Source organism: Hippopotamus amphibius, chromosome 13 (assembly GCF_030028045.1).
Source record: "Hippopotamus amphibius kiboko isolate mHipAmp2 chromosome 13, mHipAmp2.hap2, whole genome shotgun sequence".
Lineage (NCBI taxonomy): Eukaryota > Metazoa > Chordata > Mammalia > Artiodactyla > Hippopotamidae > Hippopotamus > Hippopotamus amphibius.
In genome coordinates this window covers 84044886-84116115 of record NC_080198.1, presented here as the reverse complement: position 1 = coordinate 84116115, position 71230 = coordinate 84044886, and the positions used below count along the sequence as shown (strand labels likewise).

The 71230-nt window shown below is 44.4% G+C and overlaps 1 protein-coding gene across 2 annotated transcripts; it reads right to left on the bottom strand.

The window, feature by feature from the left end:
• Positions 1-10650: 10650 nt before the first annotated feature.
• Positions 10651-30213, bottom strand: PITX2 (paired like homeodomain 2). Of its 2 annotated transcripts, XM_057705900.1 has the most exons (4): positions 30145-30213; positions 26280-26335; positions 14315-14520; positions 10651-11907 (listed from the first exon to the last, which is right to left on the bottom strand). In XM_057705900.1, exons 2-4 carry the CDS (start codon positions 26323-26325, stop codon positions 11344-11346), a joined length of 816 nt encoding a protein of 271 aa, XP_057561883.1. In that variant the 5' UTR covers positions 26326-26335; positions 30145-30213; the 3' UTR covers positions 10651-11343. The 2 variants fall into 2 exon arrangements, with proteins under 2 accessions (XP_057561883.1, XP_057561882.1); XM_057705899.1 differs by lacking the exons at positions 26280-26335; positions 30145-30213 and adding an exon at positions 15432-16275.
• Positions 30214-71230: the final 41017 nt, after the last annotated feature.

Below are 71230 nucleotides of genomic sequence, written 5' to 3'. Positions count from 1 at the left end.
CCAATTGTTTTATGAGCGTGTATATAATTTTTTAAATGATGATTATAGTGCCTGAGCCAATCAAAGATATTTGTCTACTCTTTCACATTTTCTAAGTTCCCAATCATCCTCCCCCTTGATTTTTTGACTCCCCAGTCATCTAACCCTCCCTAGAGTGCCTTCTAAGAAACACCCAGGCCAGGGCTAGTGATTCTTCAGTAGAGACTGGGGTCTTTGAAAGCTCTATGGGCACTGCAAAACCTCTTCACTGTAACTCCCTACCATTCCAATCCCTACATTTACTTGTTTGTTCATATATGTATTTGTTTGTTCATTTATTTGCCATGATAAGGCAAAACACTTTTTTCTGGTATAATAAGAATAATTAAGTGCTTCATGGGTGTCTCATCAAAAGTAATGCCACTCTCCCATTGGTATAGTGATATTATTACTTATGGTAGCAGCTAGAAGGTGGGAGTGGATGAGGTAAGTGATCTAAGGAATATTTTGCCACCAGTAAATCAATAAAAAATATTTGAAGCTTACTGGGCAACAATTAGCAGAGATAAAAAATAACTGTGGTTTGTTTAACTTATGACTTTAACATCTAATTGGGTTAACAGTTTTTTGTTGCTTTGGGGTTGACTAACATTCTTCTCAAGTTTCCTTGTCTCTAACTATAAAAGTGAAAAAACAACTTAGTCCAAGTATATTTTGATGCACGTATTTTACTGTATATTGTGAATAGTGAAACTGGTTAAAAGTGTAAAATAATTGTGAGAGTTGGAAATCATAATCTCTTAACTAGTAAAATGATCCTGGGTTTGACATTATAAGCTGGAAAATTCAGTCATCTTTGTGTCTCCACGCCCTCTACACACACACACACACACACCCCCACCCTTCCATTCTGTCTCCCTCACCACACACATGCCCTAAGCTATATATATTTATAAATCTTTATTTTAATAAAGATATATTAAGAAACATTAAAATATGTATAGTATATGAGCCCTGATGAAAAATGATGAATGATATGATTCATCATTATAAAAATGCTAACATAAAGATAATGGTAGTGATGATAAAAAAATTAAGAAGAAATTTTTTCTATAGAATCCTTTTACATGTCTGATTTGTTGAGAAAAGATTAGGAATTAACTAGAATTGATCTGAGATTTAATTTATGCCAATTCAATATATTTTAATGCCTTCAAACTTTGATTTTTTTGTGAACAAAGGTTTAATTATACTGTTTGATCCACTGGCATTTATTGAACATCCACTATTTACCAAGTATTATGCCATGCTCCCATAAAAAGCTTAAAAGAAAATGACCCCCCAAATCTTAACTCATACTAAAACATCCCACATGGTAATTGACAAAGGCATAATATAGGCAAAAGATAGTTTTTTACAATGGAATATTACTCAGCCATAAAAAGCATGAAATAATGCCATTTGCAGTAACATGGTTGGACCTAGAGATTATCATACTAAGTGAAGTAAGCTAGAGAGAGAAAGACAAATATCATATGATATCACTTATATGTGAAATCTAAAAAAAAAAGATACAAATGAACTTATTTACAAAGCAGAAATAGACCCCCAGACTTAGAAAACAAACTTATGGCTACCAAAGGGGAAAGTGGGGGTGGATAAATTAGGAGTTTGGGATAAACATATACATACTACAATGAAAAATTTTAAAAAAGATAGTTTTCAGGTATGGGAACAATGAAATTTAAAAAGTAGAAAGGGAGAGAGATGTGAGATTCAGACTTACCTCTAAGAGAGATGTTGGAAGAAATAAAAAATGAAGGACTCAAAGGAGGGTGGAAATGGAGCAGCTCTTCTGGGAGGAAGAAGTCTTTCCATTGAGTTCTAATCTGAAAGTTACAGAATGACAATAATGGTGTTTTCCAACCATAAAAGGAAGAAAAATCACCACAAAATACTGCTAAGATAATAACAGTAGGATATAATAAAGAAAAATACTTTTATATGGAAAGATTCAGAAAGGAACTCACATTAGAACGTAAACTACACAGGATTATATCTGTGATCTGGAACACATAATTTTGACTATGTGTGCAAATCCATAGGTGGTAGTTTCAGGCAGAGAAGGAGCTTCGAAACAGAATAGTAAATTGAACTGAGATTTACCACTTTGGCAGTGATCATGCTAAGGGATGAAAGGAGTGTGCTCACTGACCCTTCTGGGATACCCAGCATGCAATGGGGCTTTTCAAAAGAACATACACTGTCCCTCTGTTGCTATGAAAAGACAGATTCCTATATTACATGCCTTACCCATTGGTCCTGAAACCTTTGTTGTTCATATAAGCACTCCATATTTATGAATACAAATGGTTTACAGGTAGACTCTCGACTGGATAAAATGTTTCCTGTCTGGAAGAGTAAACACTACGAGCAATCTGAAGCCTTAATTCTAAAGAGGGAGCAAGCACAGGATAATACAGGAGCAGCTGGAATTCTGGGGAGAGGCTCCTGAGATGGGACAAGGGCAAAAAGGAGAACATTAAGAAGGCAGGAAATAAAGAGAAGGTATAGAAAAGGGATGTGGAGAGGTACTGAAGTTTCTCCCATCCACGAAGCTGTATTGATAGCTCTTCCTACTCTCCTGTTCTCTGACAAGGCATTGCATATGAATGCAAGGTCCAACAGAGACTTGGGGCTGCCAGGCTGCTCCAGCCACTGTGGCCTCATCCTCTCTCCACCTCCACTGTGGCACCCCACCCAGATTCCTTTCTTGTCAAACTTGTTTCCAATCACCCAAGCCCTGTAGTCTATGACCTCTTGGTCAAACTGTCTGTTACCCAGGACACAAATAGATTGAGGGTGTCAGATAACATGGTAATTTGGTGGGGGAGAAGACAGTTTGAGTGAACACTGAAATACCCTTTATAATAGCTCTTTCTCCAACCACACACACCTTTAAAAGTAAATGCTCTTTATCCACCTATGTTTCTCTGTGTCTCTAAGTAAGTCACTGGAGGGCAACTGAGTGTGATTCATACCTCCTAAAATGTATTTGCTTTGATGTGTTCATTCTCTCTGAGGAGCTAACTGGTAGAACATTTGAGTCAATTCTCTTTTTCTTGGGGAAGAGGGGTAACACAAAGCTGGGTGATGACAAACGGGCTGTATTGCTCTATGGGAATCACATAGAATTTTGTGTGCACTGAAGTTAAAGCAGTGACACTAATGAAGCGATGGATATCCTGTAAATACATCTTAAATTCAAAGCCATTTCTTCCGGAACTGATTAATGTCCAGCTAATAATACACATACAGAGTACTTACCACATGCTTTATCCCTTCTGATTCTCTGAAAAACCTTGTTCTCCAGTGTCTCAGTTGCCACCCTCCCCCTATCCCCTGAAACTCTCTGGATCACTGTGAGCACAGTGGAGGAGAAGCAGTGGCCTTTGAAGAAGCTAAGCCATGACCATGAGAATAATGGAACAATGCAGAGTTCACCCCAGACATCCACACCACCACAGCCACTTTACTACACACCTAAATACAAAGATGTGGGTGAATGCTCTCAGTAAAAGTCATGCTGCTTCAATGAACAGATCAGAGGTAAGGTTGGGGTGGGGTTACTGTTCAAATAATATTTACTGAGAGGTTGTTATGGGTCAGGCACTCTATTTTGAGTAAAGCAGCTATTTTGCATAGAAATAAACCAATCTTAAGAGGTAGAACAATTGTTCTGCATGTTGTTTGGCAATTCTGAAAGCTCTTGTAACATCACATCTTTCTTGTGTTTGCACTTACTTTATCTCTTTCCTCAAATGGAGAGAGGGAAAGAGGAGGGAGGAGAGAGAGAGAGAGAGAGAGAGAGAAAGAGGAAATCACCTTCCCATTCAGGGATTTGCTAATGTTTCCAGGTGAGGCCACAAGAACTCAGGAGGTGTACTACTTCTCCAGCTCTGTTATCTTTTCATAAGTTCTGTACATTTGACTGGGCACATGGGTCTAGCACATAAGTCAGTGCTGAAGCACCACTGAAACTTTCTATTATTTGTGTTTAAAGAAACAAATAGATCTGAGCAGGAAAGCGGCAAAGTCCAGGAGAGTGCGGGTTGGGGTGGGACCTGGACCTGGAATTTCAGCCGGATCTCGGCCAGGGCTAGCACGCGGTCTCAGCCTCAGGACCAGGACCTGCGCCCCTTGTGCCGCCCACCGCGCGCCTCCACTGCCGTCAGGCTCCCGCTCCTCTACCTACCCACCCAGCCCTGCCTCCCAGGGTCTACCTGGAGCGCCAGGCCTGGCGGCCGATCCCGGAATCGACATCTTAGCCTGGGTTCTCGACTCTGTGGGCTGCGTCTCCTCTTGGAACTGCAGCTGCTCACACTAACCTTTGGAAGAGAGAAAAAGCTGTTCCAGACCTTTCTGTGTACCTCCAGTGTGAGAGGAAAGGACATTCGCTTGTGTTAGAAGACCTAAACATCAGACTCCTCAAGGAGAAAGGCTGCTCCGAGAACCCCGAACCCTCCCACCCCTACTGGACCTCGGCCGCCGGCAGCGGTCCTTGGGAAGTGGCCGCCAGAAGGGTCGGTGCATCGGGCCGAGGGCATGGGTGGGGCAGCTCTGGGCGCAGAGCTCACTATAGGTCCTCTCTCCCAGGATCGGATGGATGATTCATTTTTATATGTAACGTTTTACCCCACTCTATAGCTCCGGCTGGTTAATGTTCAACCCCGGGGCTTCGAGAGGCAGCTCGAGGGAGGCAGGCAGGGATGACCCATTCAAGGTATACGGCCGCTCGGGAGTGAAGGCGCAGCAGCCCGAGAGAGGGTGAGGGGGATGTGGCAGGGGGCTCCTCCGGCCCGGGCCTCCCTAGGCCGACTCAGAGAGGGCAGAGAAGCGGGTGGATCCGCGGCCCGGGCCCAGCGCGCGTCCCAGGAGGCGCAGCCGGGAGGCCGCGCCCTGGCCGGGCCCAGACCGCCCACGACGCCGCCGCCCAGGCCCGGAGCGGCGCGTGCTGGGGCGGCGGGCGCGAGGGCGGGGGCTTCGGCCCTACGGGACTCGGAGAGCGGGCTGCGGCGCCCTGGCCTCCCGGCTCCGACCCTCGCCCGGGGCGGCGGGCTGGGGGCGCCGCGGGAGGCGGGAGGTGGGCGCGCGGCGACAGCTGCGGATTAAATTCCGGTTTCATTGCCCGGAGGGACGTGAAAACAGCAGCGCGGGGACCCGAGAGGAGTGCCCGGAGGTGCGTAGGTTGCCCTTTGGGCCGCCGCTTTTCCGGGTGCCTCTGAAAATACCGTCAGGGTCATGCGAGGCTGCACGTCTTGCCACCGTCCTTCTCCCACGTCGCCGGCCAAAAAAATGAACGTTAAGATAAAGCAACTGTTGCGGTCAATAGAAAGTGGTAGGACACGGTCGTGCCCAAGCTACAGTGCGGGCAGCCAGTGAGGCCCAAGGCGATGTCGCCCTTGGGGGCACGTTCAGGTGGAGCGGCGGCACCGCGGTCCTCCTAAGGGCTGGGCCTCCTGGCCGCGCGGAATCCAGGGTCCAGAAGGCCTCGGTCAGCTGTCCAGGCTGCATCCCCTGGCGCTGGGCTGTTGACAGGCTGGCGAGGTTGCACGGGGAAGGAGGCTCCCGGCTGGGAGGGGAGCTTCGCGCCGGGAGCAGCAGCTCAGAATTTGCAGCCAGGATTTTTTTTCCCCCCCGCTGTCAGAGAAACTGACAAACAAGGCCCTGCCTCATCAGATAAGAGTGGCTCCTACGATTTCACGGATTTTAGGCAGGGGTGGAGGCGTTGAGGTGAGGAGAGCCCTGTGAATGAACATCGCCCGAGGCCCAGCGCCCACATAAGAAGGGTTTTATTTTACTTTCTTTTATTTGATATTATCTTATTTTCTAACAAAGTGACCTGTCGTCTGTCGCCTTGGGCTCAGGCAGGCAAATCCCCTTCTGTGGCGCTGGGGACAGCCTGCAGGGTCTCCACCTCTGCCCACAGCAACGCTCCCTTCCTCTGCTGCCCACACGCAGCGGGGTGAATCAGTCCGACTCGCGGTCCATCCAACACAGGCGGCCGCGTAAAGTGACACTAGAGAAGACCCTCCCAGTTCATCCGAGAGGACCGAGAAAGATGCCACCAAGCTTCAACTAGGTGCAGTAACCCCACCCAGATACCCACCCAGAGAAGCAAAGTTGAGGGGGACTGTTGGCACTAACAGAACGGGGGAAAGCGCCCAAGAACTGGGTTGCCACTCATTGGGGTTCCAAGTCACATTTCATATGCTCCTTCACTGACTTCTCGGGAAGAGCGGAAACGGCTTTAGGTCTCATCTCCTCAAAGGGACGAGGTTAAAGTTTCCTGCCCAGGACTGCGTGCGGGTGGCGGGGGGGGGGGGGGGGGGTCCCGCGCTGCTGCAAGCTGTTGGTGAAGTCAGAAAGAGTTTGCTGCTTCTCGACAGAGGAAGCATTGGTAGAGGGAGTCTCGGAGCTCTAAGGAAACCACCCCAACCAAGCCTTAGTCCCGGTACAACAGGTCACAGCATCAGAGGACCATTTTCTAAGCTGATAGAAAACAAGCAGGCAAATAAAAACCCCACTTTGGAGTGGATAAAGAAAACAAAAGTGGGGAAAGATAGGGGGAGAAAAAAGAAAGCAAGGGGTGGGGAGAACACCTTAAACATTTTTGCAGGAAAAATAGAATAGGAGAACTGGCAAGACCCACCAAAGTCAGGGGATGCAGACACATACCCTGCTCAGGGAGGGCCCAGTGAATCTGAACTTCTCTTAGCCCTTCGGAGAAGAAAAAAAATGCTGTCCCCCACACAACCCCCTAAAAGAAAATACCTTTACCATATATTCATTAAATGTTTAAAATTTTTTCTCTTTTAAAAGTAAATGGTTCTTTTAGTCCTTCTTTGGCTGAGTAATTTTAGTTTCCAATATCTCCTGTTTTCTACAACTGCCATTGAACTGTTAACAATTCATTGTTACAACAGGAGTAGCAATGATTTTTAAAGGTAATTTAAGTAGAATTAAATACATCTTTAATGGGATATTTTATTCCTTCCAGGCCTTCTCTAATCTTCAAACAATATCTAAAATCAACATTTGCATAAAATGCCTAAAATACTCAGCACAGAAGTGAATGGAGTTGTGCATCCCACACACAATAAATTCTGTTTTCTATCTTTTCAGATAGAAAGTCAACAATGAGAAGGCCTCCTTTTGAGGGGTGGGGTGGGGCCGGTGATAAACTTTCAAGATCAAAGTAAAAACCTGAAAAAGTAAATTAGTAATGTGTCTAAAATAGGGTTTCTACTTAACCCATTTTTAAAAAAAAATCTTCAATTATCCTTTTCTCAAGTTCAGCTAAAATGCAATTGTCAGATTAGGGAGGCTAGGAGAGGAAGGATAGTTTTTAAAATTTCCTCCTGAAAATCTGCTATAAGAAATTTTTCCCGTTTACTTCCAGACCTCTCTTTCCTCAGTCTGGCTTCCTCGTGTGCTTAGATCAACTGCAGCTTGCAATGGGGTTTTATAAGACAATCAATAGGGACTCTATATTCCTAAAGACCTCTGATCTGATTACACCTTTTTTTCTTTTCTTTTTTTTCATTCCTCTCTCAAAAATTTAAGTGGGCGAGCCGGGGACTCCCAAGGTTGCAGCGTCTGTGAGCGGCCGGAGGCTGGGGAGCCCTGGCGACGGCGGCGAGGGCGTCCGTGGATTAGGATGTGGATTGCAGCACAGACCTTTGTTTGGTCACATTCTCGGCAGGGGTGGGAGGGGGGAGGGCTGTCCTTCGAGATCGCGCCAGATTTTTATAGACTCGCCTTAACAGACTCTCCGCTCTTCATAGGGTTAATTTATAGGGCTTTCGAGGAATATTGGGACTTTTAAGACGCTCTTTATTTTTTCCCATTAATTAAATTTTTTTTTTTTTTTTTGGTTGCACTGCTAAAGGAACTCCCGGGTTTCAGCACCTCACAGGAAGATGGTGGGGGTGGGAGAAAGAAAAAGGCCTGGAGGAGAAGAGGAGGATTTGCCCCCTAATCAAACCGCCTACAGGGCCCAGGCTGCCCAACATATTTTTAAAAATTAAATTTCTAATCATGCTGTGGGCAGTAAAACTCAGATTTAGGAACTGGGAGGAAATTGAGATGAACGAGGGTCATATCTACCTTTCCCCAGGTCTCCGCAAGTTTGAATGCAGTATTAGGGGAAGCAAGAGTTTCGGGTCTTAAAAATTTTAAGTCAAAAAACGAGAACAGATCGGAGAAAGGATTAGAGTAACAGGTGAGGGGGGCGGGGAGGAAAAGCCCTTGGACCGCGAATTATCTGTGCGGGGTTCCTGCCCCCACCCCAGCCTCTGGGGCACAGAGGTGGGCGGCGAGGGCTGAAGGCCTGGGATGCCTAGGCTCCTGGGGGCCCCCGACCTCCCCGCTCGCCATCTTTGATCCCAAGCGGAGAAGGTTGGTGTTCACGCTATAGATTACCTTAAAGGTTCCTTTAAGCACTTTAATACACAACTAGCTCAGAAATCATTAAGAGACCTAGAGAAGGAGAGAAAAATACCCTCACACTCACCGGTAATGTGTTGACATGCAGCAAAAATCGATTGAGTGGCACCGAGGTGGTGGCAGTAGCCGATGGCTGGAGGGGGGACCCGCGTGGGAGCGGGAGGGGCGAGGGAACCGACTCCACTGGCTGGGGAGCTAGGCTTTTCTCACTTGAAGGGAAAAGGAGGTGCGGAAAGGGGCCGAAGGGAGAACGAGGATGGGTGTGGGAAAGGGAGGTGAGGAGGGTAATTCTCCCTTCTGGAAGTCCTGGGAAAGAGCTGAGGTGGGAGAAAGGGCCTCTCATCAGTCCCGAGTCTCCGCCCCCAGCCCGCACCACTCAAGTCGGGGAAGTGACAACTCTTCCCAAACCTCGACTTCCATTTTTGTTTCCTGCAGATTGATTGATTTCCTTGAAACAGAGTTCTATTTCAGCAAGCAAACTAGGCCGAGATCCACCTCCTGCACCCAGCGCTCCCAAGTCATTCTTGGGCCTGCAGACGCAAATCCTCCCAGCAGGTCTCATTAGAGCTTCCAGCCCCCACCCCCAAATCCCCTCTGCCAGTCCCCTCCCCCGCCGCCCCTCCCCCCAAGCCCAGCTGAGGCTCTGGGAGGCCCGGACAGACTAGCCCCGCGGCTCCAGAAGCCAAAGTCCGCCCGTGGGGACCGTTTTCCTCTCCACTGCTCTCAAGTGAACAAGGACGGAGGTGACCCGCGTCCAAAGGGCTTTTATCTGCCCTCCACTGCCGCGTGATTCCCTCCGCAGGTCCGAGGCAGAGCTTAAAAAAGAAAGTTAATGTGCGTTAAGCACTAATCTTAAATAGGGGACATTATCTGCGATCTCCTAAGTGGCAGCAGCAGTCCCATGCAGAACAAAGACTCAGTGTCTGAGCTCCAGAAGCTTATAGGTAAAGTTTCAGTCAGATAAAAGCAACCTAAGCGCAAAAACACAGGTTTTCTCGGCTCCAGAAAACCGGCGGCTACTTCTCGCTCCCGATTCCCCAGGGTGATGTTTGTCCTGGCCTACCGCAGGGGGAGGAGGGGCGGTGACCCGAATAGCAAAAGACCTCAGAACTTCCCCCCACACTCACCCCCAACACACCGACCTCCCTTGATCCAAGGTGATGTATTCTTTAGGACTAAGTCGTATTTGCTACAATTTGTTACAAAATCAAATTTCACATTAAAAAAAAAAAAAAGCTGAAAACCACCAACAAAGGAGGAGTGAGTGCTTAACGTTCTTTTAAATCCTCACACCGAACTCATTCCCCCTTTAGATGTCAGAGGATGGGAGGGAGGGCCAGGGCTGTAATTCATCTTGATTTGCCTCATTGTCCCGCAGTTTGCAAACTATAATCCTGTATAATTTCAGGAACAAGAAGCTTTAGAATTAATGGGTCAATATTATTTAAAACAAAACACGGAGAGCATGACCTTTGCCTCAACTACATATTGCTCGACAAGACTCAGGAAACTCCACTCTAACCTCTCAACCCCTGGGCTCTTTGAGAAACTAAAGGGCTATGGTTATTAGAAATGGTCTTTTGTTTCTTTTAATGTCTCAAAAGGATTTGGAAATAGTAATGTAATATAACATGAAGAATCTCTCTACTTAAGCCTGAAAGATAAACGTGGAGGCTTAAATATTTTGAACTGGAGGTGTTTCCTTGTAAACTTGTAGAGGTATTCCTCATGAGAGGAATGTATATAAACTGTACGTGTATACATACACACATACTTCTTCAGAACAATTTACTGGATGTGTAGGTCCCCCCTTCCCAAAGGAGTAAACTTGAGAGTCATTCCAAGCTAACATACTTTCTAAATTTCTTTCCCCTTTCTTCTCTCCCTCATATTATTTGCTAGCAATAATGGAATCCTCTGGGTTTAAGCCAAAGAAAAATCTGGGAGACAAGACCAGACTTTGCAGCCTTTTTTTTTTTAAGAGTGCCTCTGTTTTCTTTTTAGTTTCTGATGAATGACTATAATTTATTTCTACCAAATTTAAATAAGTACTGCTGCCTTGTGTATTTAACTAGGCAGGCAGAGGGAACTGGTTTGTTTAGGAAGCAGTGACTGAGAAACCCTGGCCAGGCAACAGAGGAGGGCAGAAAGAATCCAGACCAATTTGTATGCAGTATATTTTACTCCCATGAAATAAAACACATTTTTTTTCATATTTGCTGAAAAGTAAAACAATAATATTGTACGAAATGTTATACACAGGGTAGGTTGTACATAGCAGTTTCAGAAACATCATTGCATCCACCAGAGAAACTATTCTAAAACTGATATTCACACATTTTTTATAATAATAATATGTTAGAAACATACAGTGTGGCATTTAGTATATACATTCCTTTGCTCGCAAGCGAAAAATCCTAATCGCTTCTGTATAACATGCTTTATTTTAAAGCCTAACCTTTAAAAACACTGTTGTGATATTACTAACAACTGCTTTTTATAAAATTAATTTGACATTTCGATATATATACATCCTTTCAGTCATTTTAATGTTAACGATGCTAAACTTAAAAAATAACAAGCTTATAGTAATGTTAAAATGTCATATCCAGTCAAACATTTGTGTGTATCCTTGCAACTGTTGGAAATACTTTTAGTGAAAGATGTCAGACACTGAGGAAATTCCTTTGAAATCAAAGGAGCTCTCTTTAATTCAGTGGTTTCCTTTTCTCTCTATATCTTCGCTCTCTCTCCCTTTCTTTAGTGCCCACGACCTTCTAGCGTAATTCCCAGTCTTTCAAGGGCAGAGCTGCCCCATCCGGCACGGTCCTAGGATCCCGGCGCAGCGGGCGCAGCTCACACGGGCCGGTCCACGGCGTACTGGCAAGCACTCAGGTTGGACGCCGGGTTCTGCACACTGGCGTAGCCGAAGCTGGAGTGCTGCTTTGCTTTCAGTCTCAGGCTGGCCAGGCTCGAGTTACATGTGTCCCTATAAACGTACGGAGGAGTCGGCGGCGCGTAAGGGCAGGCGGGCGTGGGCACCGCGGAATTCAGCGACGGGCTGCTCAGGTTGTTCAAGTTATTCAGGCTGTTGAGGCTGGAGCCCGGGACGCCGGTCACCGCTGAAGGTACCATGCTGGACGACATGCTCATGGACGAGATGGAGTTGGGTGGGGAGAACATGCTCTGGGACGACAGGGGGTTGACGTTCATAGAGTTGAAGAAAGGGAAGCTCTTGGTGGACAGGGAGGCCGACGTGAGGCCCTTGGCGGCCCAGTTGTTGTACGAATAGCCCGGGTACATGTCGTCGTAGGGCTGCATAAGCCCGTTGAACTGCGGCCCAAAGCCATTCTTGCACAGCTCGGCCTGCTGGTTGCGCTCCCGCTTTCTCCATTTGGCCCGGCGATTTTTGAACCAAACCTGGCGGTGGAAGGCAAGGGAGCAAACAGATGCCATAGTTCGGATTAAAGAAACCGAGATCAAGGAAAGCACCAGCGACCACCTCCCTCCGACACACACCCGCACACCCTCACCGCCACAATTTTCCCCACCCCCAGTGCCCTGCGCTCCAAGCTGCCAGAGCCCCGTCCCAAGGAGGGGGGCCAGGCCGGTTCAGGCCTGCGAGCCCGGACTCTGAGTTGCGCCATAAACCCCAGCCCACCAACTGGCGGCCTGCGGGTGGCTTGTTCACTAACCCAGGTCCTCCGCAGGGTCCAAAAGCACTTACTGCAAAATAAACGCGGAGCAGCGGGCTTTCCGCCCAACCCTTCCCCCGCCACCTTGCAAACTTGCTTGCATTCCAAAGCCACAGACTCAGTGATGAGGACAGGGGTTGGGAGGCCCGCGCTCTCTCCCACTCCTCCTCCCCTCTCGAATCTCCACTGCCGCCCCCTGCTCCACGGAACGTGCGCCCTCAACAGGCGCCAGGCCGCGACCCCCTTCCTCGCCGAGCAAAATAACCAAATAAAAAGCCGAAGACCACCTCCCCGACAGCTCATTAAACTCGGCGAGCTTGGCGTGTAAATCTCCGGGAACCCTGGACGAGTCGCTCTGCAGCCTTCCCCTCCCTTCGCTCCGCTCCTTCACACCCTCCGCCCACCCCAGGCCAGGCCCGCGCGCCCGGCGCTGCTCCCGCCGGGCCCGGCCTAGTTGCTGGGCTTTGCGGGCGGCCGCCCAGCCCGACCAGCCCCCACCCGTGTCCGGTGGCCCAGACGCAACCCCGTTCTCAATCCACATCGGGCCCGCCCGTCGCCCCAGACGGCGGCTTTTGTGTATTGGAGCGAGGCCTGGCCCGAGATTTCCGAGCTGACACCGGTGATGTTTCACATTACACATCTCAGCCAGGCCCAGCCGCCTAATCCGCTTTTTTTTTTCCTCCTCCTTTTCCCCTTTCATTCTCGATTTCCTTTTTATCCCCCTTCCTCTTTGCACCAGACAGCTATAAAAAGCACGCCTCACTCTCCACTTGGCTGGACAAGCAGCGGGCCTGGAAGGAGGTTGTCGGAGGGAGCGAGAGTCCAGCGCTGCGGCGGCAGCAGACTTGGGAGGGACCGGACCGCTGAAAAGCCGGAGCGGGTGGGGGAGGATTTTCCGAAGGATTCTGGAGACCCCACAGATTGTGTTTTCGTTTTGATTACTTGCCATTTCTACCCTGGGCCGCCTAAACTTTGCCCAGGCGAGAAGAGTACGTGCAAGGCCCGATCCCCAGATGCGCAAGAGAGCTACGAAAAACTGACCTTGTGCAAAAAACCACCTGGCCCGGGCCTGAGCAGTAACTCTGCGCTGTTAAACTAAAACCATTTCCAACTTCACCTGGCTCCTTTATCCACTAGCATTGCCTCATCCCCTACACAGATGCCACTCAGAGAGTGCCTTCCTTCTCTCTGCTTTGGGAGCACATCTTGGTCTTATTTCATCATTATTGCTATACACTGTGTTCTCAGCTCTAACTGGCGGCTCTTTTAATATCCAGAGCATTTTTTTTTTTTAAAGCAAAGCCTTTGGATCCTGCTATGTGTGTTTTCTGCTTCCAGAATCCTAACAAATCCGCCGACCAGCACAAACCAGGATATTGCTACCGAGTAATTTAAGTTCATTTTTGCCAATCCGTAAAGTACAGATTTGCAACAAAGGTAAGCCCGTTCTTTAATAAAACTAATATAATTGGGAGGAAGGGTGTGAGTAACAGTTTCCTGAGAAAAGATAAATACGCCAAACCGAAAAGTCTTTTCTTTTCTTTCTAAGAGGACTGGCAGGATAGCAGTCGTGTATTAAAACTGTTTCCGCAGATCACAAAACCAGGGCATAGGGTGTGGGAGATACGTGAATGGCAGAAAACCCGCAAAGACCGTAAGGAGGGCGAGCAGCGTAGAGAAAAGGCCGGGCTGGGTCCGGCGCGAAAGTTTTCCAGGGAGGGCCAACCCTTGCGTGTCTCAGGCGGGTTTTCCTTGTTAAAGGCGCGCAGGTTGGAGCCTGTCCTCGGCTCCTGGCCCGGGAGAGATTTTATTAGCGCTCGTCTGGCGAATGCAAGCCAGGAACACAATGCCCTGTGCAGGGGGATGCACGCGGCCCGCGTGGGAGCGCGCAGTGTGGTGGGGCGGTGAGCCGAAGCCCTTCCGGGCGCTTGCACCAAGGCCCGCGGCCGGTCTCGGAAGGGGGAGCTGTAGCCTCGCAACTGGGGCCGCCGTGAGGCCGTCTGCCTTTGCAAAGGCACCCACCGAGCCCTCCCGGATGGCGCCGCCTTCCACACTCCCTCCGGGTCTTACAGGGCCGGCATCCCTGCAACGCCCTCCCTGTTAGCCCTCCCAGGCTCCGTGCGGGCTCCTACCCGGACTCGAGCTTCCGTAAGGTTGGTCCACACGGCGATTTCTTCGCGCGTGGACATGTCCGGGTAACGGTTCCTCTGGAAAGTGGCCTCCAGTTCCTGCAGCTGCTGGCTGGTGAAGTGAGTCCGCTGCCGCCGTTGCCTCTTCTTCTTGGACGGGTCTTCGGCGCCCACGTCCTCATTCTTTCCCTGCTGGCTCTTATCTTTCTCTGAAAACGAAACACACAGAGGTCCCGGTCAGCATGCCCACCTGCTACCCGCGATCGCCAACTGGACCAGACGGCAGAGGCCGGGGCAGAGCTGGGCTGCCTGGCGGGGGAGGAGTGTGTGAGCGGCCGCTCCAGGCCACGTAAAGCGCTGCGCCTGCGGGGTGTGCAAACGTGAGTGTGGGTGTGCGCGCCCCATCGCCTCCCCTCCCCCAGCGCCGCACGTTTTATTTACATGTTTATCTCACCGCGACGGCACATCCATTTTTATAGCCTGTGCTTTCAAGTATATTTTATACACTTATGCGCGGACACACCAGATCTCCCGGGATACCCACACGCACGCGTTTTATATAGAATCCCCTCTTAGAAAGCTCAGATTTCGATGCAGTTTCGGAAGGCTAGGAAAAGTTGGCTTTGGGATTCGGCGAGGCAACCAAGTTCCTCTGCCCTTTAGAAGGGTTCAGAATTCTGAGACGTAGTTTCACAAATATTTTTCTTCTGAGACGTAGTTTCACAAATATTTTTCTAACAAGCGGAGCTTCTCGGGAGCTGAAAGCCCTGAGCAGAACAGGGACCGCGGCGGGGCGGGGGGGGAGGCGGGGGGGGGGGTGTTGAGGGAGCGGCCTCTGAAGGTCCTCGAATGGAGATGCTGGGATTTTTGTGACCCAGAAAACAGAAAGGAGGTCAGGATCGGAATAGGCAGGACGGCAGAACGGCCCGCGTGGTTCGCGCCACCCCAGCCGGGCGGTCGAGGAAGAGCGAAGGGGACCCGGGGTCAACACAACCCTGGCTCCGGAAGTTCTGAGGGGAGCGGACTGAACGACCACTCCCCCCACGCCTCCCCCAGGAGGGGCCGACTTCCTCGGGGGCGAGAAGGGCCGAGCGGCCGGGGGGGCCGCGCGGCGCCTTACCTGTGGTCTCGGGGCTGGAGGTGTCAGAGATGGTGTGCACCTCCAGCCTGTGCTTGGAAGAGTCCAGGGAGCGGGTCTGACCGGGCGCCAAGACCGAAGCCATGGCCAGCGGCTGGGGATGGTGACAGGAGGAGGACGAGGAGGCGGCCAACAGCTTGGTCCCTGCTGCTCGGTGCTCCAAGTGCAGCGGGCCTTTCATGCAGTTCATGGACGAAGGAGCGCGCCGCCCTACGAGTCCCGGGCCGCCGCCCGACCGAAGCCCCGTAGCCGCCGCCGCTGCCGCCGCCTGCTCCGCTTCCCGCTCCAGGCGCGGAGTTTCCTCGCGGTGGCCGCCGCGGGCAAAGCAGGGAACACAACCCCCGCGGAGTCCTCGAGCCGAGCCGCCCCCGTCCCCTTCGGCAGGCTCAAGCGAAACGGTCCGGCGGCCGAAAGTCAGCGGGCCAATGGAGACATGGGGATGTGGGTAGGAGAGCTCGGTTCGGAGCGTCTTTGGGGAGCAGGCGTCCAAGCTCCAAAGCGAAACAAGAGTGGGCAAAGACCCCTTTCTTCCCTCCCTCCCTCTCGCAATTACCCCTCCAATAAGGAAAGCTAACGCCTTTTGCGCTCTGCCCGCCCCCCGCGCGGCAGCCCTGACAGCGAAGTGTCAAGAGTGACAGGGACAGGTAGCTGATATTAGATCTCCCGCGGCAGCGGCAGCGGCGCGGGCCTCCGGGCGCACCCTCCGCGGTGCGCACACGCACACTCCCTCGGGCCGTCGAGCTCGAGCCCGGCCTCGCCGCAGCTCAGCTCCCAGCACCCAGGCGAGAGACGCACCAGCTCTGCGGCTCCAAGCTTCCCTGTTGGCCTAACATCTTAAAACCAGAGGCGGGCTTCCTGGTGCCGAGACGTCACTGGGCCGCGGCCCTCCCCAACCCTCCCCGCCTCCGCCTCCTCCCAGATCTTTCGCCGGCTGGAGTGACGTGGCTCCGCACCAATCAGGAGCCCCCGAGCCCCGACAGAGGGACAGTCTTGTCTGCACCTATCAGCTGTGCGGGGCCGGGCTAATACCTCGCTGTGCCCGCAGAGTCTACACCCGCCGGCTCCCGGGAATTCTGCTCTGGCCCGGTCAAAGATGATCCGGCTTTTAGTTCTGGTGGGGAGGTGGAAAGATGAGGCTGGGAGTAAAAGGCTCGTCAGAAAAAGGCGAAAAGATCGAAGGCTGAGAGATGCAAGGATCAACAAGGCACCCAGCCCTCCCCACCCCCCTTCCTTTTGTGTCTCACTACATTAATTTCCTACAGAGAGGTGTTTTTCTCCCCCGTATGGAGAGGAGACATGCTGCTTAAAACCAGAAAAATTTCAAAACACCAACAAATCATCTCTCCGATTTTAAATTTTCCAAACAGCCTGTCCAGTGAATGCTGCGGCGCTAATCTGAAGAAGCTTTAATTGCAAAGGAGACAGAGCCCTGAGAAGAGAGGTTAATAAATTAGAAATCGAGAAGCAAATGGATCCGTCAAAAGAAAACTACTTTGACTTTAAACGAACAACTGTTTGGTGGTTCACTCTGGATTTATACAAGAATAAAAAGTCGCCTCAGATCACGTTCTCTGTAATGCTTATTAGTCCCCAGACAGAAAACACACAATAGAATAGAAACCCTAACCCAGCATTTTCAAAATGCTGAAAGCTTATCCATTCTACTTAACGTTGATTAAGACACATATCCTAGAGCTTTCAAATTCCTTATACACTGTATTAAGCTCGTCCTAACCCGAGAGAGAGCCACACTTTAAATTCGACTCTCTTGTTTACTTTATTACCAATCAGATTCAAACCCATAAAGCCTGTAGAATCAACAACCTTGAGATAATTATATATAAAATATGCTTTAATGAATTTTCATAAAATTAAGAATGCTGCCAAATAACCAATTTCAAGGATAATTTTTAAGTCATTTTCTATTGCTAGGGAGCTCAAGGCTGTCTTGAACTGGAGTCCAAGCAGGCAGAGACAGTAGGTTGTGGGCAAAAGGCAAAAGCCTAGGAGAACATTCAGCAAGGAAAAGCAAAGCCTTGTTCGTTTATTTAAAACAAAAGGAAAACACACCTTTGGGGACATCTAAATCTTTACAGTTCTATTTCCAAAGAAATTAAAGAAAGAAATCCAAAGATATCATTCAAAATAATTTGTGAAAGTCCTTTTGTCCTCTGGCTTAGGTCAGCTGGAGAGCACAAACTAATCTCCCCTGCGTTTCTGCATTGACGATTGCTTTATTGTGGAGTTAGTGTTATCATCCCTGAATGTGTATTTGTTTGACATTACAGTCAATGATTTGCAACGCCAGTATGAGCTATCTTCAGAAAACTCCCTCCTTGTCCTTGTTCCCAAGATTGGGAAACTTATTCAGTCTAGAGGCAGAGTGGATGAGGCAGACTACAAATATGTTTGTAACCTATGGGTCTCTCCTTTGCCCTGCCCACCCCCATTTGCAACTCCTCCCCCATTTTACACAAGCTTGAGAGTAGTCCAAAGAACCAAATGAGAATTCTTCTGTTTCTCCCCAAAGTATCATCCCACTTTAAGAAGAATTTAGCTACAAGGAGGAACTTTCTTCACAGGAAGCTTTAAATCAGCATTTCTGGTTTTAACCTTTTATTCCAGTTAACCCCATTGCATGCATACACACACCTGCTCGGAGCAGATCACATCCCCATGTGACAGGTCTGCATTAGCTGAGGCTCATACATCCAGCTATATTAGGCCCTGAAATCTTATCACTAAATTATACATATTACATAAGCAGCCTGTTGGTAAAGAAGGTTAAATTAATTTACATTCTGCTCATTATCTGGTGCTTAAATGAAGCATTTTATCCCCGAGATTTGGTGGAGAATCTCCTTCTCAGACCCCCCAGTGTTTCACCAAAGACAATGCTCTTACATTTGTAGTGGTTTTTAATCTGATAAGACTCTAATTTGCTTAAGTCTTTTAAATAAGGGTTTCAAATGTTTCTAGCCATTTTCTTATTGAATTTCCTCTAATTCCCCCAAGATCATAAAGTATATGTGTAAAGTAAATATTTCCTCCCATTGCACTGCCAGCCAATGACCTATAACTAAGTCAATATCAGTCTAGCTCTTTTCTGCCCAATGTGTTTACTAATCATATTCTAGTATCTTCTCTTAAACCTCAGCATAGCTGCAATCCCCACAATACCACACACTCAAGCCTTCATATCACAAAGAAACTCCATTGCATAAAAGAATGAAAGAGTCTCCTCCATAGTGAGGATACGTTCTTCCTTGTCTCTTCAAGATTCAAACCCTGGCGCTGCAATTTTTGGTGGAGGCTCTGGGTGGTTTTCAAAACTTCTTACTCAGGAGAGCTGAGAAGCTCCACAGAGCCTTGTAGATTTCTAAGCCCATCTCTCATTAAACCCATGGAATTTTGATTTAAGCTCCTTAGCTCTGTTGACTAACAGAACTTTCCTCAAGGCAAATACACATGTATGAAGGACCTAAACCAGCCTCCAAAGTGGGTGAAAAATCCAAGGGCAAGTGATAGCTCCTCACAGTGCCAAAGGGTGGGAGATGTTGGAAATGCCGGTGATCAGCCTGAAAGCCTAAAAAGATAAGGAATCTTAAACTGTATCGATCCACTGTAAAGTCAAGTGGAAAATAAAGATAAATTATTCGAAGAACTCTGGTTAAGTAAAAACAAAATCATATATATGTATACATATATCTGTCTATAGATAGAAATACACATACATAATATATTCCCCCTCCCCCCCCAAAAAAAAAACCCCAGCTGAGCCAGGGTGGTATTTCTTTGCATTTTTCTAGCCAGAGTTTCAACTTTCTCCTAATCTAATCATTTCACACACTCTGAGATTGGGTGACACCCTTTCCAGGCCCAACAGGGTTCACTCCATGGGTGGTAGGAGTGCTTCAACATGAAAAGTCTAGATGAGGAAAAACAAGTGTGTAGTGGAGAACCAAAAAACATTTTTCAGTTAAAATTCTAGTGGTGGTGGGCAGCTGTCAGATTTAATCTACAAAAAAACTTGTGGGTGCAAAGGTATAGGCAATATAGATAATGAAGGAGTTGGAAATAAGGCAATCTTAGGTATTTTGAGTTCGGAACTACTGTTACTCTCCCCTCCCCCACTCTTCTTTGACTGGTTCTAGAAATTACTATGACTTCAGCCTCCATCACAGAAATTGTCAATTCAGTGAAAAAAATTAGCATAGTTGGTTCAGGGAAGCTGGAGTTGCTGCAGGGCTGCGGTGGGGAAAGGACAGGAAGCCCAGTGCGAGTTTGGGTTTTCCACTCAGAAGACATCAGGGATCATCTCAATCGGGTTTTCTTGCTTATTCTTTCAAAGAAAGACCCTTGAGGAGGGAAATGTGTGACACGAGGTCAGGCGTGTTTTGAGCTGGCATTTGCCACCGATTACCAGTATTACGGTCTTATTCAATTTCACACTCTTTAAGGTTAGTTGCACAAAGGCCCTCTGGCCATCGCAGCGAGATGGGTTGGGTAGCGTCGCCAAACTCTCGGCTTCGGCGGCGGGCCGGGATATGAACTGGGCCCTAACCAAGTGACTCACGACTTTGGGGGGGAAAATAATCTGTCCTCAAAGCTCACTTGGAAGATAGTTCAATTAGGTGTCTCCTTGCGCTGTCAGGCCGTAGTGGGTGGGAGTCTTGCTCCTGTTCAGGCCAGCTCAAGGACAAGACCCTCCCGGACTCAGGTCAGAGGCACGTGAGAGGCTGACTCGTGTGTGTGTGTGTGTGTGTGTGTGTGTGTGTGTGTGCGCGCGCGCGCGCGCGCGCACACGCGCGGCGGTGTAAGGCGCAGAGGTCAGAGGGAGACCTTGCACCTTGCCCTGAGAAGTGGCTCTGTCTCCCCTCCTTCCCCTGCCTAGCTTTTCTCCGCACACAAATCAAGCAGAAAGGGCCCCTTCGCTGCCCCCCTCCACCCCCCGTCCTCCCACCCCCAGCCATGAAACCGAAGCACCCCAAAATTAAAGGCTTTACTGTGGCTGATTTCCCCCCTCCCCGCATTCCCTAAATGGAGCAAAAAAGTGCTGGTCTGTAAAAAGTGGCGGAGTCTTTTTGGAGTCAGAAGTTTGTAGAGGTACTGAGCAACACCCACTCTTTCTGGATTCCTGCAAATGGTACCATGTTTCTGTTTCCCACACAATCGCTTCAAGTTTGGGGTAACTGGCTGGGGGGCAGTTCTCTTCACTTCACTGGTGGGTGGAGAGAAGATCGAGACATTGGAAGAGGCTGGGGAGGTGGGAGGACTGCTGCAGTCACGAAACTCATGTGTTGTAATGCCTTGTCACATCAGCCTGTTAGGGCCACAGGTTTATTAGGCACTCATTTAAGAGCCCAACGCAACTAGTAGTGGAAAAGTAAAATAAAGAGAATGATATATTTGTGTATGGGGTTAAGAGAGATAGAGAAATGTGATAAACATCAATATCTAGGTCCTGAGAGATAGACATGACAAGGGACTAACTAAAGTTACTTAAAAAAAAAAGTGGATTGAAATGCTTCTCTCTCTTCCTCTTTTCTCTGTTTTCCCTCTTCAGCTCATGTCCGTCTCCTTTTCTATTTTTCTTGCTCCCCTTCTTTCTGTCTTCCCTCTCCCAGACATGCTGGTAGCTAACATTCAGCATTAGTTGTCATGGTGACCATAAATCACATAAATCCAAAAATACCCACCTATAATCTGAGATGAAGCTTTTATTTCCCTAGCGAAATAATATTTTAAAAGCTGTCAGCTGACAAAAAAAAAAAAAAGGAACCCACCTCATTGTAGTAACCCAAGTAATATATTACTTCTAAAGGTTTAAATTAAAATGTCAGCCTGTTAAAAACATGCTGGGAGAATCTTGGGCACTCTTCATGTCAGATCCTCACAATGAAGTTGACTCCATCACTCCTGATCGCTCTTTAACATATACATAATTTTGCCTGCTCGCTCTCCTATTAATTTCTTCCCTCCCCTCCCAACCACCTTAGTGCTCACAGACTGTCTGCCTTAGGTTGTAAAAGAAAGGAGTCTCCGTCTGGATCAGAAAGGAGCTCAATCCTTTGGCTGAGCCTTCTGAAGACCTTGATGTTGGCCCTCTGTTATCCACCACTTCCCTAAATGAAAGATGGGTGCCTTGGGGGAAAAGGTGCTGGTCAGGGCCACAATGGGGGAGACTTTCTAGAGGAACTGAGAAGAAAGAAACACATAGGAAGGACTGGTGTGGGAAAGACGTTGTAGTGGAGACTTGAGCTGGGTGGCCAAGTTCTGCGGTTAAGGCTAGCCCAAGAAAGGCATGTATATTCTCCCATTCTTGCCTTTTTCTCCTGAGAGGAAACTTTCCCATTTGAAGACCCTGGGTGGGGGGGTGGGAGGGAGGAGGGTGGCGGCCGCAGTTGGGCCTTTTGTCTTCTACCTTGGGCTTGTTGTCTTTTGCCTATCTTTGGATTACAGGGTATTCGCCTAGATGAAGAGCCATTAATTACCCATTCAGTCAATATTAGGAAGACGACAAAGCTTTTTACATAGGATTAAGAAGACATCAGATTGTTCCATTAGTATATTCCTGCTCACGAATAAGCTTTCGTTATACATTTCCTTTTCCCCCGAGTCGCTCTAACAACTGCTGCATATATTAACAGCGGGCGGTGCGGGATAACAGCCGAACCAGCCTTGCGAAACTTCGAGCGCGCACCGAGTCTGTACGCAGGAACGCGACCTGTAAAGACTACTGTGCGGGCGGGAATCCGCTGGGACTGACTACTCTTGGACAATTTCCCCTCTGGGGGCAGAAAAACCCACACAGCAAGGAGAGACAGCTTCTGCTCATAAACTGCAGATTTGGCGTGGGGTGGGATGTGGGTAGAAAAAAGACGGAATTCTCTCCTTCCCCAGCCCCGCGCTTCCTGAGACCTCACGCCCCTCCGGCACGCCCGGGTCCCCTGCCCCCTCTTCGCACTAAGAGCCCTGCACCCTTCCAAGCATCCCCCTTCTTTCAGACCACGCTCAGGCCCAACCGCCGCCCCACGCAGCACATGTTTTGCGTTTTGCTGGAGGTGGATTGGGCTGCTTTCGCGGGTCTTCTCGTTAGCATTAAAGTCGCTTAGTAACGGCGAAGGGAAACCAAGCGATTTGCTTGGGGGGGGGGGGGGACATTAGGAATCCATGGCAAGCATTTGGTAATTGAAGGGATGGGGCTCTGCGGCCGCCAAGGCGGCGGGGGTTAGCCCGGGTGCTCTGAAGAAAGGGACCCTGCTGCTGCTGCTGCGGGAGACGGTGTGTGTCGCGGCTAGGGCCTTGGAATCCCTGTCCCTAGGGAAGGAAGTCTGCGTGTGCCGGCAGCCCGGGTCGAACACTGTCAGCGCTGCCACTTTGCCAAAACGATTTAAAAATTAACGGCGTCGCTGGGGGAGGCCCGGCGAAGGTACCCGCCCCAGGTTCGGTCGCGAAGCCAGGTGCCAGGAACGATGGGCGGCAGCTCTTTCGATTACAGCCCGGAATCCAGAGTCACAGCCCCGAAACTTTAAAGGTTATTGACAGGGGAGGATCATCCCATCCTCTTCCTGAAGGTCAGGACAGCTTTTTGAGTTCCTCCAAACGGAGGCTCCTTTTGGGACACCCAAAGCGAGGAAAAGCCAAGGACCTCTGTTTTAGGGGGACGTTCTAAGCAGGCCTCTGCCCCTTCTGTCTGAGGACACTGTTTAACTTGTCAACTCTTCCTCTCTTCACCTGCCACACCTCGCCACTCCTCTCTCCACCCTCTCTCAAACCCCTGGCTTTAGGGGGTCTTCAGCCTACTCCCTGTCCATTTCGGGGTTCGAGTTATGCTGTAGGTCATCCCAATGGGTATCAAGCTATGGGGACTCCCTTGGGAATGGGACGCAGAGCCCGGGCCTCCCAGAGATGGAGGCTGTCAACTCAAAACGTTTTCAGTCTTCAACGAGGACACCGTGTTTTGGGGAGATGAGGGGATGGGAGTGCCAATAATAGAACATCATGGCCCTTTTCCCATGTCGCAGGCCATTGCAAACATTTTTTTTTCCTTTTTAAAAGCAAATAAAAATTGTAAAAAAAGTTAAGGAGGAAAAAATCTTTGTTTCTTTTCTTTCTTTTTCTTTTTTTTTAAAAATGTAGGCTGTGGCTAGGAGTTTGCATAGTCCATAAGTTAAATTTACTTATATTCAGCAAAGGGGACTCTGGCGACCTTCCTTCAGTGATACTATAGCTTTGCCCACTCGTGTGTGAAATTTTTGGTCTAGCCTATTCCCTAAAAGCCAATAAAATCAAGATTTTCAGCATTTTTCCTATTACGTGTCTCTTCTTAATTAATGGCATTAAACATGTTTGGGCAGCAATTTTCCTCTTCCGTCCAAAGGGTAGAAAACAGACTATTGGCTGCGTGGGGAAGAGCCCTTCCCTGCACTAAAAGAACCCGGGCCTGAAAACAATCATTTATTTGCTAATTATCAAAAGCGAATGCCCAGGAGCGCCTGCCGGGACGGTGACAGGAGCGGACAGGACTCCCGGCTCTCCGCCGCTTCTTGCCCACCTAGGAAGCCCCCATCCCACCTCAGGCTTCTCCTCCAAGGGGTCCTAAGCGCTCGTGGAAGCTACCTGTCCTCAGAAACCATTCCTGGGGTCAAGAAGAAGCTGGATGGGGGTGAGGGTGGGTGTGGGGTGGGGGTAGGAGGAGATCCTTTGCATCTCTCGGCTCCCGGCGCAGCGAGAAATGTCTGCCTGGGCTGGGCGGCGGCCAGCCCATGCGGTGCGAAGCAAGACTGGGGAGCTCCCTAGCCTGGCCGGAGCCAGGGCTAAACCCGCACAAAGCATTTTCCCCGGGAGTCACCGCTGCTCTTGATTTTTAACCATATCCCAAACATACTCCGGTGTAATAATTTATTTTTACGACCGATTATCAAACAGAAGAAGAATTTAACACAATCTTAATGACAGAAATCACCCGACGTTATCTCTGCCTGGCCCCATTTAACCCCATGGGGTTAATCCCGGACAAGTGAGCGTTTAACTCGCCCAGCAGGAGGACTAGCGATATTGCGCGGTGTCGAGGCCGTTCTGCTCCACACCACTGTAGACGTTTTAGTCCAACAAATGATGCTTTTCTCTCAGATGCACTGGGAAGCCCAATGCGGGGGCCTTTGTTTTCTTCTTGGTAATATGGTTGGTTTACTTGGCGGGGGTCCCAATTCACCCTCCTCTAGCACACATTACATTTGTATCCTTACACTTTAATCCGGAAAGAAGGAGTTAGGGGCCGAGGACTGTGGGGGGCTTTATCTCCTCACATTATCAAAGGTCAACAACCTCCTAAGGATAGGCACTTATTTATTAAGCAGCCTGGAAAACAGGGAGAATAGACGAACGGTACATTTGACTTTTTCCTGTATTCCAAAAGAAAGGTTGTTTTCTCATCCCCTCTCGGTCTCTCTCTCAGTCTCCGTCTCTCTCTCACACACACTTAAAAGACACGTTTCAATTCAACAAGGTCTGTGCGTAGGAGACGTTTTAAGTTTTACACAAGCCTGCAGACTTTGAGCAGCAATGCCCCTTGACTCGTCCAGAGTCAAACCAGACAACCAACCACACCACCAAAACCAGAGACCCTGCAGCCAGCACAGCAGGTAGGCTCGTGTCCACAGGGGTACACACTCCATTCCACCCTCGTCTGCTGTGCGCAGTCGCTGCCCTCGGGCTCTGCAGCGCTGCTGTCAGCTCCTCCACCTGGCCGCCGGGGCCAAGCTACGCCAACCCAAGCCTCGCGCTCTGGCCTTCCGCGGTAAACCCCGCACCCACAAGCCTGGGAGGGGCGCGGCCGAGGGCCGCCGGGACCGGGTGGGCCCCGCTGCTGCTGCGTGCAGTGGGACGTGGTGAGCGACAGAGGTCGCTGTTGGACCACTTTTCCACCCCAGCCGGAGGCACGGAGGTACGTTGGGGTGTGCATAGATCAGGCCACACATCAGGAGATCATCAGGAGAGAGCGAGAGGGAGAGGGAGAGGTGATGGGTCTCAGGAGTGCAGTATAATTTGGGGAAAGGAATTAACGTTCCTTGGACGGCTGCTTCCTGTCCCAACCGAGGCCAACAGTCTAAGTTCCGAGCAGGCGCGCCCCATCTGGCAGCCTCTCCTGCGTGCGCCTCACCCGAGCCCAGAGGCCCCGAGGCGGGTGCCCAGCGCGCGGCCTGCGCCTCGCTCCCGGCCTTACCATTGGCGCCGGGATGCTGCCGCGGGAAGAGCTTGCTGCTGGCCGCCTCTTTCCGGCTCTCGGGAGAGTCCGTGAACTCGACCTTTTTGATTTCGGAGTCTTTGGAGAAGAGGCATTCAACGGCCGCCGGCTGCACGCCTGGGCCACGCGCGCCCGCCCCACGTGCCGGGAGAGAGACGCCCCGGATGGTGGCGGAAAGTAGCGGGGGTCGTGGGGGGTGGGACAGGGAGGCAGGGCGGAGGAGAAAGGGACAAAGAGCAAAGACCCAGTTAGAGCAAAGAGCGGAGGGCACCCGCGTCTCCCGGACCCTCTGGCAACGCGGAGCAGGGCGGCGTTCTCTCTCCGCGCCTCCCCGGCTGCCAGCAGCTCCCGCCGGGAGGAGGAGGCCCGCGGCTTCGAGACGCGGCGAGAGGCTCCCTCCCTATCCACAGCCCCCCACTGGGAGAGGCCACCGGCGTCCAGGTTCTGGTTTCTTTCCTGCTCTGGCCGCCCCGCCGGGATGCGCCCCTCGTGCGGCCTCGCCACGGGACCAGTGCCCTCTCGCCGCCCTCGCGTGGCGCGGTCTCCCGTCGGGTGACCCTGGCGGAAGAAACGACTCTTACCTAATTGCACACACGCCGACACTAGTTTGCGGCAGTTGGTCTCCATTCCCCGTTATCTGCAAAACAGAAGGGAAGGAGGGTTGTGAGAAGCAGCGGGCGAGCGCGCAGAACTCAAAGGAGGCTACCTGTGGGGCAGACGACTTCAACTCTAGCTATTAGGCGCTTAGGCTGTGCTAGGTTTCAGGCGTGTTTCTCAGACCTGACAGGCTCTGGCAGCCCAGTCCCATCCCCACCCCTGCCCCCGGTCCAGGACTTCTGAATGTTTACCAAAGAGGGGTGGGGGAATCTCCCTCTAGAGTTGCAGCGAATGGGTGCAGGGATTCTTGGCCGATAGAGCCACCGTGTTCTGGGAACCTAGGCTGTGGAACTACTCAGAAGAGAGTCTATGTCAGGGGTTAAAAGCCCGTCTGAACACGAGGACAACCTTAGCAGATAGAAAATCTGGGGATGAGCGAGGAGGACTTTCTCCTTGGGGAGTTGTGTCCGAAGGCCAGCACAGTGCTTGTCCGTTAGCTGAAGCTCAGTAAACGTTTATAGAGCGTCAGAGTCAACTTGTTCCTGTCCTAGATAGCAGTTCCCCTCGATTTTCTGTAATTCTGAAACGAACAGGACTCCAAGGCCTAGGGCGCTCCAGGAGGGAGCTGGCTTCGCGCCTCTCATCCATCAGGAGCCACTTTTCCATATTTAGCCACACTTCCCCCTGGAGATACTCACCCAGCCATTTATTTACCCTAAAGTATGATTTAAGGTCGCAGACCAGGGGAACGGGGTGGAGTGAGTGAGATTGAGGAGAGCGGGGCCAACGTCCTCGGAGGGTTTACTGCCCGCCAAGGACAGAGAAACAGCTCTGAGAGAACGGCTCCTCCAGGTCTCCCCCTTCTCCTCCCCAGCAAACCAAATCTTTTTCAAATTTCCAACCACAACGCAGCGAGCCGAGCGTTTAACGCGCGCCCCCTTCTCCGCCACAGGCAAACCGGGAGAGGTGGGTGGCGAGGGGCTCTGTCGGGGTGGGTAGAAGAGCCGCGGCTGCTTTAAAGACAGAAGAAAAGAAAGAAGGTCCCAGCTCCTCAGGCCCCTTGGATCTTGGCGCCTGCCTCGTTCCACGATAACCAGGGTACGCCGGCGGCGGGAGGGCCCACCGCGCTCGGGTCCAGGGCTGGGGCTAGGGCTGGGGGCGGGCGTTGCCCGGGTGTTTGAGGGGGCAGAGGCTGGGCAAGGAGCTGGGGGGGGGGGATGCTGTCTGGCTCTGGCCTGAGTCGCATTTTCCGGCTCCTCGGCCTCTCCTGGAAGGAGTCGGGGCCCAGGGGCCTCCGGCCAAGGTCGCTGCCTACGGGGAGGCGTGGAGATCCAAGGGTATGGGGACCGCCAGGCTGTTCCCCCACCCGCCAGCGTGGACGCGGGCAGCGGCTCTGCCGATCCTTGCGGGCCCCGGGGCCCAGAAGTAGCAGTTTGGCGGCTCCAGATTTAGTGATTCTGCAGCGAAATCACAGGATTAGTCCCTGATTGAGATGTCTGTTCGTGGGATATTACAAAATTCATTATCACAGCTTTCTACTAACTCGATATGAAGTAACACAGCTGGGATTTTATTAGTCCAGACTTCAAATGTTTACTTATGATAATTTCAGGGGAAATTTGCATGTCATCATCATTTCGATAATCTTTTTTTTTTTTTTTTTAACTTCTGAACTAGCTGCATTGTTAGCCGGTAGTCAGAGCTTTTGCAGATGGTCACTGCAAATAGTTTTTATTTTTTAAAATAGTCTAATATACAAAAGAAAAAGATCGGGTCGCTCAGTGTAAAGTTGGTCAATTATTACACATTCTCCCCCCACTCCCAAGCTTCAGTGCTGAAGACCAAACAAAGCAATACAAAACAAATCTTCAAGAACCCCTCCCTCTCTAAAGATTGAAAAGAAGGTCAAGGCGTGTTCCTCACCTCACTCCTACATGTCCTTGTGACTTGGGGATTTATTTTGCAGTCAATGTGAGTCCTGAGACCTGCATTTTTGTTGTTGTTGTTGTTTGGCTTCATATAATGACCAGGCCTACTAGATGAATTCAGTCTAAATAACTGGGGGAGGTGATTTTTTACAAGAGACCTCCAATTCCCGCCTGCTGATTCTTAAACTTGCCCTGTCAAGGCAAGTCTTACAAGACAAATTTGGCTGCTGGATTTAGAGACTAGTTTCAATGGCTAATCTCACAAATTAAGATGAGCAACTTTTCCTGTTGGGAAGTTGTTCTCACCCCAAAAGTTCATGTCCTGCTTGACATGCCAGGCAATCTTGTTTTGGCCAACTTGAGTTTTCTATTGTGAGCTCACTAAAAAGCAGGACACCGCTCATGGGAGCACCCTGAACCACACTGGCTAAGGCAGGCAGGCAAGCCCTAAGAAATAAACAATTTGCTTAAAAATAATTTCTGCTGATTGCCAGAAGATGAAATTGCAGGAATGTAATATAGTCCTAATAATTCAACATCCTTTCACATTTTCCCCCTTTTCCATTCACATTGTTCCCTTATAACAAAATCCTTAATGGAAAGTTTAAAAATAAACATGGCAAGAACATATGTTTTAAATGAACTAAATTAGTGAGATTAGTCAGTAAATTAATTTGCAGTGGGTAAGCATTTAAGGAAATTAAAATACTGCTTAACACAGTTCTGTATTTTAGCAGTTAAAGCCTTCTTTTAAACCAGTTAATATTGATGCTTTAGGAACACTTGAGGACAAACATGCTCAACTTGAGGAACAAAGCACCTGAATAATTTAAGTGTAGTTTTTCTGAGGTAGAGCAAAACATTCCATAAATGAAGTAGCTATTTCGTTTTTAGGGAAAGTTTGATTATTGAAACCTTGTATGCTTACTTTATGTTACATGAGCAAAAATCCTCAATCTATATTGCTTAAGTGCTTTGTTTCCTTGACATAACTGGTATTTGAATTTTTAGATGGATTTCCTCCAAAACAATACTAAAAGCATCTTTAATTCTTACTAATGGCCTAAAAAGAATGCAACCAAATCTCTCTAAATCAAATTAATTTTTCATAAAATATTTTAGAACATATGAATGCCTATATTATTTTAATTCATGATACTAAAAGTTTTTTTAAAATTTAGTTTAGTAAGACATGTTACTTGCACAAATTAAAAAAAGAGTAAAAATCACACTGCCCTATGATGGTTTGATTTCTAAACTGCTTAGGAAAGTAAAATCATTAAATTGTAATAAAAAGAGGAATATATTCCTCAGATTTAGAATCATAATTTTTTTCTTACTGAACGGTTGGAGAACAGTCCTCTCCCCTGCACCCATTTAAAATGTATCTCCCGAAGTGCAAGATTGGAGTTGACTGGTAATCAATTTAAAGGATTTATAATCCGAAGTAATTGTGTGAGCTTGGCATTCAGGCCTGGCTCCCAGGTAATTCGCTTGGGCCTGAGAGGTCACTAACTGCCAGTTAAGATGGAATCTTTTTTCCAATTGGTAACAATGGGAAGGGGGCTAATCTTCCAGTAGCTGAAACTTTGTACCCGGCCCTTTATCTTGAGAATGCTAATCCTCAGTCTGAGGATTTGTCCCTGCAGTGTTGGCACCAAGATTTAAGGGAAGATACCTCCTTTTAAATGCCAGCCACGGTCTCGCTTCCCACTCGACTTCAGCACCCCGTAGATTGTTAGTGTCTGACTGGGGACGAAAGGAACAGGGCTCTGCAAGGTCTGTTTGCCAACTGCGTTACCTAGGGGGAGAGGCAGCCCCAAGAGCCACAAATCACCTACGGCGAAGATTCTCCAAAGTGGAACAAATTTCCAAACTCGCATTATCTCACATCCCTGCGGGAGAGAGGGCCTCCACTTACCGGCTACCGGCAGAGAGCTGCTGTCTCCGCGTCCCGCCGCGTCCCGGAGAGATTTCCAGCGAACCGAGGCGCGGGCTGCACCGCAAGCGCCCGAAAGCCGGACCGAGAGGACTGCGGGGCTCCCGAGGGTGCCAAGTTCCGAGGGGGTCCAAGGGCGCGCAGTGGGCTCCGGAATCTAGCTGTCCCTGGCAGTTTCTTTCTGCTCTTCTCCAGCTTTCTCGCTCGCTCTCGCACTCTCTCTCCCCTCCCTCGCTCTCATCCCTCTCTCTTCCCTTAGCTCCGACTCCGTGTGGGGAGTGACGTGACGTCAGCAGAGATTCCACCAAACTCCACTGCACAGTGGCGGGCGGGCGGCCGAGCCGGCAGCGCGGCGGGCGATCAAGGAGCGAGGGCTGCGCGCGGGCGAGCGCGGGGGGGAGCCAGCAGGGGCGACGGGAAACGGGGCAGGGGAGGGAGGTGGAGGCCGGCGAGCCGCGGAGTCGGGAGCCGGAGAAGGAGCCGGGAAGAGCGAAGCAAGGAGAGGCAGCCGGGCAGGGCGCTTAGACAGGAGCAGACCAAGCAGCGGGCGCAAGCACTCCCACTGTGGGAAGGAGGACAAGAAGGGAGGATGGGAAGGAGGAGAAGAAAAAGGAATCTGCTCCAAACCGGGAGCTCTAATAAATCAGAGGGGGAGGGCAAGGGCTTCGGGGAGACGGAAACGTACTCTTGGCCGGGTGGGGGGGGGGGGGAACCCAGACGGGCAGGGAGGAAGGGATAGAGAAAGTGGCCCAAGAAATGGAACAAAGGACAGTTGTGCATGGGCTTGTTTGGGGGCGAGGCTTGTGGGGTGTGAGTTTGAATGTGCCTGTGTGTGACCTTCTTTCAGGCCTGCGGGGTTGAGGAAAGAGGTCATAGAAACCAGGGATTGCGGGGGAGACAAGGAGGCTGGAGTGAAGGTAGGCGGGGTGGGGTGAGAGAGGATGAGGAGAAATCTGGAAAAGTGGGATGGACGGGGGTCGGTGGGGTGACTGGGTTTGGGAGGAGGGGAGGAGGGAGGCAGCTACAAGGGAGTGAACAAGGCTAGTCAGTCGGGGAAGGCCGGGATGCCTGGGCCAGCATCGTCGCCCCGGACCCACGCCCGAGGTCAAGGCGGGTGGACCAGGCACTCAGCACCCGGGTCGGCGCGCAGGTGGCCATGGCCGCGTGCTGACCGGTGTGCACGAGGGGATTGCGCTGGACAAGGCTCGGGTGCTCACAGAGTCTAGAATTTCCTCTGCTGTACCTACACTCAACAAGTTCACTCCGGGTCACGGCTATCTCATTTTTTAAAATGACGAGGTTAAGGTTCCTGGCGAGCATGGTATTAAATTGCAAGGGATGGTAGTGGGGGTGGGAAAGGAAGCTCCCCTCAAATCAACGTTTGCTCCTAAAAATCGAAGAACATGTGAAGTTAGAGGGGTCATCCCCCACCCCCCTTACCCCCGCCCCAAAGTGTGCCCTACTTGTAAACCCTGATTTTCCTATTTTTGATTCCATCAAGGGCTTGTGTTTTGGTAGCAAATTTTTGCTCTGTCCTGCCTTTGAGTGAAAGGACTTTAAATACAATTCGCCTGGAAGACCAGGTGCGAAGGCTTCTGCCAGGCATATTGGACAAAGTTCTTTCAATCTCAAGGGCATCCTGTTAATGTATATTTTTGGAAAGTGTCTGAAAACAGCCATAGCTCCCAGTTCCGTATTCCCACCAATATTATTTGCTGCATAGGAGCAAAATTCAGCCAGGCCTGCCCTTAGAGAGTCTCCTCCCGCCCCCCACCCGTTTGGTCCTCAAGAGAGGATAAAGTCCCCTCTAAAAGTTGTATTGCTTTTCCTAAATCAATATACCAAATCTCATAATTTGAAGAAAATATAATGACATTGGGAGAACGTGTGTGAAATATATACATTTTTGAAAGCCTGGCATTTAAAATAACCCAGGTCACCATATAGGTGCTGGGCTTTCCCTACATTTGGGGGCTGTCTGGAACATGTTATGTGTTTTCTTGAATTACTCCGTGTTTTGAATTCATTTGGGTTAGCAGTAAAAACAGGCAAACAAACTTGCTCAATTTGTTTTGAGTGCTAAATCCCTTCACTTTGAAATAGCTAACAGTCGACAGATGGACTCATTTTATGGAACGGGTTAGCCTCTTCAGCCACGAAGAAAACTGACGAGAGGTCTACATTTTTAAGCCATTTCTAACCTCCACGTAACATCCGTGAAAACTCAAACTTTCTCTCTTTACCGGCGGAAATTCAAGACAGTTTTATTTAAGGGGAGAGAAATAGAGGGGAAAGTGCCCACGTACTGTTTTTACTTTTATTTCCCCTCTGTCTCTCAGAATTTCTATTTCTGGTTTCTGAAATCTTGCTGAGGCAAGAAAATCAAATTTCTTCAAGTCCAACGACTGAAATCTAAGGTCACAGCCTACCACATAATGTAGTCCAAGAAAGACATTTTCGTCGTCTCTGCCCATCAAAGATCTTTGCTGCCTCCCCAGCCCCCTGATTTATGGGTGAAATGTCTCCCTCCTTCTTTTCTTTTCATTTTATAGAGATTAAGAGACGCTCAAAGCAGAACAGCCTCGCCTTCTTCTGGAGGCGAGGATGGGGAATCTCACGGAAAAGTGGGAAAAGGGTGAGAAAAGCAGAGACAGGAAGATTCAGAGACGCGCGGAGAGACAAGGGAAAGAGAAAGGGACTGCGCTGGAGAGACACGCAGATATGTGCGTGCTACCCCCTCCCCCTTTCAGGATTCAGAGGTTTGCAACCCAGGGCTGGGATGGAGGGGCTCCGAGAAGCTCACATTGCCCTCGCCCGCCTTGTGTCTGGAGTCTCGCCAGCCAGGGGCTGGTTAACACCAGTCCCGGCCGCCGCAGACACCGCGCCGAGCTTTTGGGTCCTCGCCTCGCCCAGCGCCAGTGCAGCTGAAGTGAGCAGCTGGTGGGAAATGCAAATGGCTCCTGGAGAAATAGAAGATACAGAATGATTCTCATTCCCTCCTCGAGGGTGTGGAAGGAGCTGGACATACGTTTCACGCTCCTAATCCTTCTTTTACATTTTTAGTCATACTCCTATTAAACAACTAATTAATGCCCAGAAGCACCGGGGAATACATTAGGCATGCAGCGGAGAGGCAGGGTGCTGCGGGGCTGCAAACCAGCGAGCTGATTTAAGACGTGGATTTCAGGTTTTTCCCTCGTCAGAGCAGAAACGGAAGAGTGGGCCGTGGCGATTGTATTTAGATTCCGATTACTTCAAATTAGAAGGGGGTGGAGGGAGCGTCCAAGCAAAGCAAGCAATTCTCTGCCCTGCAGATGTAAACAAGATGGTAGCATCAAAGGTACCAGCTCCTTAAGGGCCAGATCGCCTGGCTGGGAGCCGGGGGTGGGGAGACACTAACCTTATGTATCAGTGAATTTCAAGGATGTTACACTTTCACATAAACAACTCTGGAGCCGATGGCCTGGGGAGACTCACTGTTCTAGAATATCTTAAAAAATTTTTTTCCCGGAAGTATGTATCCTTTTTTACGTTTCCAAAATGTTGAATTATGTCTAAAGATGATACTCTTCCAGTAAACCAGTACACTGGACCATTTCCCCAAGCCGTTCCTTCTGTTTTTTTCATGGTCGGATTTAATGTGTGAGGGACACAGAGAATTAAACATAGCACCAACCCCCCCCCAAATAAATTAGCAGGGGAAGAGTGGGGCTGGCTACATGGGTTCAGAAAATTTTTGTGAGATTCTGAATTATGCCCCTCCCTTTAATATTTTGAAACAAGTGACAGAACTGTTAGAATAAGAATTGAATTGTGACGCTCAGGGAGGACATGGCAGTTTGTGATGCGAGCGGGACAAAACCGAGGACACATGTGGGGCGACCTCTGCCAACTCCCTCTCACCCAAGAGTTAGGATTTGGGAAAGGTACAGTATTATTTTCAAGCCCGCCTGTGACGGGCTGCATGCTACCATTTACTTTCTTCACTCTGGATTATGATTTCAACCCTGGCAAGCAATTTCCCCAGCTTCTTATCTGACAACAAGCGAGTATGTAAATACCAATGGCTAGAGATGTTTAACTGCCTCAAACATTATTGATTTGTTGGCTGTTCTAAATTTTCTTCCCAGTCCAGGTCTTGTTTTGGAATTGTCTGTTCAGGCGGTTTGATCCGTTCCTCCGATGCTACAATACAATAATTGTTTTTTTTTTCTTTTTCTTTTTTTTAAAGGCATTTAAGATGAACCCATTGATTTGCATATAAATTAAAATTACTATGCGTTGCCTATTCTGGTGTTTTATAATCATTTCGAAATTAGTACTTAACCACTTGAGCTAAAAGAATATATAAATGTCTGTATTGACTCACTAATGAATTAGCTAATTAAAACGTCTGGTGATGTTGGGCTCTGGAAAGATTGTTACATCAAGACATAGTAGGGGAGGGATGAGTATCGGAAGGGTAACAGACCAAGGTCTGGAACTCAGAACGGAGTTTCCGGTGATCCCAAGCTTTAATTTTGGAGCACTGGCCCTTCTCTGTTGTTAATGATTTTGTGCTTGTTTGTAAATAAATGAAGTGGAAGAAGCGCTCCGGAGGCCGCGGTCGCTCGGCTCCTTTGCTCTGGTGGGACCTTCCAGCTCTGAGCCAGAAGCGCTCAATCCTGGGAGAAGCTGGGCCAGCCAGGGAGGTGTGTGGCCCCGCCGGCGGCCTGGCCAGCCTGCTTCTCTCCTCCTGCCTCCGGCTGGCGAGCGGAGGCAGCGCTTTCTCCGCCGGATCCGAGAGCTGGAAATAGAGCCGACATTTAATAGATATGCTAACTGAGCACTTACCTTCGTCCTGAGAATAGGAATAAAAGGTAGCTCTTCTTAAGAGAGGCGGTGCAAAGGCACGCTAGGAGTTCAGAAAAGGCTGGCGGCTGGAAATCTGTAGCCTGGGGGCTCGCCAACATCCCCTTTCATTTCAAGCACTTATTGATTTGCTGTTGTCATCTTTGGCGACGCAGAAGGACACTTGAAAGAATTTCTGATGGGGCTCTGATCTGAGAAAGGAGGTGACCTGCCCAGGCTCTCACCAAATTCTTAATTACCACATCAACTGCTTTTTTTTAAAAATGCCCCATCCCACCTCCTTCCCTGGTGGCAACTGAGTTTCCTTACTCTGAACTTTTTAATTATTCAGGAACTTCCTTACCTCTCATTGGCTTTCCTTGTGCAGCGGTTTTCTATTCGAATCTTCCCCTCTGCCCTTCCCCCCCATGGTAGGGTCTGTATATTGATCCCTCTGACCTTTGGCACATGTGGGCCTTCCAAAATCTCTCAGTCTTTTTAGATTTGAGGCTGGAAGGCTCCACCCTCTCTGCTATGTGCACAGACTCAGAGATATGAAGATTTACACATACTGCCCTCAAACCCAGGGGATCTAACAGATGTTCCCTTTTCAGTTGTCTCTTGAAATCTGAAATGCCTGCCTGATTTGAACTTGGATACCTCTCTCTCTGTCTCTCTTTCTCTCTCACTCTCATTCATTCCTCTTTCAAAGCAGTTTGAACAATTGTGCAAACGTGAAAGCAACATCTCCACCTACAAGCTTTACCAAACTGTAAATAAAAAGTAGATTGGTATATAGATTGCATTAGGAATCAGAATCCCCTATTTCAGAATTCCTCAGTCAACTCTGGTTATCATCTACATTGAATCATTCCAAGCAGGAGACCCACAGGAACCTGCAGTGTGGAGCAGCCGGTAAAGCCACAGTAAAAGGAATAATTTCAGGATCATTTCATTACATTTCTGGGTTTTGTTCTTAACCACCTAGTTTCAGTATATACAGAATTAGGAAAAATATGGCAACGTGGTTACTGGTATTAAAGAGGAGAAATACCTTGGGCTCATCAGTGAAAGGAAGACCCACAAAGTCTACAACCTTCAGTGGTTTAATTTCATTTATAATAGTGGGAATAAATAAGACACAAACTGCCTTATATATTTTATGAACATCGACCAATCTGAGTTCCCCAAAGTAGCTATACAGAATTTCTTTTAATTTCTGATAACAGCTTTAGAAAGTAACACCATAGCAACATGCCGAGCTGGGGAGTAAACCCTTGAGTTGACAGTTTCGATAAGCTCAGGGGTATAATATTGTTTGCATGAGCTCTTTTTAGACTATCTGCTAGTGTTTTTTAGTTCTTACTAGCCTTCACTTCATTGTCTGAATCTATCTTCATGGTAGGGCGAGTTCAATTACTATGCTGATTTTGAAATAGATTTTTTTGTCAGTATAATCTTGATTTTCAAATAATAGAAATCTTTAGTTTGATATACAGAGCGCTCAATTTTCACTTCCTTCAGAACTTGCATTTTGATTGTTGGAATAATAATTTGTATTACTGTATATATTTCTCTTACTTTTTTGAGGAGCAGGTTGTGTCCCCTACCACCACCACCACCACAGACAACAAAATATAAAAAGTAAGATCTTTTTTTGGTATAATAATTGATACTTGAAATGCATCTGCCTTACTCAAAGTCATCCTACAAATGGACCTTGTAAACTTTCTTGGAATTTCTAGCAAGTGTTTGTAGCAACAGGAACAGCTTTTCTCACAGACGATATTCTCTTTGACAGGTTCCCATTTCTGGAGGAGTGGCCTTTAGAGCAATGAAGGAAGAAGGGGACATTGGAGTTGTCAGCCACTTCAGCAGAAACAATGAGTTCAGTGAAGTGACTGATGTAGTGGTCAGATCTCCCACCCTAATTTTCTCTCTCGCTTTTAAAAAGTTTATTAATTAATTAATTAATTTATTTATTTATTTACTTTGGCTGCGCTGGGTCTTCATTACTGTGCACGGGCTTTTTCTGGTTGTGGGGAGTGGGGGCTCCTCTTTGTTGCAATGCATGGGCTTCTCAGTGTGGTGGCTTCTCTTGCTGCAGAGCACAGGCTCTAGGCACACAGGCTTCAGTAGGTGCAGCACATGGGCTCAGTAGTTGTGGCTCGCAGGCTCCAGAGCTCAGGCTCAGTAGTTGTAGTGCACAGGCTTAGTTGCTCCTTGGCATGTGGGATCTTTCCGGACCAGGAATCAAAACTGTGTCCCCTGCATTAGCAGGCAGATTCTTAACCACTGGGCAACCAGGGAAGTCCCCTGATTTTCTTTTTAATTGGAGCACTGAGTTCCTCACTGAGGGATCCCAAAGCACTTGGTGTGTGTGTAGATTCCTACCCCTTGCTGTGGTCTTCACTATGCTGTTTTATAGGTCTCTGGTTCAATGATGTTTTGTACGTTTTTTAACTCTCATTCTTACTATCATAATCTCAACATTTAGGTTCTGATGCATTTAGGTGAAAGTTGCTCTGTTAGTAAGCTCTAGCATACAGGAGAGATGGGACAAGTGAGCTCTCACCAGAACTCAAATTCAGACGTGTTTAAGTAGCAGTGACTGTGTTAAAAGTCTGGCAATGCTTCTGGCTCCCCCAGCTCTCTACTCTAAACTTCATGTGGACCGTGAGAAAAAGCCTGTGGCTAATGAGGTCTGATAAATTTCGAGTCTGAGAAATAATAGCATTTGTATTGAGAACAAAGTGAAGTCAGGAAACCTGGTGTATACTGAATGGGTCTGATATTTTGAATTGGTAGTAATGGTAGTAGCTAATATTTATAGAGTGATTAGTTTATTTTGCCATTGTATTGATCATCACATTTTTTTTCACACCAGTCTCGTAAGGTAGGTACTGTCATTTTACAAATGAGGACAGTGAGATTTGGAGTGATTGTATCATTGGCCCAAGGTCACACACCTGGTAAGAGCAGGAGTTTCTAAGCACTGAAGTGCAGAGTGAGTAGGAAATTACTTCAGATAGCTTAGGCAGTAAGTGGCACAGTGGGAATTTGAATCTAGATTTGTCTATCTCCAAAGTCCCAAATGTTAACTAGTACACTAAACTGGTGGTAACCATAACTGGAAGGTCAGAAGCCTCTGAGGGAAAGAAATATAGAACTTCCATATGGAGCACTTCAAAAAACAAAAGGAAACTGCAGAGACAAGAAAAGCAAATATATTACCTAGGGATGGAGAAAGTCAGAAATGTCTGAAGTGCTAGAAAGGAAGAAAGGAGAACTGACTGAATAAGAGACAGCAGGAAAGCCAAGCTCCAGCATTTGTCCCGGGCAGGTCGTTCCAGGAAAGAGACGTTCAGGGATGTTTGTGAATAGTGGGAAAATTAATGCTCAGAGGGTCAGGTTGGCCTGAGCCTAAAAGATCTAGGAATCTAGTTTATAAGAACTCTTTCCCAGAGATTCCAAGGGAGGATAAAATATCTAAATTGAGGTTTGAGTAGTTTTATCCTAGAACCAAAGAGAGATGCAAGTAAGGACTTAGTAATAAGAACATCCACGTTACAGGAACATGCAAGTTGAGTGGGGAGTGAAATCTAGAAAAACCTGTTAGGAATCTCGTTATTGTGCTAAACTGTGCCAGGCTCAAAGGAGAAATGAAATTTTACCTATCCTTCCTCCCTCTGTCTAGTTTGCATCCTAGAATCTCCATCATTGTAGTGAAGTCATTTGAAATTTTAAGTGAGATGACTTCCTGTGCTGAAGAAGGAGGCAAATGACAGGGAGAGGTAATGATCCCAAGGACACAGTCTTGGGGGAGCAACACTGGACCAGTTGTTGGTAGAATGTCAGCCAGGAGAGAAAGCCAGGGAGCCTTCTACCAGGTCCATTTCATCACCTCGGGCTAGCTACTGATCCCAAAGATTATTTCCAATTCAAGTTTGTCCCTTTGTCAAAAATGAGCCAACATTGGCTCCATTTGGGCCTTTTTCAGAGGAGGTAGATAAATATAAGTGTATGTATGAATTCCCAATTTTATGAAGAACAGAGAAGCAAAAAAATGGAAGAATCAATCTGGTTCCCTGTTTTCTAGCAAAAATTCTCTTATTCCTTTGTGATGTGTGTAGAATAAGGAAACATGAAGAGTACACTCACGTAAAGAAAAGTGGTATGTGAGTTCATTTCAAGGGGGATCTCAACTTGTGCTGTGGCAGGAATATAGACTATCTCCTGTAAATGCCATAGTATTTTAATTAATTAATTTTTAATTAATTGTCTTTTTTGTTGCACACAGACTTTCTCTAGTTGTGGTGAGCAGGGGCTAGTCTTCATTGTGGTGCATGGGATACCTTCTCATTGCGGTGGCTTCTCTTGTTGTGGAGCACAGGCTATAGGCACACAGGCTTCAGTAGCTGTGGCACACAGCCCCAGTAGTTGTGGCACATGGGCTTAGTTGCTCTTCAGCATGTGGGATCTTCCTGAAGCAGGGATTGAACCCATGTCCCCTGCATTGGCAGGTGAATTCTTAACCACTATGCCACCTAGGAAGTCCCAATGCCATGGTATTTTTGAATGAAAACTTTGAGCACAGTCTCATTTTCCATCTCTATCCTGTGGGTCTTATAGTATTTTCCCCCCCTAAACAAGGAAGAGAAATTAGGATCCAAAGAATGTAAGAAGTAGACAGGATCTAGAGGATTGCCTCCTCCCTCAGCCTATGTTTAAATTACTCCCAGAAAGATAGCCAGTTACCCTTTTCAGCAAAGAGCCCTTTAAGGTCCCTTGGTAATGCATTTGGAGGCTTCATAATTTCACATATACACTGCATATCTGTCTGAAGGGAATGATGTCATGTCACATAGCTCCAATGAATAGAGGGCAGTTTTTCCAGACTCTTCCAAATATTTCATATGTTTTTTACCCTCAAAAAACGATGTGAAAATATTATTAGCTTCATTTAACAGATGGAGAACTGTGTCATAGAGACTTTTAGAGAGGTACCCCTGCTTATGCAGCACGGTGTTCGAAGAACTAAATTAAAGACAAAGTCAGAAAATTCTGCATTCAAGACTTTCTTAGCAGACACGTCACTTCTTGGGGCTAGTTATTATCTTTCTGAGTAAAGTACACGTTTGATTGTAACTCTATCTGTCCTTCTGTTTGTCTGCCTGTGAGTAGTTTATCTTTTAATCCATCCATTTATCTCCTTGCTGGTTTTTTAATACACCATAAGTTAACCAGTGTTGATAAAATTTCACCCTTACCGTGAGTGCTACTTGAGCGGATTGAGATGGTTGTCATATTTTTCAAATATCACATGTAACTAACAGAGCTGCCACTGTTGAAACGCCGTGATTTTGTTCTTATCTGGGAATCGTACACATACCACACCTTCTGTCACGAGGGGACCACCTCCACTTATTAGCACGTTTGCTATTTAAGCTGCCTCTTGGGAGGATGTTGACCATTTTGTTCATGTCACTCATGACATTATAACAACTGCCTTTTTGTTTAGATGTGTGTTTTGTCACAACTGTATTTACTTTTGTTTCCCAAGCCTGACTTCAAGATACTGAAGTCACTGATTCACTTAAAAATATTTAAATTTCCTGAAAGAAAATGTTGGAGTAATCCTGGAACAAGTTTGATTTTCCATGCATTGTCTTGATCTGGGTATAAATGTTCTTTTTTTTAAATCCACATATTCCAAAATTTGGGGGGGAAGTTCTTTTTCCTGAATGTAATTTATAAACCAAAAGCAATAAGATTCTTAGTCCTTTTCTTTTTTGATATTTGCTCTCCTTATTCTCTTCTGAATTATGTATTCTTTACTCTTAGAGATGCATTCACTGAAAGCATTTTGTATTATCTTCCTCTCTTACAGGAGAGCAGCTGTGAATTGTAGGGGTTGAAGCTGTATCCTCTCAGTTCTTTATTCTTTTTGCCACAGTTGACAACTCATTCTTCTTTTCCCAAAGCATTAATGTCATTCTACTGGTTCCTGATTTACAGAAATCAACTAGGGTCTACAAAAGTCAATGAAAATGAAAATAATGCTTTTTATCTTGACACGTTTATTTATTGCTTTCTTATATTTTAGAAAGAGTACATAAATCATATACCCTTTCCTCATCCTCCACCCTTTCCAAATCCACAAGAATATATGGAAGAGAGAGAAAAAAGTCAGGAAAGGGAAAGAAATGGCTCAACACAACTAAAATGAGAAAAAAGCAGAGGCAGAATCTAGAACTGTGGTTCAACAAGATGATTCAGTTAATTTGGTAGATTCATTTCGTGGTCATTTGTTAAGCTGAGTTCTAGATGATAAAAATGTGTTTCTAGATCTCTAATGGGCATAAGCTGAGTATAAAAAGTCTTACCAAATCTTTTAATTATATGCAAATGATCACAGAAAAAGGAGAGAAAAGAGAGATGGTTAAACAGATGTCATAAAATGCCAGGTTGGGGAAAGATGAGAGAATGTTAAGAGTTGACTGGTTTGCAGATTGACTTTAGGAGACTCTTTCTGAGTCTTTTGTTTCCCAGAATAAATTTAAATAGTATTGCATTTTTAAATTGAAAGTTTACTTCTAGTTTTGGATGAAGTTAAATTCTCACTTCCTTAACCATTTTGTTACACATTTTTTTGTGTTGTAAGGAATATTGTAATCTAGTTTAAATGTTGCTGCTATAGTTTTTTCCTTTAAACATATATTTTGGAGGTTTGAAGAAAGTAGGAAAGTACATTATTTCCAGGTCCTTTCAAGGATTACCTAACTGAAAAGGATTATCTAACCGAAGAGCTATAGTCCAGTATCTGAGCTAGTCCCAACCTCAGAGGGCTCCCAGGATTTGAAGAAAGTCGAGGATGAGAATTTGGACCAGGTTCTCACTTTGCTTTACCACTAAAGCAGCACATCTGAATCTTACACAGGTAGGGATATTTAGGAGAGTTCTTCAAAAAGAGGATACATCCCAGAAGTTCCAAGTTTTTAGGTAGCATAACCCATGTAGAATGAGGAGTCTTCCAGGACAGAGGTGCTTGAGGAAGGATGCTGAGGTAGAAGCAGTGGAGACTTCAAGGTTCCTTCTCCTCTGTTACCATGTGCAGGAATCTTTGCTGCCCCCCTAGGAATCTGCTTCTGTTTTCTGTTTATTACTTATTGCATCATTGGGCTATGCAGGCCTGGCTACAGCCTGTAGATAGTGAAAGGCAAAGACATGATATGTGGAGTCAAAGAGTTGGGAGAAAACAACAAAAACCAACCTGTCTTTGTAAAATTTAAAAAAATATATCATATCAAAAATAGAATGAATTACTGATCTGGATAAAATTCATGGATTTTAATTGATTCATTATGTGTGATTTCCTACCTCAGGTGATAAGCAGATATCTGAAAACCATGAAAGTGATGTTATTCTGGATCTTCAAAACAACAGATAATCAAGGGGACTGTGGTATAACAGCCACATATTTTTTTATTATGATTAGGTTTAGTTGATAAGCGTTACTGTTGAGCTGAAAAATATCTCATAGTTTTGAAAGTCATTGACTGTGGTTTTCATTATTATTTTGAAGGCATTGACTGTGGTTTTCATTATTATTTTGAACTATGGATTTTTTTGAGGTTTTTTATCCTCTTCAGAATTTTTTTCCTTTTTTTTGACAAATAAGCTGTCTTAAAACATTTAAGAAAGCTAAATCAGATCTCTCTGTCCTACTTAGAAGTAAAACAATTAAAATTTATGATAAAATTTTGTTTTATTTAATTTTCCACCCCCTTTAATTAAAAAACAGTTTAAAATAGTCTCATGATTATAAATATATTCTCCCTGTCTATACTCTGTAGTCTATATGTAGAGAAATGAATGTGTTTAAATATTCCCAATAGGAGGTCCATGTAAAGCATTATAGTTTTAAATAGGCCACCCTGTATAAATGTGTGTATAAATATTTATGCACATATATACATACATTATATATCAACATTTCCTGTAAGTCCTATCTGCTTATAATTTTGACAACAAAAACAAAGAATAAGATAAATAATAATCAAAATGGGAAAACGCTTTGACTCATTTATAGAACTCAAATATAAATTCTTTTATATCACTTACAATTTATTTATCAAAGATGTTGTTTCATTCCCTAGTGAGCTCATGTAGCCCTTGTTTAAGATCTAGCACAAAATTTAACAGCATACTTCATTCAGTATGGGATAATGCTTAAATGTAAAAATAATGCATTATATTTTTACAAAGCATTGTGAAGTATTGATGAATTGTAAAAAAACAAGCAATCCAGTTCAGACTCTCTGCCTTTCCTATCCCTAATCTCTTCATTCATAGAGGTGATTTTCCTATAATGGTAATAGCTAGTTAGAATATATTTAATAAAGGATTGACTGTTAAATTAAATAAGAGTAAAGTCCCCATAGTAAGATTCTTAGTAAGGGTTATAAGGGAGCTTTTTATTTTTCTTCCCCAAGAACACCTTGGCACAGTTACATATAATTAAAAAATATATGGCTTTAATCTGAAGCTGACTTTTCTTTGGAATAATATTGGTGAGAGTTAATGAAAAGCTCCTTGTCTCAGGTCAATTAAAAAAAAATAAGTGACATGGTCTTAGTAGTATAAAGTGATATGTTAAAATATTTTTAGATGATGTATCATGTGCGGTTTCAATCACTAGATTGTTTTGGCCCTGGGAAGGTAAAAATAATCCCCTTTCATTCATTCTAACACTCAATATCAAAAGAGGTGACTAATTATTGTATTGTATTGAAACTGTATTGAAAGTACAACAAATTTTGAATTTAAAAAATTTATTTCTCCCGAAGAATGTTATGTTCTAGATTATATTCAGTATCTTTTGCTATTTATTTTTTTTCAAGCTCTTTATTGGAAAATAATTGCTTTACACTCTTGTACCAGCTTTTGAGGTACACCAAAGTGAATCAGCTGTATTTATAAATATATCCCCATATCCCCTCCCCCCCGCGACTCCCTCCCCCAACTCCCTCCCAGCTATTTACTTTTAAAATTTACTTATATGAAAAGAAATTAGAAATCTGATTTGTTATCCTCTGCCATAATGAAGAGAAAACTCCTAAGTGATTTGGCTACAGCTTGCTAAGCAGGTGATCTTATTAAAAAACAGAAAAACAACAACAAAAAATGCCAGGTAGAATGACAGGGCCCATTAGAGAAAGTTAAAATTAAAGAATATTTCAAAAGAAAGGCTGTTTTATTTTCTTTCAAGTATACATGTAGTAACCTGGGTCAGGCTCCTAAATGCTGCCTACCTGAGCTAGTTGTGCTGCTTCAGCTTAATTTTTGCAACAGGGAACAAATAAATAGGTAGATAAGTAGATGGAGACAAATAAATGAATCCAATTGATAGTTCTGGGAGCTCATCAGGTTAGTCAAAATTTCTATATTTCTTTTTTAAAATTTTTTTTATTTTTATTTTTTTTAAAGCTCTTTATTGGAATATAATTGCTTTACACTGTTGTGCCAGTTTTGCTGTACACCAAAGTGAATCTACTGTGTTTATACATATATCACCATATCCCCTCCCTCCCGCGACCCCCTCCCACCAAAATTTCTATATTTGTATCAATTGTCTATATATTTATTGTCCTCAAAATTGCTTTAATTCTACTGCAGTGTCAAAATAAAAATAATCAAAATAAACCATATACTTCATAGGCTGTTTAGTCAAAGATTTAAAGATCTTATTCAACAAGTTCTTTAATTTTACCAATAATCTTGAGAAATAAGGAATGAATATAACTATTTCCATTATAAACATGAAAAACATGAAATTAGCTAAATTTCTAAATGATTATCTAGCCTACTTGCATGATTAATGCAGCACAGTACATGTATGTAAGCTTTGGGAGGCCATAGACTAAATATTATTAAAATCTGTGTTCCTAGCACAATTCCTTGATGTCAACCATTGCTGTTGTGGAATGGAAGAATAAACAAATCAAACTGACAAACTTCCCTTGTGAAGAAAATAATCAGGGCTGAAAAGGACCTATCTGGCAATTTTGGTAATAATGATTGAATTGGGCTGAAATGTTGGCAGCCTGGTTCATTTCTTTTGAATTAAAAATTTTCTTTTTAAATTTTATGTTTCACTCAAGTCAAATTGCCCATCTTGGGTCTGTTATTGCCCATCTTGGGTCTGTTAGTTAAATCTATTATACTAACCTTGTTCCCATTTTGCAGATGAGAAAACTAAGGCAAAGAGGGACAGTAATTTTCCCAAGTTCTCAAAAAACAGAGTGAGCAAGGAATTACAAGCTGGGATGCATACCCAGGCCTGTCTGACTCCAGAGTTCAAATGTACACACTCACTTCAACTGCCTCTGTTTATGAAGAATATAATTTTAGCACATCTACTTTTGGGGAACTTTGTAATTATAGTTAGGAGCCATGGGGGTATTTTCTTGGATAACAGCTGTGGGGAGGGCTTGGGCATGAAGAAAAATCATCAAATATTAACAAAACAAAAATTATTTCAGAAAACATTCATTATGCATCTTGATATCTTGGGGCCTTAGGAAGTGGTCACAATATGTAAATTAGGGGAAGGTGAATGTGACAATGGAATAGGCTTCTCATTCTTAAGAATATGCGCTGTCATTATTTTATTTAAATCACCTCTAGTAGCAGATTAGAGTGAGAGTCTAGCTTTCAGCCTGGCTTTGGTGAGAAACAGAAGAGTCTACGTACCATTGCGTTCAGTTTTTGCACGCACTTCCCAAATGTCTAATGAGATTCCTCTTCGGAGTCTGGAAGAGGGCCCAGTTTCAATTCAAGGGACTTCAAAATCAACTTCTCTGCTCCCACCCTGATCTTCTGTCATCTTTTTGTTTCTATCCAAATATTCTTTGACATACATTCTACAGTTAGAGACAAAATAATTGCAAATCTGCTTCAGGCAACATTTTGGTATGAATAATTTCAGTTTAACCTGTAAACAACTGTAAATGAATAGTTCCTTGCCTGGAAGGGTTACCAACAAGAGGGAAAAGAAAAGTACAGGAAAGCAGGTGAAAAGTGAACTTTAAACACTTTACAACTTTGTTTAAGTTCTGATCTGTTTACTTTCTCCTGGGCAAGGCAAACAGAAGGAAACAAAACATGCCTGGCAGCTGCCACTAAATGCCTTCCATAGCTTCTTGAATTGGGGCCTCACTATTCTCCAGTGGAATATGCATTCTTATGGATTTCCCCATTTTCCCCATGAGCAAACAGATTCTGGAAGGTTAAGTGAATTGTTCAAGATCTCACAGAATTGGAATCTATCTCAGATTGAACTAAATGCAGAACTCATACACTTTCCTTTCCAGCACAATGACCCCCAGCACAGAACAAAATCAGGTGTCCCCAGTGGCACCTAGGCAGCTCTGCCTCAGATTAATTATGCCGGGTTTCTTTCTTCTTTTCCTCCTCCTTCTTTTTCTTCTTTTCGACAGGATAGACTTTGTATAAAACAGTTTAATTTTGTGGGGGCTTGTTAATTTTAGCATCACACAGAGATTCTGGGGATTGTTCTAGTTAATGTAATAGCTTATTTACCAATGCAGTTATTTACTGATATACCCTTCCTTCTTATGGCAAAAAGAAGGCATTCGACAGCGTTTGCTGATTGAAAGACTAGCTATGATAACATTACTTTTGTCTGTTTTCTAACTGTGGGCATGCTGGGTTTTAAGATATGCATGGAATTTTCTGTAGAATCATAAGATGTTGAGGTTGGAAGAGTACTCAAAGAACATTTGAGCAATCCCTCATTTATAGATAAGAAAACTGAGGCCCTGGAAGGATAAGAGAATCATCCAAGATCACATGCATGCTTATCAGCATTCTTGGGACAGATACCCAGTGCTCTTTCCTGGCATGCTCTTCAGAGCATCACTATACAGCTTCTCATTTTAGCATTTTTCTTGATGAGGTGAGTTCTAAAACAGTGTACAGCTCCATGATATATTCCCACTTTTTCTCACTTGTCTTTCTGATGGAGTATAGTTGAATGATGGTCATATATATATATATATATATATATATATATATATGCACATCCTAATCTCTGGAATCTGTGAACATCAATTGATTTGGAAAAAAGGCCTTTGAAGCTGTAATTAAGTTAAAGATCTTGAGATGATGAGATCATCCTGGATTAGGTGGGTAGACCCTAGCTAGATCCAATGGCAAGTGTCTTTATGACAGAAAGGCAGAGGGAGACTTGAGACTGGCTGAAGAGAAGACAGAGGAGAAGATGAGGTGAAGATGGAGACAGAGATTGGGGTGGTGCGGCCACAAGCCAAGGAAGCCAGGAAGTGCAGACACCCACCAGAAGCTGGAAGAGGCAAGGAAAGATTCTTCCCTAAAGCCTCTGGAGAAGGTGCAGCCCTGCCAATGCCTTGATATCTGACTTCTGGCCTCCCAAACTGTGAGAGAATAAATTTCTGTGTTCAGCCACCCAGTCTGTGATAATTTGTTATAGCAGCCACAGGAAATACATGGGGGAAGAACTGATATTCTAGCACTGATGTTATATAAACAACATCCTTTCTATTATTCCTGACTTTACACACACTAAGGGAGGTGTGTGTGTGCTGATGGGAGTGGACAGTTGAAGAGCTTCAGGGACAGATGAGTGTTTTTGTTGTGATACAGACAGGCAATAATGACCTTTTGGCAAATAACAGAGATTTTTATTTAAAAAAAAAAATCCCCAGGGATTTCCCTGGTGGTCCAGTGGTAAAGAATTCGTCCTGCAATGTAGGGGATGCAGGTTTGATCCCTGATTGGGGAACTAAGATCCCAGATGACACACGGCAACTAAGCTCGCCCACCACAACTACTGAGCCCGTGCGCCTCAACTACAGAGCCTGTGTGCCACAAACTACAGAGCCCACGTGCCCCAGAGCCTGTGCGCCACAACTAGAGAAGAGAAAACCCTCACGCCACAACTAGAGAGAAGCCCATGTGCCACAACTGGACAAAAGCCCACATGTTGCAGCGAAGAGCCCTTGCACCACAGCAAAAGATCCCACATACTGCAACTAAGACCCAACACAGCGAAAATAATAATAATAATAGTAATAATAATAATAATAAATTTTAAAAAAAATCCCCAAAAGAACATCAGGTCAAATAAAGTAAAGGAGTGAGAGAGGCAGAGACTATTCCCTGTTCTGTGCTCACCCTCTTGCAGACCTAGGTGCCCTCACACTGCTTCCTGGATACCTGTGAGCCCTTCTCACTGGGCCACTCCCCTTGCCTTGTGCTAATCCTTCTCCAACTTCTGTCTCATTTCCTCAGGGCTCTCTTCTTAGGCCTAACTCCCACCTTCAAATTAATTTGTTGCAAGGAGGTGAGAGTGATTATAACTCATTGTTACTCTGCTTTAATAACATCTGTCTGTTACCACTGATCTTGGATCTTAACCTAAGGAGAGAAGTCCGTGGGGATTTCATGCAGATTCCACACCGGCCTAAGAGGGAGACATTTGGAGAGAGAGGAACATTCCTCCTGTCCTTCCTGTCATACTCCGCCAAGGCCAGCCCAGTTCATGAGCAGCGCTATGTCTAGGTATATCCCCAGGAGTATTGGGAGAAGAAACCCTAAGTATACAAGAAAAGAAACTCTTCCATCGTGGCTGGACTTTCTCATATATTCTATAAGTGATTTAATGTTGCTTTGCTTGCTGTTGAGCCTTCTACTTGGATACAATTTTCTTTTCTTTCATTCAATTACATAACCTTTTTGTGCCTCAGTTTCCTCATCTGGAAAGTGGAGATGATAATGGTACTTTCCTCATAAGCTTGTTTGTGAGGGTGAATTGAGTTAATCTGGGTAAAGCTTTTAGAGCACTGCGTGCCATGCAGTGAGAACTCAGTAAATGTCAGCTATTATTATTTATTAGAGAGAAATTTCTGTTTCCCGACCTCTATGAGGCAGGATCACCCCTATGTACTCCCAACCTTTTGACCAGTTTCTTACTTCTCTTGGTGATGTGTTTGCCTAGTGACAGCCATTATTCCAGTTTCCTTGATTGTGGGGAGCTAGTCTATTAAGAGTCCACTAGCAGGAGGAAATGTTTTGTCTTTCTTTTTGACTCTCCACTCAGAGAAATGGATACAGTGAGTTGGGTAAGTGTGTCTGCCTTGTGGTCTCAAACTTTTCCTCAGGTGGGCTGTTCTGAGAACTAGGCTGAGGGTCAGGAGTAAACAGGTCAGTTTTGGTTCTCACAGTAAGCTAAGTCCTCTGACCTAGTCCATATCTGGAATAAAGTTGATATTTTTGCTTATTAGCTGACTCTTTTGTCTTCTGATTGGTTCAATACTTCTTATTTGTTAAAGTCCCTTGAAAACACCAACATGGTTATTGTTAGGGAAAACTTAAGCCAGAGTGGATGGAGTCTTGCTTAAGGGAAAAAATCTGTGTCTAAGCAGATACCTCAAGTTCTTCCCAGTGTTTGAAGGCAGAGTTCAATTCACGGAACTAACTTGTTCTCTTGTCTTTCTAAAACTTTATATGTCAATCAGCAACGAAAGAACATCAGAAGTCACTTCTTCAAACCCACGTGCTCCCCTGACAGAGCCTTTAAGGATACACCAACCATTCCATACTGCAGAACGAGAAAAATCATACAGCGGAGGGATCATAAACAGAAGATTTTTATTCTTGAGCAAGCAAAATGAAAATTCAGCAAACAAATCGAAGAATCAAGATAAAGACCTCAAAGATGAGATGGGGACACGAACTAGGTAACAATGAACATAAAACAAAATCCTCTCAACACTCAGGCAATTACGCTGGTCCCATAGTGAGTCAGAGTGAGCAAAATACTCCTTTAGAGGAAAGTGTTCATGCTTCTAGGAGTACGAATATCTTGCATCTACATATTACTGTATACTGCACAAAGTGCCCTCACATCTGTTTCCTTATATGTTTTATCTATGGTGTTTGTAGAGGATTACAACAGATGTGAAAAAAAGAAAAAGGACACTCTGGGAGGTAAAAAAAAAAATCATCTGACTTATAGTTGGTCAGATGATGGGTATCTGATCCAGTGACAGATGCCAGCTTTCTGTCTACTGTTTCTACTACTTTGAGTAATAGTTGGAGTAATACTTGTGCTACTTTTTGTTGTTGTTGTTAGTGTCTAGGAGACTGTGACTCTGCCAACTCTATGACATTGAAAAAAAAAATTCATTGTTTACAATTTTGGAAACACATGAATTCTTCCGCCAGTCCCTGAATTCAGAGGACTTCCCTTTATTGGTTTATTAATGGGAGATTTGGATTTGCTCATTTTTAAATCGTGGTTCAGAATAAGAGGATTATCTGTTTAATTATACTCAATGGTGTTATAAAGAATGGCTCCATTGTTAAGAATAGAAGATGTATGACTAGAAAGAGAAAAATAGAAGGCCGAGAATGAGTTAGCTGTGGATTTTATCACGGAAACAATCTTGTTTTTAGGATTTACTGGAGTCCTCAGATGTGGGTTGACAAAGAAATTAATGTGGTACTTAAATCACAAATATACATATATTTTAGAAAGTAGTTGTCCGTTCTTACCTCACTGGGACTTGTCCTCACTGTTGTTGATGTCACCAGCAGGTTGTGCTGGAACTTCACCTATCAAGGTATTAAGACCTGTTTCCCCTACTTACTCTTTGGCAGATGTCTTCTGCTTGCCTGCTCCTTAGGGCAGAGTTCCAGAGGATATTGTATTCTGCAGTTGTGATCGGCAGTATCTGACAAGGGTTTTCTGAATCTATCCTTGATAAAGCCATCTGACAGTCTATCACCCTTCTGCCCAGGTCTTTTTTCATTTCTGGATTTCTTTTTCTTAGCTTTCTGGTCTCTAGGAGGGAGTTGGGCCCACCTACTACAGTAGCTGGCTTTGGGAGCTTGTTTCCTGGTCTCATTCCTATAAGCTCTATTTCCGAGAGCTGAGTTTCCTTTCCTATCGCCTTCATGTTGTATTAAGATATCTCCTCTAATCAGTGTTATGGTCTGTAATTGACTCTGAAAGTTATCATTATAGCAACTCCTGAAGCATGTCTTTGTTCCATCAGCTCAGCTGAGGTGCCTTCTGATCACTACCTACACTGGCCTTACGTTTCTCTTGTTTTAGGATGGTTGTTCTTTTGCCGCCTTTCGTGACGTGGACTGCTCATTTCGTGCTGAAAGGGAAGCTGCTGCTGCTTCTCTGTTTTTTTGTTTTTGTTTTTTCCCCTCCAAGTCTATTTGTTTCCTTCTTCTAGATGCAATCCCCTATTACTCATATCATACTCCATTGCCTTTGTGGCACCTTTCTTTTATGTCATTTTTTTAGAGTAACCGCAATGATAAGATATAGTGGGATATTACCTTAATAATAGCTTAGCAATCAAGGGTATTGATAAGATTTTGTAAGAGTCAATAAATATAATAACTTTTTCATTGGTGCATTTGGTAGAGACATTACAGTTGTGTATGGAGACCAAATAAACAAATAGTACTAAAGAAATAAAAAACAGTGAAGGAAAACTATTGTAAAAGTGTAGATATTTCAGAGATTAAACTCAAGTTCTATGAAGGCATTGATTCTTTAGAACTTAGCAATTCACAATATTCAGTTCTTTTTTAAAAAAAATTTATTTATTTACGTATTGGCTGCATTGGGTCTTATTTGCAGCACACAGGATCTTCGTTGAGGCATGGGGGATCTTTCATTGCGGCATGCAGGCTTCTCTCTAGTTGTGGCATGCAGGCTCCAGGGTGCATGGGCTCTGTAATTGTGGCTCATGGGTTCCAGAGCACGTGGGCTCCACAGTTTGCGGCACGTGGGCTCTCTCATTGAGGTGCGAACTCAGTAGTTGTGGTGTGTGGGCTTAGTTGCCCCACGGCATGTGGGACCTTAGTTCCCTGACCAGGGATCGAACGCACATCCCCTGCATTGGAAGGTGGATTCTTTACCACTGGACCACCAGGGAAGTCCCATAGTATTCAGTTCTAGAAAACAATCTTGATTGTTTTGCTATTGGAGTAGAGATGTTTAGTTGTCCTTCAGTATTATTTTCTACTTCTTCAGTAATAGAATTCTTGAATTTTAGCTGGGCAAATGGCTGCCCAAAATAAAAACTATAATTCCCAGCTTCTCTTGCAACTAGGTTTTCTCTTGACTGAATTCTGGTCAATGGGATGTAAATGGTAGTAATGTGAAACATTTCTAGGAAGTTTTGCTGAAGGAAGAGGATATATTCTTCTTCTTTTTTTTCTTCCAGATTGCTGGGATACAGAAGTGATGGCTGGAGATAGAGCAGTTATATTTGTCCATGAGGTAAGGTTAGGGCTCAAGGCCATCCTCTTACTAATAAGATAAAAGTAGTTTGGGTCCTTGACAACTTGGAGAGCTGTATCAACATTGTCCTCTGTACTTGAGATTTGCCTTGACAGAAAAATAAACTTTTCTTGTTTAAGCTATTTTATTTTGAGATTTCTCTCATTTGCAGCCAATCATAATATTAACTATGAAGCTTACAAAGGTGTAATGGGTTGAACTGTGTCCCCTCAAAAGATATATCCAAGTCCTACCCCCAATTCCTGTGACTGTGACCTTATTTGAAACTAGGGTTTTTGTAGATATAATTAAGGATCTTGAGATGAGATCATTTTGGATTAGGTTGAGCCCTAAATTCCATGATGTGTCCTTATAAGAGAAAAGAGAGAGAGACTTGAGACACAGAGACACAGGGAGGAGGGCCAGGTACAGAGAGAGGCAGAGACCAGAGTTATGCTGCCACAGGACAAGGAAAGCCATGAGCCACTGGAAGTGGGAAGAGGCAAGGAAGGATTTTCCCCTAGAGTCTGCTGCTAGCGTGAGAGGAGGCACTTTTGTTGTTTTAAGTTGCTAAGTTTGTAGGATTTGTTATTACAACCCTGAGAATTTAATAGAAAGGATAACGATTTAAAAATTTTTTTTTAATTAAATTTTATTTTTTATCGAGGGACCACTGGTTTATAACATTACATGATGAATGTAACACTTATTTTTTTAAATGAACAAATTGGAGATTCATCTAAGTCATAAAATGAAATTTAAACACAAATGTGATGATTTCTTCTTGGACATTGTGTTTATGCTAGACTTGAAAGAAGTCATTAAAACCATTAATCTGTCATTTAGAAAAAAGTCATTTTCTCCCAGAGTGTATTTATCTTGCTGGGATTTTTCCTATTAGCACATCAGAAATCCATTGTACTTATATGTTGGTATAAGTGTCTCTTTGAAGATTTATCAACTGGCTAATGTTCATCCATGAAAATCAAATTAACAGTTTTTGCTTAAAATGATACTGCCTTTCCTGGGCAAATGGATGAAGTATTTCACTCTCTTCAGAAGGAACTCAGGTTCTATAGTAACAAAAAACAGAAATTAGCTTTGGTAGTAAAACAATGGCTATAAGTACCACTTATCAATTTTGCAGGAGGGCAAACACTATATTAAGAATCAGTTATTAAAAGAAATAGGGTAGCTGAATATTGACATGCCAATAAGGATTTGCCACTGGTAGGGATGAACCTTAGTTAGGTGCTCTGGGGGGGTGTGTGTGTGTGTGTGTGTGTGTGTGATTTATAAATATGTGCTTTACTTTCATAAACACTTTATTATGCCACCAACTAGAGACTCACTAGTTTATGAGCATTCTACTCTCAAAATGTCACCTGGAGGGTAAGGGAGGAGGACCCGTTCCCTTGTTAACTGTGATGAATTGGATCCCATACCTCTCCCTCTTCTTTCCCCACTACCTGAATGGCTTCCTGTTGTATTTAGTATCTATTAGAATATAATACCTAATTTCTCAGCAAAGTGATTTTGTATATATATATATATATATATATATATTCTTTTTTCAGATTCTTTTCCTTTATAGGTTATTACAAAATACTGAGTAGTGTTGTCTGTGCTAGGTCCTTGTTGATTATCTATTTTATGTAGGGTAGTGTGTACATGTTAATCCCAAACTTCTAAATTTATCCCTCCCCACTTTCTCCACAACATTGTAAATCAAGTACACTTCAACAACAACAAAAACAAAGCTTCAGACAAACAAAAAGTTGTACAAGAACAGCAGCAGTTTAGGAAATATCCCCAGACTGGAAACTACCCGAATGCACATTAACAGTAGAGTGGATAAATAAATTGTGCATTCACACAACAAAACAAGATATAGCATGGGAATGAGTGATCTATAACTACATACAACAATATGTGAAAACAGTTGAAAAACATGATGCTTAATACATGGAGCCAGTCACACTCACACACACATACAAAGGATATAATACATGTTATTATTATTTTTAAACATAATGTTAAGGATCTAGTGATGTGGCCCCTGCCTCTCTGCCTGGCCCCTCTCTCCCATCCCAGGTTGCACCATCCACAGGCATGGTTTTTCAGTTCCCTGAGTGAGCCTACTCTCTCACATGCTGTTCCCTCTACCTGGAACCCTCCTTTCCCAGCTGTTTGTCTGGTGAACTCCTGTTTCTCCTTTAAGTCTCAGCTTACATATAATGCCCTCAGATAAGCTTTTACTTTGTGGCACTTATAATTTTTAATAGTTTGGTTTACTTTTTAAATAGTCTTTGTTTACTTGTTAAATATTTGCTTTTTGCTTCAAAATCTCCTTAGAGGAAGGGACTATAGCTCTTGTTCTGTACTCTTTACCTCCCCTCTGTAATACAGCTCAGTACCTGGGACACAGCAGGCACTCAGCAAATGTTTGTTGAATGAATGAATGAAAACAACGTTTTTAGTGAGGATACTGGATATACCTTAATAGCTCAAATTGCAACTTTAGACAAACTAAGGAAATAAATGCAGTTGTAATAAAAAGAAAAATCTAGGTTGATGGTATAAGAAGAACAATGTTTCTCAATTCTGGCTGGTCATGAAAATTACCTAAGTAGCTTTTATAAAATGATGATGTCCAGACCATCCAGAAGTTCTGATTTATTTGGTCTGAGATGTGGCCTGAACATCAGTATTTTTATAAATTGTGATTCTGATATGTAGCCAAGGAGAGAATCACTGGTGCAGATTCTGGGTGGTAACTAATAGTATCTTTTTCTATATCGTCTTTTTATTGCTATTAATAATTTCATTCTAAGCATTCTGAACAAAGATGACAATGATTGGAAGGAAGAAATATAAAATTACAAATCATAATATTTGGTAAGTTATCTTGACATAAATATCCACAGCATATTTTGTGTAGTCAAATATAAAAATGCCTTGTCATAAATTGAAATTAGATTGAATTAACAGCATTATACACTGGATTTAAAAAGAATAACTCAAGTAAATTCTGGGAAAAGGAGAAAGTGTGTCAGAAAGGTCTACTTTATCTTTTGTTACTTATTCAAGAAACTGATGTCAGTTGGAGACGGAAAATCCACATTTCTATCTTCCCATAAATAGAGCCCAAGGCATTCCTACACAATCAGATGTTACCATGCAGGAAATTCTTGGCTCTAACTATGCACGTGTTCTGGAGGAACGAACATCACAGTTAGGCAGGAAACATGCTGTGCTAAGAAAAGAGGAGGATGCTCTGAGAAACGTGGACAATGAGGACTCTTCTGACTGTCCCAAGAGTTCAGCCTAAGGGGGCCTGTCTCCCACATTCCCACTAAGCTTGCCCACACGTCCACTATAGCAATTAGCTAATTGTATTGTACTTGCTTGTATGTCTTGCCACATCCCATAAGCTCTTTGAGGGTCAGAATGACACTTGTTATTCACTTCGGTACTTCCAATACTTTAACATCCTTCCTGGCACACAGTGGCCACTCACTTGCAAGTTCTGAATAAATAGACTTTTGAGTCTGATAGCTTGACTTGTGTTAGCATCCTGGCTCTGTCATCACTGTGACTTCGGGAAAGTTCCTTTATCTCTTGGGATGGTTATTTCTTCATCTGTTAGAGATAACCTTTCAAATTTGTTACAAGAATGCTACAAGTGTTACAAGTGTTTTAGCCGGGTAGGGTAGATTGAATCATCAGCCTAATTGCTTCACCTCTCCCTATACCCGCACCCTTTGCTCTGTAATCGTGCAGTTAGTTTCTCTCTACTTGGACTCAGTCATGTGTCTGGCTTTGGTCTATGAGATATTAGCTGATGTGGCATGAGCAGGGGCTGGAAAGGTGCTTATGCCACCGTGTTGCCATCTTGCATCTGTGCCACTGATATGAAAAGAACTTCCCTCGATAGCTGCTGCTCCTTCAGTCTGAGTTCCCTGGTGAATACATGCATCCAGGCAGAGCTGACTGGAGCCCAGCCCGAGAGCAAGCAGCTAAGCCCAGGCAGACCCACAGCTACGGGCAGAGCCACCTCCGCAGCCCCAGCCTGAAGTGAAGCTGCCACCGCCCGTCGCCTGGCAAATCTTTGAGTCAAAATTAAATACTACTTGTCATATGCCACTGAGATCCTACAGTTGTGTTATTCAGGAATCCTTAAGTGATATACCAAGGTTTCCCAGAAAGTAGACAGACTGAGGCAAAAGCTTAAGTGCTGCCCCTGTTAAATAACGAGACATAATAAAGGAGCTCAATCTTAGGGAGACAGGAGTGAGGGGGCAGAAGGGGGCGGAAGGAGGAAGCACAAATAATACACTTAGAAAAGGTGGCTGATGCCATGCTGTAATTAATGGTAGCTATTACTATTAATATACTATGGGGAGCTGACTGAAATCTTTCAAAGATAATTCATGGAGAAAAGGTCTTTATGTTTTGCTGTTTTCAAAAGTGAACATTTTGATTTGGGACATTGGGAAAGTGAACACTGGCTGTTTTTTTTTCTTGCTGCTTTTACTTTTAGGTATTCCAATTCTTTGCCTTGCAGCATCTTTAACATGCTATCTGATTTTGTAGATATACTTCTACTTAAGGTCACTGGAAGCATTTTATAAGTGAAGTAAAAGCCTGATGTTTGTATTATACTATAACTGCAAAGTGAAATAATTGATAGATAAAGAAAATAAGATTCTGGGTGATGTTGGAAATCTTAATGCTTTCTTTCTTATCTTTGGACCATAATTTAGTAGAGATGAGATTTAGGCTAGTGGTCTAATTATATAGGTAATTTCTCGAGAGTGCTAGTTTTGATGAATTTATAATCAGATCTTTAGCAGAGTCATGATAACCAGGAATGGGATAATAAAACTAGGAAGAAGCAAAACGAAAATATTTGTGGTAAAGAACAAATTGATAAGCATAGCTTTTTAGACTGAATATTCCTGCTGCTAAGGTAGATCTAATTTAGTGTCTTTCTCAGCAGCAGGGATTTGTATATAGAAGGTACTTGAAATACTATAATCTGTATACATATGTTTGAAAACAAAGTTGTCTACTTCTGGGAAAAGTTAGCAATATTGCTGTGGGGCTGATTAACTAAAAACCAGAAGTTACACAAGGCTGGAGGAAGTGGGAGAAAATGAAGACATTTAAGAGCCAGGTGGATCTTTTTCCTGCTCTGTTGGTCACACACCAGTTCCTTAAAAAGCCCCACCCCACAATAACTTGCCAAGTTATTGAAAAACAAATGTGGTACAAGAGTGTTACATCTTGTATACCAAAGGATAAAGATAATACTTATTTACTGACATTTATGGATAATATAATCCTTCGAGTGCTTAAATTAAATGTTAAAGTTAATCCTCTTTACATAGTAAACCTCATCAGAATTTGGATGAGAGGACTCAGGGCTAAAGCAAAGTCTTGGACACCAAATTAATATCATTTTTGAGAATTTCTTAAAAATGAATAACCTAAAAAAGGGAAATGGAACTTTCCATAGGATGCATGCCTTTGGGACTTACTTTGAATAGAAATTCTTTATTAAGCAGCTACATAAGAAAGGTATATGAAGTGGACTGCTTTTTATCTTTGTTTTTTTTTCTTTCTGCAAACTATAGATATTCACATTTATTTGAATCTTTTTTTTTCTTTATAGATCTTAAAATGTCTTTTTCATGTTTATTCTGACTCACCACTGTTATTAATAATTTAAGCCCTGATAAAGCACAGATTCCAAAGCCCTGAGAAGGTAACTTGTAAAGAGCTAATGCTTAGAGGTAGTTAGCTGATTAAATATCAGTACAAGGTGGTGGGGAGTGAATGATCCGGAGGTCAGCAACTCCCTGTGTGAAAATGTCCTACTGATGTGGACAAAACCTGGCCCCTTTTCTTCCCTGCCATCAAGCAGTGGTCCAGGCAGGGGCGGGGGAGGGGAGCGCTGCTCAGGGTGGGCTTCCAGGACCAGGGGCTGGGTATGTGGGCAGGACTGTCCTGAGCTTGCAGGGCACAACGCCATGGGACACTGGGGTCAAGGGCGGAACAGGAAGTAAAGGAACTGGTAGAGCCGTCAGCTAAGGGAGTTGGCAGGGGATGAAAACGCAGACCTGGAGAGAACTGGTGGGTGTGGATCTGACAACAGCAAAACTGAATAAGCAGGTTTCAAAGGTGGGGGCTTGAAAAAAGTTTTTAGAGGCTGTGACTGTGGCTGAGCCTGCTTCAGACCGTCAAGCTGGAGTTTATACGCTGTGCTGCACTGCAAGGTGTTACATGCTTCTTCAAGCCTTCCTCTCTTTCTTGATTAGCCAAAAAGGCTTGAAAGAGAAGGGGGAGGATGGTCAGATGGGGGGACACTCCTGGCTTATGAATCTGCACTGCCGTTCATTGACAGACCGTCACACACTTGCCTGGGGAATAACTTTCTTTCAATGTAGCCGAACTAAATGCTTTGAAATATGTGTGAAAAAAGAGACTGTGAAAGTTTTTACATTCAAACGCTAACGTCTGTGATTTTTATGTGTGTTCCATCTAACCCCCCACCACCACCGCATGCTCCCTTAAATACTTACTCTGAGGGAAGAAGAACCTGCAGTCTGGTGGCCCCTGGTTCTCTCTGGTTAGGCGAAGGGTGCGACCAGAGAAGCAAGGCTGGGGACAGTCAACGCAACCATGGCCACGACTGCGACCACCATGACCACTGTGGCCACTGCCAAGGTGAATGCTACTCTTAGAAACAGGGTCTCACCTGCAGGAGTCTACTCCTGCTTTTTAAAATGTGCATGTGTTTCAGGGCATTTCATTTCAGAACAGAAATTTATTGATGCAAAACTAAGATGGTAAATATCTTAGTAGTGTGTTAAATCACCTGAAATGTATTTCATTCCTTTTTGAGTCATTTTTGAGGCCTAGATGGATGCAGGGCTGACATTCCAAACACTCAGCAGACTCTATGGGGTGGGCATGGCCATCGGAAGAGATCGCTGCAGGGCCCAGGAGCGCCCTGCTCTGCCGGGCACCACCTCTGCAGCTGCACGATGAGGACGAGGAGGGGGAGGGCAGGAGGGCCTAGGGGCTGTGTCGGGGGTGCCCAGGGCAGGGAGATGACACTGTTGGGGCTCAGAGCATCACCTATTTACCAATCAATATAGAAGTATTTCCGTTTTGTACCAATAGGTTGGCCCCTTGAGCTGAGTATTAGTCCTTCCTTCTGGAGGTGGCTTAGTTGCTTGTCAGCCCGTGTCACTTTAATGACCTCCGTCAGCTCATCAGAATTGCACCCATCTGGACTGTTGATGTCCCCATTTCCACAACATGGGCCGTTTTTGTTGGCTTCTGAATAACGTTTCCCCCATGCCTTTCTTCAAAACATGTTCCCATTAAGATATTCACTCAAATGGTGGCCTGCAGGGCTCTCAGTTTCTTACTTTTCTATGGTTTTTGGATTGGTCACGTTACCTGCTTGTATTGTATGGAGGATTGAAAAGCTAACACATCCAAAATGTTTTGAGATCTTCAGATGGTTGTTAGGAGCCAAATATGAAAAGAAACTTTTCAAATTCGAATTCTTCTGACAAAGCCTAGCTCCCCACAGAATGGCTTGTGTGAGGAGCTGAGAGAGTGCTAACTGCCAACATGTGTTTTTGTTGAAATGTATTTGCTAATGTAAACAACTTATGCCTGCCTGTGGCACCCAGCACTGTCACGTGCGGCTTGCATGCTACTTGGAGAATGCTCCTCTCAAAAAGATTAATACATGTAAATCTGTAACTCATATTTCTGTGCTCACATGTGTCTCATGCAATTAAAGAGAAAGGCAACTCATTTACGTCAAGGCCAGCACTGGGAAAACGTCAACATTTGATCACTGGGAACAGAAGGATAAAAAAAAAAAAAAAAAATCAATGAAAAATAGGGGGAAAATTCAGAAAAGGGGAACTAAATGATAGGGTTTTTTTCCCCCTACATCTTTTAGTTTGAATTTATTTACTGCAACTCACTTTTTTCTTTTTTCTTTTTTTTTAATGCAAAGGATGTTTTTCAAGTAGCTTAGCCTTGAATGTTAGGAAATGAAATGGCTTAGGAGCTGTTTTGGATGTTTAACTAGAACGATCATAGCTCTTGGACTAACAAAATATTCTAAGGCAATGGATCGCAAACTTGAGCATGTGCCAGAATTACCTGGGAGCTTCTTAAGACACAGCTGGCTGGGCCTCCTCTGCAGAGTGTTTGCTTTAGTAGAACTGGGGTGGGGTCTGAGACTCCGCGTCTCTACCTAGTCCCCAGGCAATGCTGCTGCTGCGGGTCTCCAGGACCACACTTTGAGAACCACTGAAAGGCAGAGGCTATCCAGCTCTGGTGCACAGCACAATCACCTGCAGAGCTTCAAGCTGGGGCTCCATCCCTAGGCCTTGGGATTTGATTAGTCTGGGGCGGGTGCTAGGGAAATGATAATGAAAAACTCTCCAGGGGACGATAATGTTCAGCTGGTGCTGGGAACCACAGCCTAAAGATTAATCACTAGCATGGGATTTGTTACTGGATGATTTTGCCTGAATAGTCAGTGATTTTGAATCGAGGAGTAACGTTTGCCCTCTGCTATAATGAGCTAAACTTTTTTTTTGAGCAACTATAAAATTTGGTGGAAGCCAAACTTATTTAAAAAATAAGTGTTACATTCACATCACAATTAGCAGCTACTTTAAAATAATGACAGTTTCCTCCTAATTCAGATGTGGGGAGGAGAGAAGGGTTGAGACTGGGGTCTTACCCCCTTTTCTTTACATCGCCTCCTTCCATCCCACCGTCGTCTCATTTCTGAGCCTTCTACCTTTTTTCAACCTTTTGTTCAAAGGTCAGTTGGCTGACTGCTGGACTGTCCTCCAGACAGTAGGTGGTATAAACAGGAAAAGCTGTAAGAATGGCCATAAGAGAGCTCAAGGGCACCCCCTGGGGGTGGGGTGATTTATTTTATAGGGCACTGCTCTGGAAGTCATGACAGAGTTCGGAGTCTTACTGCTATCTCAGCCTAATGGATCTGTGATGGTAGGAAAATGATTTAATCCTGTTAAACTTCACTTTTCTTAACCATAAAATAGGGATAATATCTACCCCTTGTGAGTTTGTTGCAAGGATTAAATAAAATGGCAGGGACAGGACGTTGATCTCCTTGCTGGCCACTGACACAAGAGCTCCTAAGACATGCGAGCACACAGAAGGCACTTGATGAGTGCTGGTCAAATTAAAACAAACTTTGTACACTGTAAAGTACTAAGTCAAAAGAATTACCCTGAGGGAAGGTGCTTTCTAGCCTCAAGCTCTCTCTGTACTTCCCGTGCACTTTGGCCTACAGCCTTCTTTGGCCTATATTCAGCTCTACAGTCTACATCTGATTGAGTGTTTACAATCAGATGATGGAAACAAAAGTTGACATAAATGCCTTCTTTCTTGTTGGAGTTAACATCTGATTATTATCCCATTTCATTTCTCGAATATTCTTTCAATAAAGAATGCAAAATATAGCCTGTTGACACTATTCCTTTTCCAGAACTTCAGAGGTAATTCTTTCTTTCGGTTGGGAAAGAGTTGTTAGCTGAAATTAGGAATGAAAGTCCTGAGTTTTATTTATTCCTAACAGTACTGTGGTAACTCATGCTTTATAAATAACCTTTATTAACTTAACATTGGCACGCCTCAAGTTACTGGTGATAATTATGCCAAAATAACATCTTTCTCTCTTCTAATAATAATTTCTCTGTTTTGTTATAAACTTGGGCTCACAGAGTAGGATCAGTCTGACTGAATGAATTGGGGTGGGAGTAGGGATGTCTCATTTGTCAAATTAGATGATTGTGAAAATGGAAGTGAGCCAGATTTGGCTGTGAGAGCAGTAGCCTTCATCTGCTTGGCAAGGGACATCACTGAATATTTTGGTTGAGCAAGTTTTACCATGACATATAAAGTTCCTTGGTTAATGAATGCTTGTACAATATTATCAGAGCCAAGAGGGTAGATATATGCATACATGTAAAATGTAGGAAAAACCTTACTTATAATCTTACATTATAAATTATTTTGTGAGGTAGGTTATGTGGTGATGCCTTTATGCAAAGCTAACTTTTTTTTTTACTCCATCCAATTTTATTTTATTTTATTTTATTTTATTTTTTTAAGAACTTTTATTGAGATATAGTTAACATACAATAAACTGCACATATTTAGAGTGTACAATTTGGTATCTTTTTTCTTATTAGTAATGTATATACGGCAATCCCAATCTCCCAATTCATTCCCCCCAACCCTCCCTGCTTGCAAAGCTAACAGGTTGATCCTACCTCTTTATTTTTTCTAAATAGTCAATATCAAATGAGAAATTATTACATCATAGCTACTTAAAATTTTCACACAAAGTATTTCTGAAAAGACAGAGCATTTTTGTTATTATATAGGTAATGCTATGACATGATATTTTCTTGTGCTGATACAAACAAAATTCTCCAGAAACAACTTTGAGAGGAAATGCAAGCTTTACAAAATGATTAGAAATTTCTAGCTTTCCCAAAGCAGGAATTCTCAGAGAAAGCTCCTTTCCTCTACCCTCAAGATCCCTACCCCCTCCTGCTCCTCCCCACCCCCCCACCCAAGCCTGGATTTCACAGGCAACAGCTTTTTTTTTGTAGTTGTAAAGTTAGCCTTCAAATATAAACCGGGGTCCTGGGCTCCATTACTGTTTCTGGTCAGAAAACTAGAGTCAGTGTTATCTCTAAGTTTGTGAAATTCAGAAAAAAACAGCTCTGTGGTGGCAGGGCTAGAATTTTACAGCCCGGGTTAGGAATGCCATTGAAGTTGTCAGACTCATAAACTTAAAATGTTTAGATCTTTTGAAGGGAGGGAGCATGGTGGGATAGTGGAAGTGAAGAACGCCAAGTCTACAGGACCGTGGTTTATTCCTGAGACTCTCAAACATTTTCACAGCTTTAGATCGGGTCTTTGGCCTCAGTTTCTCCACCCACATAATGAAATAATTGTGAGAATCAACATACCTTAGCTTAAGGTCTCTGCTTAGGTGCTACTTTCTCTTGGGAAGCCTTCTTCGAACCTCTGATTTTTGGTTTGCTGCCTGATTTTTGAAAACCCACCCCCTGACCCCGCTCCTGAGACTCACTGATTACTTACCACACGGTTGTGTGTTTGCCTGTTTACCTCTTTTTCTACTCCACCTCCTCAGCCCCTCCCCCCCCACCCCTTCCGATTATAAACTCTGGTCTAAAACTGGATTTTCACTGTTATTACTGCAGTGCCTAGCCCTGTGTCTAGCTAGTGGGACACTCAGTGAATGTTTATTAACAGAATAAAGGAAAGAAAGAACAGATATTCTTCTTAGTACCCAAAGAGAAGTCTATATAATGTAACTGTTACAAGATTAAACAATTTGTTTTTTGCATGTGTATGTATGTGTGGGTGGCAAGTGAAATAGTCTTATTAGCATGGCTCCAAAAGAAAAGAGAAGGTCATGTTGGTGAGTGATTCTTAACAGCCAAAATGATTCATGGAGGTATGTACGTTTGGCACACACTCGCTGACGGAGTGATGGGCAGGGCACAGCTGCTGTGGGAAACTTTCTCCCTGCTGGATGGACAGCCTATACCCACGAAAGGAGGGAAGATCTCTTCTGTTCTACATTCATGTAGGGACACACGATATGACTGTGAAGGGGCTGGAAAACCCAGACTACTTTAAGTTAGCCAGTCAATAATGCTAACGTCCATTGAGCATTTATTGTATCCAGATACTTTTCTACCCACTTACATGATTGATTCAATTAATCCTCAGAATAGAGATTATTCTGATTCCTTTTTTAGAGATTTTTAAGACACAAAGAAGTGAGGTAAATTGCCTAAATTCACCTAACCGGAAAATGGAAGAGGCAGGCTTCAAACCCAGACGGTCAGGCTCTGGAAGCGTGGAAACTTCTTGCAATCCCACCTCTTGGGAGCAGGGCTGTCTGTGCTCTCAGCTAGGCGGCCGGGAGGGCCAATTGTTCTATCAATCAGTCAGCCAGCCAATCAGTCAATACTTGGGACTACATCCTGGTGCTGCGGGAGTCATCAAAACAGTGGATGTCAAGTCCCTGTCCTGAAAGCTTTGTGGTCACGCAATTCAGGCGCATTCTTAGAAAACATTTCAAGACAGGGTATAATTACGTGCTTATTTGCATGGTATGGTGAGTACCTTTCATGCCTTGATACTGAGAATCATTCCTGCCCTCCTGGGGGTGAGTTCTGGGGGAAAAGCTTTCTCTGACCTACGTGCATCCCTCACCTGAAATGATCCAAACTGCTGACCACCTAAGGCACCACTTCTGCTCCTTTGAGGAAAAAGGGTGCAGGCAGGACTGGCTTGATTGCTCCTGAGGCAGAGGAGGATTTTTTAGGTGCCTGGGAAAAGGATCAAAATGACGATAATGGTATAATCCTAGCAGCAACAACAAGGAAAGCTAGCATTTATTGAACACGTATCTGCCATGCACTACTCTAATGCGTATCCACTCATCTACTCATATACCTATTAGGTACAAGGTAGGTACTGTTATTATTTATATTTTGCAAATGACAAAACTGTGGCACAGAGAGAGAAAGCAACTTCATTATTAAAAGGCAAAGTCTGGACTTTTATTTATTTTGCCTTAACAGCTATATAGCTCTTACTCTGTGTCAGAGACTTTCAAATGCTTCACATATAATATCACATATAATCTTCATAACACACCCATTTCACACATAAGGGAAACTGAGGCAGAGGGTGATCAAGTCATTTGTTGAAAGCACACAACCTAGTGGTTCTGACCAGCGACCTGTTTGATGTGACAACCTGATCTTGTAACGATCCTGCTCTTCAGCCTCTGCTGGACTTTCTTTCATGACTTACCAAGACTGCCTGGGCTTTGTGATCTGAAAAATGACATCAACAGCAGTAATACCCATCTTATAGGATTAAATGTGATGGCTTAGGTGAAGCATCAGCACAGGGCCCAGCACATTGTAAAAGTTCAATACATGGGAATTTAGAACGTTACCAGACTTTATACATTTTTATTTCCTTTGGAATTAGAACTAGATTCAAACATTGATTTTTCACTTCTTAGCTGGGTAGCTTGGGCCATGTACTCACCTTGTCTCTACCTCAGTGTCCTCCCCCGTAGAATGGAGTAAATCATTTTATTTAATTAATTATCTCAGTGATTGTTGTGAAGATGAAATGAGACAATCTATTTAAAGAGCAGAGCTCTGTGGCAAGTGCTCAATTAACGTTCGCATCTATTACTAGGAGAAGGAAGGAATGGAGTCAGGAGGGACGCAAAGATTGTTTACCTTGGAGATTTCATGGTGTCATTAAATATGGGTGACTCACATGGCAGGCCCAAGAGTGGGGTCAAGAGAACCATTCTCCGGGAAGACCTGATCCGCCACCGTCTCCTCAGGGCCTGGGGAGCCCGTGTGCAGGAGCCAGGCAGCCCTGGGTTCTAGTCTGCTCTCTGTGTGGCTCTGGCAAATGATTTAATTGCTCGAAGCCTCTGAGTCCTCATCTGTGCAATGGGGATAATATCACTGCCCTCATGGAGTTTTCAGGAGGATTAGCTGAGATATTGTGTGTAATTCACTTGGCACAGTGCCTGGCAAATAATCAACTCCCCGTAAAGGTAACTATCAGTGTTACTAAAAGTTGTCACGGAGGATGAAAACTACAGCCTCATGACTTACACAATCATGTAACCATTTCTGACTAATACACGGCCTACTCCCATGCCATGAGGACGTTTATTATGCGGTTAGGCCATTTGCTGTCCCTGCTACAAGTTTGGCCTTGTAGTCACAGAGTCAGGGGAATTTTAGAACTGGGAAAACAATGGGTAGAGTAGAACAAAATTATGGAGATTGTTTGATTTGAATGTTTGCTTTAATAAATCAGAAAAATGAGGTCATAGCATTTAAGGGACATGTTCAAGATCAGAGAGCTGAGGTTTGGTCAGTAAGACCAGAACCTGTGTCTTCTAGTTCCCATAGTTAAAAATCTCCATTGAAGTTAAGCAGATTTCTAACTCATTTCAATTTTACATTGCTGTAGTGAGAGGTGCTAAATGCAGCTGTAATCACTTAAAAGGGTTAGTATGCTGACTGAGGCATTGAGGAGAATCTGATTTCATGAGTTTTTATTTATTGAGAACTCATGATCCCACAAATGAAAGTTTTATGTATACAAGTACTTCTTTGCAAAATATGGTTAGAACAAATGTAGAGACCTCATTCAAGATATGTGAGACCATGAATTTCAAAAAATCAGAAACAAGCAAAAACCCCAAACTCAGCTAAAAACTGTTTCAAAGTTGCAGAAGATTCCCTTGGATTTGAATGCTTTTTTTTTTTTTTTTACCAATCTCAAGAAAAGAATTATACATTACCAAATGAACCATATCATTTGAAATTACTTAATAAGTGTTTCTACATGGGAAATTTATATATTACTTTCAACTTTTTTAGTTCATAGAAAATTTTATCAATTAGGTAAGTTGATTCTTCCTGTTTTTATTTTTTTAATTAATTAATTTATTTTTTATTTATTATTTTTTGGGGGTACACCAAGTTCAATCATCTGTTTTTATACACATATCCCTGTATTCCCTCCCTTCCTTGACTCCCCCCCCACTCGAGTCCCCCCCACCCTCCCCGCCCCAGTCCTCTAAGGCATCTTCCATCCTCGAGTTGGACTCCCTTTGTTATACAACAACTTCCCACTGACTATCTATTTTACAGTTGGTAGTATACATATGTCTGTGCTACTCTCTCTTCCTGTTTTTAAAATCATAATTTGGAAATGGAGAATTGAGTAGATGATATATTAATTTATCTGGATTAAAAAAGTGTCATCTATGAGATAATTGCTAAGTCTAGAATTTGTTTTACTTTTTGAAATAAACTTTAGTTTTTACACCAATATTAATATTTCAGCCACAGAGAAATCACATGGTGTATTGCACAATAAAAGAGTAATACAAGAGAAGACAAGAAAAAGTTCCATTTTAAATGTAACTCTAAATTACAGCTATGATCTCCAATGTCTTTTAGGGTAATCCTTTATAATTTAAATACAATTGTTTAATTGAACGTTATGTATTTTAAACTCATAAACCAAGTGTTCTTATGTTTAAAGGTAAAATCTGATAATTTGTCCCATTTAGGATTATGTTTGAGTGCAAAGAAAGAAAACACTCGAAAATAGAATGGCTTAACATAAAAGTTGATTTTTCTCTTAGATAAGAGAAATGTAGATGTTGTCAGCATGAAGTACAGCCCCAAAGCACCATCCAGGCCCAGACTCCTATCGCTCTGCCTTATCCTCTGTCCAGAGTCTGGCATCTGTTCATTAAAATCTGTTTCTCTTCTTCTTCGATACGCATAGAATTGTAGCTGAGATGTGGCTGTCCAGGTAGACACTGAATTTCCTAGTTTCTCTTGGAGCTGGAGTGGCCATGTGATGGAGGTCTTGCCAATGAAAAGTGAGGAGAAGTGGTACTGGCAGCTATCTCCTCACTTGCCTAAGAGGAAGTCTCTGATCCTGGCTTTCCACCCTTCCCCATTCTGGCTTTGTCTGGACGGTGATAGCTAGAGTAACCTTGGAAGCCACACAACAAAGATGACAGAGTCACCGTGAGACCAAGTCCTTGGCTGTTTGGAGCAAAACTGCCCATTGCCAAAGCCCTCACTTCGATCCATTACACAAGAGAGAAGTAATCCATTTTCTAATCACCAAGTCTGGATTTTTTTGTTACAGCACCTTGACCTCTCTTGACTAAATATTAGCCTAGGCATTCTCAAAATCACCTCATGGTCCAAGATTGCTGCTTGGGCCATCTGTGCATGACAGCTCCAGGCATCATATCCATGTTGCAAAGCGGGAGGAGGGAAGGCAGGATGACAAAACTCTCTCGTGTCAGTCAGGTGCTTTCAGTGGGCTTGCTGGAAATCACCCACTTAACCTCAGTTCTGCTCACTGGGCAGAACTTTGTCTTATGGTCACACCTAGCTGAAAGGAGGCTAGGAAACATAATCTCTATTTTCGGGGGCAATATGCTCAAGTGAAAAATCTGGGTTTTGTTCCCAAGAAGAATATTGAGGGTAAACAGCTTCCATTCTCTGCCACAGATGCCTTTCTCATTTTCCAGTGAAAAGGTAAAAGGTAAAGATTCTAACGACCCGACTGATCTGATAGCTTTAATTATTTGACTCCAAAAAGTATCAATGAGCAATGTAATTATTCTTCTTATTAGAAATTATGTTCTTCATAGGAATTGCTGTGTGTGTCCGTGTGTGTGCGTGTGTGTGTATGTCTGTGTGATAGTGTAAGCATTTGCAGGAAGAGAGATGGGGGGGGTGGTGGTTTGGCAGTGGTAGTAAAGCTGAAAAGGCCCGTGCTCTCGCATGATGCTTTTTATTGGAAGGGGAAAATACAGTTCCTCTAGGATTCAGAGTATGTCATCTTTCTTCCAGAGTTGGAGATGTTACAGATGTTGCAGCTTACCCTTGGGAGATGGCCTGCCAAGGGGATCTTACAGTTGATGAAATATGTTTCTGGATGGCTGTTTGTAGTGTGTTACATTGTAGAGGAGTCTCTCTCTTCTTTTGCAATTTACATTGTTAATCCCTCAAATAAACTCAATGTAGGGATTTTCTAACTGGCTTCCAAACCCATAATTAATGTTGCCATATACGAGATGTTTGGCAGTGCCCTTGCAATGTCACATAGCTACTGGATGGTATGGATACATGTTCTGGACAGTGGTGAGAACCTCAAATTTCCTGTCGTATGGGATGTCTTTCTCGGTATCCTTGCTGTGAGTAATATTTATCCAAATAAATTCCATGCATACATTCAACCCAGTTTTGATTAGAACTGGGTATGATTCATTTCAACCTCAGATTTAGTGTCCTCTCCCTTTATTAATGTAGTGACGGCTTAAGATAGGTAAATGGAGAAAGAATTGGGAAATGTGCTCTTAACTGTCACTTTCAAACTATCATTAAACAAGACAGTAACAGTTTCATCATCTTTTCATATCTCCCAAGTATTAAAGTGATACAATATTGTTAGCATGCCAAAAAGTACATGATTTCTCAATAGGGGGCAGAGACCATTTTTTTCTCATGGATTGATATTTCCCTAATAAAGGTAATGTTTCTTTTAATTACAAATAGTGCTTCCACTTGTCTCAAGAGCAAGTGCTTAAAAAATATCAGTAATATATTCATGAGGCTAGTTGCTCTGGAGCAGAGTCTTTGTAAGCAAATTTTGAGCATGTGTCTCCTCTTTCTAGGAGTGGCTGGTGACACAGTGGCTCAGAAATGGGGTTGCAGTTCAGGTGGAGCAAGAGCCTCATTATTACCGCAAAGTGCGAGAAAAGAGTCGCAGTTCAGTTGAGCAAAGAAGGGGAAGCTTTGTTTGAAATGACCTCTCCAGGGCTGGATCTGAGGCTAAAACAGCTGGTTGTCTTCTGACATCTGCTCTCTCTTGTTTCTGTAGTAGCAGAATTTTTAGCTGGGCCGCCTGTGCAGCTAGGTGTGCACAGGTGATAGTGTTCTAGCCAGTAAGATATTAACAAGAGTGTTATGTGCAGCTTCGAGACTGTGTCCTTAAAGGGAGAGAACGTGCCTTTTCCTTCTTCTCCTCCTCTCTCTGCTGGCTGCAGGGTGGTGGGAGGACAAGCTGGAGCAGCTGTGACTGAGCAGCAAACTAGAAGGAGCGTGGGCTCTTGGCACCATGGAATGGCCACACCTGCTTGATCGCGTGGACTGACACTTGAGAGAGAAATAAATGTCCATCTTGTCTAAGATACTGTTAGCGTAGGTCTGTCTACTACAAAAGCCAACCAATATACCAGGAAATCAAGAGGCGTAGTCTTTCCAGTGGTGCAGTGCCCAAGCCTCAGGGTCCAGTAGCAGATTCAATAACTTTCAATGCAGCTGAGCTTACTCACTTCCTCCTCATCCCCACCAGAGACTTCCACTGGGGCGACATCTCTTCCTGTTCAGTGGTGGGTAGAGCTGAATCCTAGTCCACATGCGTGTTTTTTCCTGCTAACCAAGGAAAAACCATCCCCAGGTTTTTGGAGAGAATGAGTAGATTTACAAGGCAAAAATCTATGGTCTTGCGTGGATTTCACAATCACTCCCAAGACTGATATTTTTCATCCTCCTGATCCCCTGAGTCTTCCTTAACCTGTAGTAGGAGGTACTGACCTCCAAAACCTCTAAGGTTTCAACAAATATGCTCTGCTTCTACTCTTGTTTTCCAAAGTTTATTCTTTCTCACTGTGATATCTAGCTTGGCAAAGAATCCACTCTAGTTATTGAATGGGCATGGGAGCATTAGAAATCAAATTTATTTGTATCACATCTACATGATGCAATTACATCTGTCTGATTGATCTGACCCCAGAAACTGTTTTTAAATTGAGATTTTACTGTCTCTGCTCTGTTGCTTCACACAGTGAAGTGTAAAAGGCAGTGTCTCGGTGGAAGAGGACTCAGGACTCGGAAGACTGGAGAACTCATCCAAAGTACTAGCAGGGCTCTCTGAGTCTCAATTTTCCTGGTCAGATGAGATTTTAATATTTTCCCTGAGTGCCTCAATATACTCACTCTGTGAGGAACCCTGAGGTGCATGGTGATAGGATAAAAGCGCCTTGAAAATCATTAAATCTTACATCACTGTAAGTTAGGATAGGTCTCTGTGAATTTGCTCTTGCTGGCCTCCGGTGAAGGTGTTTTGTTAATTCTCGACCACAGGTGTGAACTTGGATTA

Coding starts and splice junctions, on each gene's coding strand:
- PITX2 (XM_057705899.1), bottom strand. CDS start 15,639: ATGAACTGCATGAAAGGCCCGCTGCACTTGGAGCACCGAGCAGCAGGG. Junction 14,521..15,431: donor CTCCAGCCCCGAGACCACAG/GTAAGGCGCCGC, acceptor TTTCGTTTTCAG/AGAAAGATAAGAGCCAGCAG. Junction 11,908..14,314: donor TTACGGAAGCTCGAGTCCGG/GTAGGAGCCCGC, acceptor TTCCACCGCCAG/GTTTGGTTCAAAAATCGCCG.